General features: G+C 43.2%; 2 protein-coding genes across 2 annotated transcripts; one reads left to right on the top strand and one right to left on the bottom strand.

The window, feature by feature from the left end:
- The first annotated feature begins 13620 nt into the window (after positions 1–13620).
- Positions 13621–16995, top strand: LOC123409561 (RNA pseudouridine synthase 2, chloroplastic). The gene is made up of 7 exons (XM_045102428.1): positions 13621–13959; positions 14045–14188; positions 14708–14974; positions 15143–15342; positions 15921–15999; positions 16209–16384; positions 16488–16995. The coding sequence occupies exons 1-7, from the start codon at positions 13621–13623 to the stop codon at positions 16624–16626; spliced, it is 1344 nt and encodes a 447-aa protein (XP_044958363.1). The 3' UTR covers positions 16627–16995.
- Positions 16996–49632: 32637 nt separating this feature from the next.
- Positions 49633–50887, bottom strand: LOC123407621. Its single transcript, XM_045100787.1, has 2 exons — positions 50776–50887; positions 49633–50214 (listed from the first exon to the last, which is right to left on the bottom strand). Exon 2 carries the CDS (start codon positions 50197–50199, stop codon positions 49930–49932), a length of 270 nt encoding a protein of 89 aa, XP_044956722.1. The 5' UTR covers positions 50200–50214; positions 50776–50887; the 3' UTR covers positions 49633–49929.
- Positions 50888–72089: the final 21202 nt, after the last annotated feature.

The raw sequence follows: 72089 nt of genomic DNA, 5'->3' as shown, positions 1-72089 counted from the left end.
ATAAATATGCATGTCTCGAAATCATATTCTACGTGAAATTCTACCCCAAAACGATATAAAGATCACCTCGATCCGTCTAACGGAACAAAAGTTACACGCGTTATAAAATCGGTCACATTCTGGAATTTAATTTATTCCAAAAAAATCCTAACTACTAGCGGGCTCAATGGGGCGGGATATAAAAGAAAAAATGCACATGCGGGGCGGATCTCACCCGAGGAAAAACCTCTTGGGCCGGCCTGGTCGGTGGAGGCACCTGGCCAGCGGGGCGGAGATGGGCCGCGGGAGGACGCCGGCCTGGAGCAGCTCGGGGCCCAGCCGAGGCATCAGGTGGCGCTGGCCACGGGGGTCGTGCTCCTCCCGACAGGAGCCGGCGGCGGGAGGACTGAGGCGGCGTCCGCGGGGATCCCCGGCGATGATGGCCACGGCGCGAAGGGCCCCCGGGAGGCGGCGAAGCCGGCCATGGCGATCCTCACCGGATCCGACGCAGCTTGGGGGAGGTTGCGGCGGCGGCTCGGGGAGGTGCTCACGGCGGCTGACGCCGGCAGAGATGGGGGAGCCGGCGAGGTCCGACGACGGGGCACCGCAGTGGGACAAGCTCGGCGAGGGGCGGCGCTCCGCGGCAGGCGGCGACCGGCAGCGCCGGCGGCTGGGCACGACGGCTCGGGACGGCGGCGCTCGGCTCCGGTAGGAGGTGCGGGGAGCACGGGAGCAACTGGAGGCAGCGGTTGGCGGCGGCGCGCCGGATGGGCCTGCCCGGGCCCGATCTGGGCTCGGCGGGCCCGCGGCGGCTGGTGGGTGGGAGGAGAGAGAGAGGGGCGGCGCGGCTAGGGTTTCGGGCGCGGAAAACGAGGCAGGTTTAGGGGGAGGCTGTCCGAAAATGCATGAGGGGTATTTATAGACCAATGGGGGCTAGGTTTAACCGGAATCGCGATCCGGATCCAACCGCGGGGTCGGATTCGGACGATTCCGAACGCAAGGCGTGCTACGTGGCTGTGTTGTGCAGACATCCGGAGACGAGAGGGAGAGCGGGCGGCACGGCACGAGTTTATAAACACCGACAGAGGTCCGACGGTAGACCGAAGACGGTACCGCTACGGGCGACCGTTCGGGTACCAGACGGTCTCCGATCGCGACGAAATTCGACAGGCGGCCTAGCTATATCTAATCACGACCGCGTGCCAAGTTTCACCTCGATCAGAGAGAGTTTTAAACGCACTTTAAAAACAGGGTTTCGACGGTGCCGCGGGCGCGTGCGAGTGCGGTCGGGCTCAGAACGGACGACGACGCGAACCAGCAACTAACAACGGATGCAAGTTTTGAAAACGGGCGGCAACGGATATGCCGATGCAATGCAGATGATGCGCATGATGCGATAATGACACGACCATTAAAATAAGCCACACGACGAAAACGGAAAGAGAGGGGAAGCTTCTAGAACGTCGGCACCGGGCTGCCACAACACTCCTACACTACAAGAGGATCTCGCCCCGAGATCCAAGAATGAAAGGGGGAGAGGATGAGAAAGCAAGAGGTAAAATTTAGTCGCTTCTTTGACAAACGAGTGAAACCAACGATCCTTGAAGGTTGCAAAGAGACGGGGAATGATATGAGAAAGAAGCAAGAATTCACGGAAAATTTCGGCAGCACTTCGGTAGGAACATGGGACAAGAAATTCGATAAGATGAAAGAAATAGACAAAAAACACAACAACCAAGTAAATAGAGCAAGGGAACACCACGATCTTGATAGAACAACGAGATAGACCCAAAAGAGCAATACCACAATGCCTCCGGAAGAAGAGAATATGGACTAGCTCAAGCGGAAGAAGAGAATGAAGAAAAGAATGACAACTACCATCTCAATTGAACTTGACAAGCATCCTTGCAAGAAGAATTGGACGAAGTTGTTGGAAAAACAACAACGAAAAGAACAGACAGTAGTGGGTTTATGGAAATCATCTCAACAAATATGAGGTGACAACCAACCACTACAAGAACCAAGGATAGATGAGAGCAAAGATATGAAAACTTCTTACACCGAGAGGATACATTGAGAGCTGGGATTAATGACAAGCACCATGATAGCAACAATCCATAGGAAGAGTTTTAGGTGAAGTCCAAACCAAGATAGCTCAATGAAGAAATCATGGGTTGAAAATATCTCATGATCACAGAATTGGTGGGTTTATCATTCTTGAAAAGAAAACTCTTCGAGTCTCCTACACCAACAAGAAGGCTATAATACCACCTCCAAGGATAAAGGAAGAACAATTGCATATACAAATGCAAGAGAAAGGATATTTGAGGTACTCCAACAAGAATCTTGAAGACCACTTAAGAAAGAATGAAATCTTGATGAACCACCATGAAGGACCACCGTATACAAATGAATGATGCAAAAATATGAAGGTAGAAAAGAATAAGATTGAAGCCTTGTGAAGGGTTCGATGAAGCTTCACGATGAGACACTTGAGAAAACTTGGAACTCCGGAAAAGAAAAGATAATAACACTAGAGAAAAAGGAATTGATATCATGAGCCACTCCGGAAGAAGAATTGAAATCTTTTGGAAGAAGGAAAAACAAGAATAAGAATTATGTTTTGCTCATCCTTCATCAAGTTTAATTGATGACAAGCAACGGATTTAGCATAGCACTTATTCTTATAGAAATGAATCTTGAAGAGGCAGAGAGATAAGCACCATTTGAAGCATGATTGAAGGAAGCACCGGTATGAATTCACGATTGAATAGGAACACCACGAATTAATGGACATGCAAGATAACGAAGAGATCATGAGCCAGCTGAGAGAAAACTAGAACAAGGCACCAGAATAATTGAGAGACGAACGAAGGGACAACAATTAAGAAGATTTGAGGATGAAAGCTGAAAGCTGAGAACGAAGAATCTTCTGGAATGATGGCCTTCGGAGGATCGAGAAAGAAAACAACTCAGAAATGCACCGGATAGCAAGAAACATAATCTCATGAATGGAAACAATTGAAAGGATAACACAAGCTGAGATGATATCTTCGAGAGAATGGACCAAGATTCGAGAGAAACACTCCTTCAGATTTGCAAACTGAGAATGACGACGAGAAACAACACCAAGAATAGCTGAGACACTCCGGACTAATGCAGAATGAAAGGTTGAGCCAAATAAGAGAATTAATTCAAATAGAACTTGAAGAAGGGATATGACTGATGAAATTCATACTCACGTCACAGTTGAAAAGATTTAAAGATCTCCGGAGATGATTCAAAGAGCCAGGTAAGATCCTGGGAAAGAACCTGTGGGTTATGGGCCCACTCAAAGAAATCACCGTAGAAAAGATTATTAGAAAGATTGATATTACACCGGTATGAAGAGAACTAGATGAGGTTGAGCACCTCGAAATAATTAAAAGAATTAAAACTCGAAACTCAGAGATATCTTCAGCACTCCGGATGAAAAGAGAGGAATGAATAACCAAGATAGCCTGAAAGAATCTCCAACATGAAAAGAATTACGAGGATAATTAGGATATGATGACACGGACAACTGAATTAACTTCACCGGTAAGGAAGACAAGAATGAACAAAGATGAACATGAAGCTCCTGAGAATTTCCACAACGAATCACCGGGTAAGAGAGAAAAGAACAGACAGCGGAAGCACAATGAAATGAATGCGCTTGGATGAAATCCAATCACCGAAGAAAAAGGGCGGGAGGGCGGGGAAACACAAAGACAACTTGGGACAGATGAGAGAACTCCGGAAAGAATTGAGAATGATCTGCAACAATTGGAGAGGATAGAATTCACTAGAGAATCACACCGGTTGGAAAGAATTGATACGATGACTCGGGTTGACAAGAATTGATAAGACAACTGATTGAACAAACGAATTAGCGCTCACATAAAAATATGAGAACACAAATTAGGAAGGATCTGAAATCACCACTTGACATCGAAGCAACTGAATTACCATATCCAACAAAACAAAGGATGAAGCTTATGAAACAAGCCAGAACAAACTCATGAGAAAGATTTCCGTTCGATATTTTCGTGGACAGGATCGCACGGGCACGATTTACAGAAGCCATCAAGTGCAAGGCAGTGCACCCGACATACGAAGCGTCCCCGAGTCGTAGCAAGCTACAAGGACTCTTTAAGACACAACGTGTACCGCTGTAAGTCGACCGTGAACAAACAAATCCACTAGATGTCGAACCCCAACCTAACATCATTCATTTGTTGGAAGATTGTCCTATAAGCAACTACTTGAATTCCCACCTATGAATTCCCGAAATATCTGGTCATGCAATCTGGTACACGGATACAAGGAGTAATAACCACACAACTCCTATACTAAACCGTCACTTGTATCACATCCGTCAACACACGACCAGAATCTCGGACCTTCATCTACAACAGACCCTCGTGATCACAACGATACAAAGCATGGCAGTACTCCCGAACAATCTGCACCAGTACTGGGGACATCGGGGTTATCTCGCCACTACCAGTATTGAAGCAACTACGAACATCCTTCGTTCTGAGATACTAAGAAATCTGAATGATAACGATGTGCTCGAGAATCCCCTGGAGCTCAACTCCCCGGAAGAAGATCAAGTCAGACAGGAGGCACCAAGACAGAACTCCGTCACATCGGCATCATATAGATTCCAAGAATATCCGCGTGATCCTAAAAAAAAAAAATTTGAGTGAGAAGAGGAGTAGAATAAATTATTACATCAAGATTCCTCACCAGAGCATAGAAGAGGAGAAAAAAGAATCCTACTCTCCGATATATAACTAAGACTCAAATAGTTTTTCACTAGACTCGACTCGGCCAAGTTCGATCAATCAAGGGGGTTCCTAGGTCGGTACAGGCTCTGATACCAACTTGTCACGCCCAAGATGCGACCCTATCCTCAATTTGGCACGAGGGCCTCGTCAGGGATAGAAGCGCATCTCGTCGTGTCGCAAGAATGGATATCGTTACAAGTACATGTACTGAAAAGAAGAGATATATGGAATTGGCTTACACTCGCCACAAGCTACATCAGAGTCACCTCAGTACATCACATAATCATCAAGAGTAAGAGCAGGGTCCGACTACGGACGAAAATAAACGATAAAAGAAGAACGACGTCCATCCTTGCTAGCCCAGGCTGCCGGCCTGGAACCCATCCTAGATCGATGAAGAAGAAAAAGAAGCAACTCCAAATGAACAATCAACGCGCTCGCGTCAAGTAATCTTTACCTGTACCTGCAACTGGTGTTGTAGTAATCTGTGAGCCACAGGGGACTCAGCAATCTCATTTCCAAAGGTATCAAGACTAGCAAAGCTTAATGGGTGAGGTATGGTTAAGTGGTGAGGTTGCAGCAGCGCCTAAGCATATATTTGGTGGCTAACTTACGAGTACCAGAAGTAAGAGGGGGAAGATCTACGCATAACGGACGAGTGCTACAAATGATCAAGTGAATGATCCTGAACACCTACCTGCGTCAATCATACCCCACCGTGTCCTCGATCGAAGAAGGATCTCACGAAAGAGACAGTCACGGTTACGCACACAGTCGGCATACTTTAGTTAATTAACTTCAAGTTATCTAGAACCAGTGTTAAACAAAGTTTCCACGTTGCCACATAACCGCGGGCACGGCTTTCCGAAAGATTTAACCCTGCAGGGGTGCTCCAACTAGTCCATCACAAATTACCACAAGCCGCATAGAAATCCTCAATCACGAAGCTCGCGATCTCGTCGGATTTCCTAGTGGAAAACCTCAACTCTGAGATTACCCAAAGCATCACCGGAATCCCGATGCACAAGATATCTCGTCAAAGGTAAAACTAATCCAGCAAGGCCGCCCGACGTGTCGACGATCCCGATAGGAGTCGCGTACCTCGTTCTCAGGACACGGCGGATGAGCTAGACGTCGGGATCGCTAAACCTCCGGGTGACCAGAGGGGCGCCGGACATCGCTCAGGTGGGGCCAACACTCATGAGGAGCACTGGCCCGGGGGTTGATTAAATTATCCTCGGGGTCCGGAAAGTCCCTATGCAATTTTATTAGGTGATTAGGCAAATGTAGTACCAAAGTTGGGCCTTGCCAGACCAGTCTTAATCAAAAACGAATTATCAAGGGGGTCCCCATAACAACCCCGATCGTGTTAGGAGCGCTCATTTATGGAACATAACACCGGTAGCCGGAACTAAGGGGGCAAAGGTGGAACAAAACACCAGGCTAGAAAAGCCGAGCCTTCCACCTTTTACCAAGTATATAGGTGCATTAAATTAAATAGCATTAAATATGGTGATATAACAAGGAAACCATGCTTTGCATGGAAGCAACTGCACCTGCAACTAGCAACGCTATCAACAGGGTTAAGCAAGCAGTAACATAGCCAATCAGTGGTTTGCTAGGGTGAACAGGTTGATGGTTTCATGGCATTGTAGAGAGGCTAATATTTAACAGGTGGTAGGCAACGAGACGTAAACGATAGCAACGGTAAAACTAGCATGGCAATGATAGTAATGGTATCTGGGGAAGTGATCATCTTGCCTGAGATCCCGCTTGGAAGAAGAATGCCTCCGTGAAGCAGACGAACCGACGTAGTCGAACGGGTCCTCACAATCCGACACGCTTGCGGAACTCTATCGAGACGGGGAAACCGGAAACAAGCATCAACACACGATATTCACCACACGATGCACAACACATATGATGCATGAGCTACTGAATACATGCAAGTCACGGCATGACAAATCACACAATCAAATACTACACATTAAGTGAAGTTCAATATGCACGAGTTGCATATTGACGAAACTCCACGTTAATTATTTAGTTCACTCCCGGTTATCTACACGCAATACTTATGTTGTCAAACATGCAAGAGGTGAAGCGGAAATTAAACTACCTATCTAGGCATTTTAAATGAGGTCGGAAATGACATATAGCACCTCCGAGACGACCTCACCTGTAAATTTACAATACTGACCAGATCTGAATCAATACCTTTAATTGGTTGTTAAACAGCAAAACAAATAGGTTCACGTGTTTCTACGCGTCAAGGCAAGCAACCTGCACGTAAAGAACATCTCCAACGGAGCTACGGATCAAAAGATACAAGCACCGCAAGATATGATGGCATGAATGCAAAATGTGTGCAACGGCGGCTACGAGCACAACAACACAACCAACCAGCAAGAGAAAAAGAAACTACACAAGATTCTAAGCAAGTCTCAGGTAGGACGCGATCAAAACGGGGCTACGGTTCAAAAACTACGAGCAAAACAAGAAAACACTTCAAACTGCCAAAATCAGCTACATAGCACTTTCTACGCCTCGCAACTTCGGCTACACAACTCCGATGAGCTCAAGCAAGGCATGGCATGAAAGAGGGCAAGAAGCACTACTACAAACAACTAACAACAACTAACATGGCAGCAAGGAGCACTAGGAAAAGAAGACACAAAATGGCACCTCACGCACTATTTCAGACTTAGTGAAAATAACACCTCCTGAAAGTGCAGTTTTCAGCCTGAAGCAATATTGACAGCAGCAAAACCTATAGATACAGGTCTCCAAATGGCATGAAACTTAACAGCATGCTAGAGAAACATAAGGGGTACAACTAACTCCATTGGACCAACCTCAAAAGAGCTACAGAACACAAGATGCAAGCTAGACAAGACAGCAACAAAATATAACAGATTCCAGACTTAGAAATATTTCAGCTCCTCTGAAACAGCACTATTCAAGCAACTTGAGGGCAGTCAAACAACACCTAAACATGCATTTCTATTGCAACCAAAAATACCAGAGGCTAAACAAAACATCCGAGATCAACTCTCTAGTTGACAACTAATTCGAACGGGGCTCGGAATAAAACCTACGGATTAAACAAAAGGGCATCACGGCAAAATATCTCGCGAACTAACTTCCTCAAAAGCTAAAACTAATTGCACAGAAAAATCAATGGGATTTTTCTACCCCGGAAACATATATAATATGTGGGGTTTGCAACACGAAATAAAGCCACACATTAATGCGAGAAAAAACCTCTATACGGGAAAATAAACTACCGGCAAAACCCTACACGGAAAAATACGAGGGACCGCTCTAAAATACGTAGAAACAAGGTCCCTACAACATGGACATTAAATCTATGGCATACGGGCAGTCCGGACACGCGCGAAAAATAACTACGGATCGGAACCTAGTTAAACAGCACGTAAAACGAGGTATTAGGCACTCTAAACAGCGTTAAATAAATATGCATGTCTCGAAATCATATTCTACGTGAAATTCTACCCCAAAACGATATAAAGATCACCTCGATCCGTCTAACGGAACAAAAGTTACACGCGTTATAAAATCGGTCACATTCTGGAATTTAATTTATTCCAAAAAAATCCTAACTACTAGCGGGCTCAATGGGGCGGGATATAAAAGAAAAATGCACATGCGGGGCGGATCTCACCCGAGGAAAAACCTCTTGGGCCGGCCTGGTCGGTGGAGGCACCTGGCCAGCGGGGCGGAGATGGGCCGCGGGAGGACGCCGGCCTGGAGCAGCTCGGGGCCCAGCCGAGGCATCAGGTGGCGCTGGCCACGGGGGTCGTGCTCCTCCCGACAGGAGCCGGCGGCGGGAGGACTGAGGCGGCGTCCGCGGGGATCCCCGGCGATGATGGCCACGGCGCGAAGGGCCCCCGGGAGGCGGCGAAGCCGGCCATGGCGATCCTCACCGGATCCGACGCAGCTTGGGGGAGGTTGCGGCGGCGGCTCGGGGAGGTGCTCACGGCGGCTGACGCCGGCAGAGATGGGGGAGCCGGCGAGGTCCGACGACGGGGCACCGCAGTGGGACAAGCTCGGCGAGGGGCGGCGCTCCGCGGCAGGCGGCGACCGGCAGCGCCGGCGGCTGGGCACGACGGCTCGGGACGGCGGCGCTCGGCTCCGGTAGGAGGTGCGGGGAGCACGGGAGCAACTGGAGGCAGCGGTTGGCGGCGGCGCGCCGGATGGGCCTGCCCGGGCCCGATCTGGGCTCGGCGGGCCCGCGGCGGCTGGTGGGTGGGAGGAGAGAGAGAGGGGCGGCGCGGCTAGGGTTTCGGGCGCGGAAAACGAGGCAGGTTTAGGGGGAGGCTGTCCGAAAATGCATGAGGGGTATTTATAGACCAATGGGGGCTAGGTTTAACCGGAATCGCGATCCGGATCCAACCGCGGGGTCGGATTCGGACGATTCCGAACGCGAGGCGTGCTACGTGGCTGTGTTGTGCAGACATCCGGAGACGAGAGGGAGAGCGGGCGGCACGGCACGAGTTTATAAACACCGACAGAGGTCCGACGGTAGACCGAAGACGGTACCGCTACGGGCGACCGTTCGGGTACCAGACGGTCTCCGATCGCGACGAAATTCGACAGGCGGCCTAGCTATATCTAATCACGACCGCGTGCCAAGTTTCACCTCGATCAGAGAGAGTTTTAAACGCACTTTAAAAACAGGGTTTCGACGGTGCCGCGGGCGCGTGCGAGTGCGGTCGGGCTCAGAACGGACGACGACGCGAACCAGCAACTAACAACGGATGCAAGTTTTGAAAACGGGCGGCAACGGATATGCCGATGCAATGCAGATGATGCGCATGATGCGATAATGACACGACCATTAAAATAAGCCACACGACGAAAACGGAAAGAGAGGGGAAGCTTCTAGAACGTCGGCACCGGGCTGCCACAAAAACAGAGCAGCTTATTAACGCTACCCGGGGCAACTCGGTGTTTGGCGTGGTAACCATCGCTCATCCGTCGTGTCCTGAGAACGAGGTACGCGACTCCTATCGGGATCGTCGACACGTCGGGCGGCCTTGCTGGATTAGTTTTACCTTTGATGAGATATCTTGTGCATGGGGATTCCGGTGATGCTTTGGGTAATCTCAGAGTTGAGGTTTTCCACTAGGGAATTCGACGAGATCGCGAGCTTCGTGATTGAGGATTTCTATGCGGCTTGTGGTAATTTGTGATGGACTAGTTGGAGCACCCCTGCAGGGTTAAATCTTTCGGAAAGCCGTGCCCGCGGTTATGTGGCAACGTGGAAACTTTGTTTAACACTGGTTCTAGATAACTTGAAGTTAACTTAATTAAAACTTGCCAACTGTGTGCATAACCGTGACTGTCTCTTTCGTGAGTTTCCTTCTCCGATCGAGGACACGGTGGGGTTATGTCTGACGTAGGTAGGTGTTCAGGATCATTCAGTTGATCACGAGTAGTTCACGTCCGTTATGCGTAGATCTCCCCCCTTCTTATTTCTTGTACTCGTAAGTTAGCCATCAAATATATGCTTAGCCGCTGCTGCAACCTCACCACTTAACCATGCCTCACCCATTAAGCTTTGCTAGTCTTGATACCTTTGAAAATGAGATTGCTGAGTCCCCTGTGGCTCATAGATTACAACGCAGTTGCAGGTACAGGTAAAGGTTATATGACGCGAGCGCGTTGATTGTTCATTTGGAGTTGCTTCTTCTTCTTCTTCTTCATCGATATAGGATGGGTTCTAGGCCGGCAGCCTGGGATAGCAAGGATGGACGACGTTTTTATTTTTCTCGTTTGTTTTCGTCCGTAGTCGGACCCTGCTCTTACCCTTAATGATTATGTAATGTACTGATGTGACTCTGATGTAGCTTGTGGCGAGTGTAAGCCAAGTCTGTATATATATATCTCTTCTTTTTAGTACATGTACTTGTGACGATATCCATTCTTGCGACACGACGAGATGCGCTTCTATCCCTGACGAGGCTTTCATGTCAAATTGAGGATAGGGTCGCATCTTGGACGTGACATTTGCGCTGGCACCAAACCCGGGGATCTCAGATTAGCAAGAGGCTATGCGACATAACCAACACTAGAGCCCAACGGCGCTTCGCCGTGCCACTCTTCATTTGTGGGATCAGGTAGTTTTTCACATCAGGTTATTTGGTCGATTGTTTTTTTTTTTTGGTTTTATCTGCGTTCACTAGGTTTTAATCATGGTGTGGTTGTATTTTCTCATTCGTAAATCGTACGAGGTGCTGCCACAGACAATATTTGTAGTTATAAAAAAAATGTAGTTGCTCAGTGTGGGGGTTGTGGCATCCTTACATATTTCGACCTTGGTGTCAGCCCTTGGTCGGTGTGTGAGCCCTTGGGAGTTCAGATTACTCTATTGCTATCTTATAAAAAGTCAACTATATTTTCCTACTTGTTAAAGTTTGTTAAATAAAAAGTCCTCAATTTACAAAAAATAGATTAAAAATATGTTCCAAGTTAAAAAATGAATTTAACAAAATTTGGAGAAATTATAAAATATTTATTAATTTTAAAAAACATAAATCTTTTTTAACAAATATTCAGACTTAAAAAAATCAAAAAATTTAGATATATTCAATAATCTTTTAAAATTTTATTATTTTTTAAAAACTTTCATTATTTTTCTAAAGTATTCATTAATTTTATAAAAATATTCGTAATTTTTGAAAATAATACTAACTATTTAATATAAATGTCATCGATACAAATGTGAAAATAAATTTTAAAAATACAATTGAAAAGAAAATTGTAAAAAAACATGAAACTCGACCAACGTCACACACCCTTACAACTAGGGCCAGTGACCCCATATTTTCCAATGCACCGGGAGGCTCCAAATCTAGGGAGCTTTGAATTATTTAATATTCTATGATTTTAGAAAAACTTTACAATTTAAATAAATTTCATAGATTAAAATGTGAAAATGAAATTAAAAAATGAAGGGAAAAATGAATAAGAACCTCGACGAACGGCACCCATCCTTACCGGCAGGATCAGTGACCCCATAGCCTCAATGCACCAAGCTTCAAATCTAAAAAGCTTAGTATCTTATTAATTACTACTCCCTTTGTGCCATAATAATTGTAGTTGATGAGAACTACAATTATTATGGTACGGAGGAAGTATGATAGATTGTAGTGGTCTCAACAGAAACTTGAGGACAACTAAGATGTGAGTATGGCTGTGATTGGATGGTTCTAAAGATTTCCTTTATCGACACTTTGTTTCGTACAAGATGATAGTTCTGCCACATTTGTAGAAAAAAATAAAGGTACTTCATGATTAACAATCTTGTAATACTTTTTGAGCGTCATCAAGAGCTCGGTAATAATTCATCAAAGTGGGATTATTTTAAATAGACTTACATACTACATAAATATCATGTTTGTTTCGAAATCACAACCGGTGGTTGACTAAAAACGATAGTTGGATTTCTAATGGTTAGTTAGCATGGCTTTATGGGCAAAACAGGTATACTTTGAAGACTTGCAAAGTTGAAATGCTAAAATTACATGAAACTCCAACTTTTCCAAGAATGGAGCAGCATCTAGAAGGCATATAAATTGAGCATCCTTGCCAGTTAACCCGTAGAAGTCAACTCCAACATCATGTGCTTCATATAAACAAACTCATGAGGCTTTCCTAAGCAATGTGGCCTTCTAAATAACACCACTAAACTCATGTGAAGGCGATGGGGAAACTTAGCATCAGGATGGGGTGATTGCTTGTCATTCGAGAAGTAAAAGCATGTGTGCTTAGAGGAATGGTTAGGACACAAACCAACGGTGAAAGTGATGGAGATAAGGCAGAGGGACACGACAGTAACACTTGGCACAAGTGGCGGAGGACGACGCTTGGGTTGGTCCTGGCCGGATCATCATCCACGAGCAGATTCGACAGCGGTGGAGATCAAGCTCAGAGTAACGAAGTCGCAATAGATGGGTAAGATACATGGGCATTCTACTACTGTTGCAATCGGAATCTATCGTGCGAGAACTCCCCTGCAAACGACCATTCTACCAAGTTGTATTTGTCATTCTCTTCAAATTCATATTTTTTCTAAAAAAAACTCCATTCCTCTTAAAGGACCACAATTGTATATTCCACTAAAATGTGTCACCAACACACAATTTCAATACAAAATGTCGTAGATGGCCACCCCACACCCCATGATTGCCATCACCTAAGAGAGAGCCACTCACAACAAGTTCATGAGCTACTACATTACATGGTCCTAGTACAACAAATATTCTGAAGTTTTCAGAAGCAGCACATAGCATGGCTTATATACTTCTCCAAATCGAACAGCTAGCAGCGCTAGATCATAATCACTTGACGTAGTAATAGATTTCTTCAGGACCGACAAATATATCTTCAGAACCACCTGATTACACCCTTATTAATGTAATGTGATCTACGCCGCCTCAGGAAGAGCTCGGGCTTCAACTTCTCCATGCTGCATCATTTTTTATTTTTTTTTGAAGTAACATCGCTACTCCATTTGATCCAAATTAATTGGTGCAGCTTTAGTACTACATAAAGGGATTACTTTATTACTCATCACATGGGAGCTCTTTTTACCCCATGATACATGAGGTTAGCTAAATCAAAATTAAAAAAAAAATGGAAGCTCTTTTTTTTTTTCGAGTTCCTCTTCAAACATGGAATTCAGCCCAGCCTACTAACTAAGCACCGGGTCCCATTAACAGGCCCAAAAATACACAAACGTTATCCACCTGCTGCTCCGCTCTCCACTTTTCTCGTCGCCACGGGACCCGACCCACCCGAGAGCATGGCAGCGGCAGCGGCAGCGACGGCGGCGCCGCCGCCGGCGGTCGCCACCGCGCTCTCGGCGCTCCTCCGCCGCGGCGCGAACCGAAGCCACTCCCTTCGGGTCTCTCGCCCCAGGTGCGTCTCCTCGGACGCTGTCGCGGAGCCTGCGCCGGCCCTGGGCCGGAGGGGAGGCCACGCCGGGACCCGGCTGGAGGAGGCCGTGCCGGCCGCCGAGGGGCGGTCGCGCGTCGACGCGTGGATCTCCGCGCGGCTGGGCGGCGGGGGCGTCAGCCGCGCGCGCGTGCAGGCCAGCATCCGCGCCGGCCTCGTCGCCGTCAACGGCCGCCCCGTCTCCAAGGTGCCGCCATCTCTTCGGAGTTCACATCTTTGCAGATTTGCTGGTATTCTGAGGCTGGTTTGCTTTGCGCCTGTGCGCACTGTAGGTTTCGCAGACGGTGAAGGGAGGGGACAAGGTCAGCTGCACCGTGTCGGAGCTGCAGCCGCTGAGGGCAGAGGCGGAGGACATCCCGCTGGACATTGTTTACGAGGATGAGCACCTTCTCGTTGTGAACAAACCGGCTCATATGGTACGCACCGTCTTTCGCAGTGCTATGGAGGAGTAAGATTTTACTTGCCTAGTTACCTTGTTCCTAGGGATGTCTCGCTCTCGCATAAGGTTTTATACACAGTACATTATAGTTTGTGCAACTTATTTTCCACATAGATACCTCACATTATTTCGGCATGAGACTTGTGGGTCTGATGAGGTTGTCTAAGGTAAACAAGGAACAAAATGGTTAAAATAAATCTAGTAGATAATCACACATACAGTTGACGAGAAGTCTCCGTCTATCTGTAAGATCAGTGTATAGTGAAAGGTATCTCTTGTTCTACTTGAATTTTTGAGGCTTGTTCCATTCGTGTGTTTTCCCTGTTGGCGTTACATAGGAATTCAATTAAGATATTGGTTGCACTGTCCTGTTACCATCCTTTTCGCCCAAACATTTTCACATCCTCATTCTTTTTAGCTTCTTAAACTCTCACTTTAACTTTTCTACTTACAGGGAGAATAATCATTCTTGCATTCTATGTGTTTTGATTTTTAGGTTGTTCACCCAGCACCAGGGAATGCAAATGGCACCTTAGTCAATGCTATACTTCACCACTGCAAGATTTCAACTTTTACCTGTTTAGCACGTAACTCAATTGATGATGATGAGTGCCCTGAATCTTCAGATGATGATGTCGACGTATTTGATGTTGACCAATTTACTATTGGTGAAGTAAGTTCAGAGGTCCGCGAAGCTATTGTACGCCCTGGTATTGTGCATAGGCTTGATAAGGGGACAAGCGGACTTCTTGTTGTAGCTAAGGTACTGCCCAGTTTGTTCTATCCCAAAACATAGCACTAATAGGTTGTAGTTTTCCATAGACTTGCACCTGAAAATGAAATTGTTATTGTTTACTTATTAACATTGGTCTCTCTTATTTGTTGTATCAAGTTTCTTTAAGGACTTACTTTGGAATCACCTTGTTGACAGGATGAGCATTCACATGCTCAATTAGCAGAACAATTCAAGCTGCATACAATAAACAGGGTATACATCAGTCTTACTTGTGGTTTACCTAGCCCAAATTCTGCCAGAATTGAAGTTCCCATATCTCGTGATCCTAACAACCGGATACGCATGGTTGCTGCTCCTGGATCAGGCCACAGATATGCAAAGCATGCTGCTAGTAGGTGATTCATGCTTTTGACTTGTGCCTTACTCTTTTGTGGACTTGTGGTTCCATATATGATGCTGCTTCTCCAAAGCTGTTTAGAAATATAAATACCTTCTAGGACAGCCAAGCATACATACTAAAATAATTTTCTGAACAAATACTTCCTGATTTTCTTTTTAAAAGAAAGTTCTAGCTAAAATGATCTGTTGTCACTAAAGCCAAGTTCTTCTGGTTGAAACCAGCCTGATGTCATTGTCATACATGCACGATGACCAAAAAGTTCATACTGTTTAGATTATTATGCTGACTAGCATGAATAGGGATTAATTCAACTTAATTCCTTCCTTTTGACTCCTTACTCCTAGCATTAGCTGTGCTGGCGAAGAGTTATGAAGTTAAACCTTGTTGCTTCATGTAATTATACATAGCTCGCTCACAAGAGTAGAACTTCTCCACATAAATACTGTCTCCATCATTTTATTTTGAAATACTATATTGCTTATGCAACTTTCAAATGTTTTCAGGCTTGGTTGCTTAGTTTTTTTTCCTCAAGACCAGGAATTTATTTCTCTGCTGTTTCAAGAATTTTTACAGGTATAAAGTAAGAGAGGTCTTCTGTGGTGGTGGATCTGCACTGGTAGAGTGGAGATTGGAGACAGGGCGCACTCACCAGGTGATTACATTACACGATAGTCTCGTATTTTAAGAAGGGGGGTATCATAACTACAATATTTGGTTGAATTTGTTGTGGCTTAAAAGGCATTCTAGGCAACAGGTGGAATTTTGAATTGCATACAGTTTACATCTCAGTGTTAGGAAGTGATACTCAAATACAACCACTTCTTTTATCTTGTTTATGATCCTGCATCTGCTGGTTTTCAGATCCGAGCACATGCAAAATATCTAGGGAATCCCCTACTTGGTGATGAAACATATGGAGGTACCAAAAGCATGGCATTGTCACTTTTGAGACCCAGAACTCCTTCAAAATATCATGGCGATCTTTCAAATCTGGTATCAAAGATAGACAGGCCATGTCTCCATGCTGCATTGCTTGGGTAGGTATTATGCAAGATGCATCTTATGGACAATTTACATTGTCTCATTTTCCTTTTAGGAAATTTTTCTTGCATTTGACTTTGGTAATTGTTCCCTTTTCAGATTCAAGCATCCTCATTCAGGAAAGGCACTTGAATTCTCATGCCCCCCTCCAGATGATTTTACTGAGGTACTTGATGAACTGCGTCGTGTTACACCGACAAATGAAGGCCAAGATAATGACAATGTTGCTCAAGTGTGATTAATGCAAATGGAGAATACATAAAATGCTGCTTCGGATATGTGATGTTTGACCTGAAGGTGTTTGGACTTCTGGCATCTCTGAGTGAGTGGCCAAACTGATGGAGTGTCTGTCAAGCTTTTCGGCATGTTCAGCGAGAGATCAGCGCTGCACCAAGAAAGAAGCTTCAGACATTTTGACAAGACTTGGAGACATATTTTTAGTGCTCTTTTCTATGTTGAAGTAACCTAGAAAAAAAATGCATGTTAAAACCATTTTAGCACAATTTGATGTGTGATGTACTGTATAGAGATGTAAAATACACTGGAACACAATGCTCTGGTGAAATGTAATTTTTTTGGCTTACATCAAGACCCGCTGTTTGTTGGAGATCAAGTTGTTGGTACCACACTAGGCCGAAAACGAAGAACAAATAACTTTATACCTACACAAAAAAGAGCCTTCCATGCACGAATCTTGGAGCAAGAAGTATGCTAATATTACATTTGGATTTTTGCATTCTCAATCTTATGAATGTGCAAATAATGCCGAATCCAAATTCAGGACATTAGAACTCCACGTATATCATTTGCGGAACTATGGAATGTGTAACTATATAGTTTTTCCCAAGCTCAAACAGAAGAAAAAAGAAGATTACAACGTAGACATACACACTACACCTAGTGAAGGCCGGGTCAAAGTTGCGGAGCTTAAGAGGCCTCCTGCTGAAGAAATAATCCATCCTCCTAAACATACAACTACGAATTGGGTCTCAACGAATAATAATTATATTATATTATAAATAACACATAAAATAGATGCATGCCCGAACACACAAAAGGCTGTGCGCCCTCTTTGTTTTGGGGAGCGACTACAATAGAAAAGCAGGTTGTGGTGCAAAAGTAGAAAAAATGGATCTGTTCCATTGGATGGAAGATTGATGGCTTAGATTCAGGTGGGGCGGTGTGTGCGTGAAATTTGCAAAAAAGTTTCTCCCTGATAGCTAATTTCGTCCCGATGCCCCTACTCGGTGAAACCCAAATCCCGCGGAGGCAGCGCACGAACCAAATCTTTTCTGAGGGCGGCCGCCGCCCAGATCCATACTCCAAGTTGGGTGAGCATTCCTGGTAGAGGTGATGCTCCTTCTCCCGATGGCTCCTTGCGGTTGTTGTGGCTGTCGGCCCAGTTGGAGGCGGACCACCAACTAAACTCTGCCCCGCAGCTTCTGTCGCAGATAAAAGATCAAGTTGGTAAAAAAACAAATATAGGAGAAGAAATACGAGGTTATAATAATAAAGAATTGATATAATTTCATATATCTGATCATAAACTCACAATTCATCGGATCTCAACAAACACACCGCAAAAGATAGAGTTACATCAAATGGATCTCCAAGAGACCATTCTATTGAGAAGAAAAACGAAAGAGAAAGCCATCTAGCTACGGCCTGCGAACCCGTAGGTCTGATATGAACTACTCACGCATCATCGGACGAGCACCACCGAGGATGATGAATGCCTCCGTGATGTGTTCCTCTCCGAACGGGCTCTAGATTGGATTTCGTGGCTTTTGGAACTTGTGGCGGCTGAAATGATTTTTGGTCGACTCCTCTAGGGTTTTTAAAATATTGGGGTATTTATAGAGCTCAGAGGCGGTGGAGGAGGTGCCGGAGTCCCCCACAAGCCACCAGGTCGCGCGAGGGGCCCTGAGCGCGCCCTGGTGCCTAGTGGGCCGACTGGGCCTCCTCTGGTGATCATCCTTGGTCCCCTAGTTTCCTTCTGGTCCAAAAAATCTCCAGAAAGTTTCGTGACATTTGGAATTCATCTGGTATTGATTTTCTACGAAGACAAAAAATAGTAAAAAGCAGCAACTGACACTAGGCACTATGTCAGTAGGTTAGTCCCAAAAAATGATATAAAGTTGCTATAAAATGATCATAAAACATTCAAGAATGATAATATAACAACATGAACCAATAAAAATTATAGATACGTTGGAGATGTATCATCACCTTCTTCGTGGTGTACGATATCTTCGTGCCACAATCTCTCACTCTCGCTTTTTCCCCCGTTCCATCTCATTACAACTCTAGGCATATTCGGATGCTACATGGGCTAGTGATCCTTCAGATCATTGTTCTCTTCTTGCGTATTGTATTTTTTGGTGGTTCTCTCATTGCCTCGAAGACAAAGAAAAATATTGCAGTTTCGCATTCGAGTGTAGAGGTTGAGTTGTGGGCTATGAATCTTTTGACAGTAGAGGTGACTTGGTAACGATGGTTACTAGAGGACTCTAGTGTTTCTGTTCCTACAGATACTACCCTATTGTCAGATAGTACATGCTTTTGTGAACGCTGGTGTACAGAATCATGTTATTGCTCTTCGGTATGTGCCTTCTGAATTACAGTTGGTTGACTTCTTCACGAAGGCTCAAACTAGAGCACATCATTGGATTTTATCTCTCAAACTCATTTTTGTGGATCCACCATGAGTTTGAGGAGGGGGTGTTAGAGTTATATTTTTGTTGTCCTTTGGCTTTTGGTCTTATCACTAGCAGGAAAAGGGCCATTAGTCCCGGTTCTTCAACCGGGACAAAGCCATCGGAACTAAAGGCCCAAACCTTTAGTCCCGGTTGGCTTACAAACCGGGCCCAAATGAGCTCCGCGTGGCCACTGCGGGGCGCCCAGGCAGGAGGACATTTAGTCTCGGTTGGTAACACCAACCGGGACCCAAAGGCAGCCACGCGCCAACAGCTCCAGGCACTACGTTTTTTTTTTGAAAGGGGGGGGGGGTTAGGGGTTTTGGTGGGTTTTATTAGGGGTTTCATATTGTGTTTACCCTTTTTCTTTTTGTGTCCATCATCTTTGGTTCCTTATGCATGTTGGTGTTTTTGGTCAGTGTCAACTAGACGCCATCTAGTTCGTACATAAAGCATTACACGACATCATATATTACTCCTCATCATTGTACATACTAATTAAAAAACTCTTCATAATTCTAGGTAAAATAGCATAAAAAAGATGAATTCTTCATCATTCTGGTTGTTATTATAGTAACAAATGGCCAAGTTATCACAAGGTTGAAACACTAACTACTACTCTCTCCTAGGTAAAAAAGCAAAATAAAGTCGAACTTCGACATCTCCGTATTGAAGAACACAGATCAACCTATCTCCAACGTGTGGGAAGCGCAAAGATTCCTCTCCAAATGATATAATGGATGCTTGTATTGCATTTCTCCAACCTTTAATTTTCAGAGTGTCTTCACTTTGAGACATCCTGTATTTACCATGGTAAATAATCGGGGTTGGCCGTAAGCTAACCATTTCTAAATCACCGGTGGTAAACATTCATTTAGGCACGGTCTCTGACGGGAGTACCTGTTAGTAATAATAATATAGTTAGCAAACTAGTTTTGCTTAAAAACAATGCATAAAAAAGATGGATTAGTGACACAATGGTATAAAAAATCTTAAAAAGTTGTCTGAAGTGATGTTATGAGGGCTCAACTGGTGCACTAGTGGCACATATTCATTATAAATGTTGCCAGTCATGTAATTTTTAGCATTATTTTCAATATCATGAATAAATGAGATGAGATGATTTTTCTCCAACCAAGTAAGGTTGGAGCCAAAACTGTAGTAGGTTCAATCTACTATCTTCCGTGTAGTTCTTGTAGCATGGAAATAAGCTAATAATTGAAAGTAAAGAAATTTAATCGGTATGAGTACAAGATACTTTTCAGTAATCAATAAAAATTACCTAACAAATATGTTGACAAAACGCACCTGGAGGTAGAACTGGAATCAAGTCATCCTCCGCATGCACCCAAATTTTTATATTATTATCACGAACATCATCATTATCAAGATCGAAGGTAATGTGCATGTCCTCATTCAACCCATATGCCTTGCAAAATGCTCTCCAATTAGAACAACTAAAATATGTGTGATCTTCATCATTTTTTACCTTGACAACAAAAGTGAAATGCTTTGTTCTTAGGTGAGCTATATCTTAAGCTCTGTACTATCCTTCTCTTTAAAATGAAACTTGTCCAAGACAGCAAATCTTGCATGACAGGGAACACACTAGTCGAATTGTACAAAATAAAAAAAATTAAAGGTTAACTAAAGCAAAAAAAAGCACACGTCATACTTGACTAACAAAAAATACATGCCATCTTTACAAACCGTAATAATCGGAAAGTCATCCATCAGCTTGACGGTGAATGACGTATCATTATCTAGGTGGGGATAAAGATCGCATATACCCCTATCATCCCAGCATAAATGACACGTAGGGATCCTATCGTCATCGGACAACGCCATTCCATGTGTTCATAATTCTATATAAGATTAAAAATCACACACATTGGACAAATAAAAACCTATCCTAAAGGCTACAACAACAGAAAAACAAAAATCATACAATGATGGACCTGCCGACACTAAGAAGTTTAATTTTTTCTAGCAAAAAAGTCAAAAGCGTTTGTCCTGCAATAGATCTCAAGAGGCAAAAAGATTTTTTTCGGTTACAACCAATAATCAACTTAATATATCTCAAATATTATCGAATATAATCTCGAATATATATCTATCTAATAATAAAGAAAATTCGGTTTCTGGTCGTCCGTCTTGAAAATTACCCCTAAAGTTTGCATAAATTACCCACCATGCCATCGGTAAGTAATAAAAAACGTTTCACAAAGCGAAAAATCTTGAACTGGGTCGGCCCATGTAAAAACCTCCTATATTACGCTCTGCACGCTGGGAGCATATCCAGCACACCGTATGGGCCGGCCCATGCACAGACGCCTGCTTTTAGTTCCGTTTATTTATTTATTTTCAGTTCCGTTTTATTTTTTTATTTTAAATTATTTATAACTTTAAATAATCTTTAAAATTTTAATAAACTGAAAATTATAAATCAGCATATTTAAAAAATTAAAATGTTTGTGACTTCAAAAATTGCTCGGAGTTTTGTAAAAAATGCTCGCATATACAATAAAATGTTTGCAATTTTATAAAAATATTTGTACAATAAGAATAGTCCATGATCTCAAATACAATTCCATGTATTAAAAAATATTAAATGCATTTAACAAAATACTTTCTAATTCAAATATGTCCTAAAATTTTAAAAATAGCTAATCCTGTTATGATAGTTTCTTTTTTTTATTTAAAATTTTTCATTCCATTTTTGTTTATTTATAATTTAAATAATTTCGAATTACAAAAACTTTTGCATATTAAAAAATAAAAATTTGGATTAAAATGCTGACGAATTTTTATTTTGAATTAAAAATAGCATCCAAAAAAGTGCCGGATTTATATATTTTTTTGCAAATTCCAAAACCATGTCCATGAATTTAATAAATATATTACTGATTTATAAAAATGTTTGTTTATGCAGAAAAACTTCATGCATGTCAAAAAATGTTTGTGAATTTAAAATAAAATTCTCCAACATCAAAAATTATGTTCGTCTTTTCTTGAATTGGTGGACAATTCAAAAGAAAATATTTAAACCCGTTCGAAATATAAAAAATATTCACAATTTTTAGTAAATGTTTGTAAATTGTAAAAAATGTCCTCGATTTTAAAATCGTTCCCATATTTGTAAATTTGTTCAGGAAAGAACTAATGTATATAGTTAAACATTAATGCTTCTAAATCTTTGTGACAATATACCTGTGTGAATTTTGAAGAATTAACTGTTGGATGGATTGGATTATTATTGTATGTTTTCTAAAAAAAAATCTTGAAATTCAGAATAAATCTTTGAGTTACCAAGATTTTTGAAAACCATGATATATATTTTTTGAAAATGTAAAAATTGCTTCAACTTGTGAATAAATTTGAAAGAAGAAACATTTTCTTGCGTTTGTACACAAAATTTCTAAATCAAGCGATGATATATGAACATAATATGGTCACCATCATTGGAGATAAAGTTTTTTTCTTACGTGGCAACGCACGGGCCATTTTGCTATCTCTCCCTAATAATAAAGCAAATACGGTTTCTGGTCATCCGTCTTGAAAATTATCCCTAAAGTTTACATAAATTACCCACCATGCCACTGGTAAGTAATTAAAAACGTTTCACAAAGCGAAAAATCTTGGACTAGGACGGCCCATGTAAAAACCTCCTATATTATGCTCTGCATGCTGGGAGAATTTTCAGCACACCATATGGGCCGGCCCATGCACATGCACCTGCTTTTAGTTTCCTTTATTTATTTATTTTCAGTTCTGTTTTATTTTTTTATTTTAAATAATTTAGAACTTCAAATAATATTTAATATTTTAATAAACTGAAAATTATAAATCAACATATTTAAAAAATTAAAATGTTTGTGACTTCAAAAACTGCTCGGAGTATTGTGAAAAATGCTCGCATATACAATAAAATGTTTGCAATTCTAGGAAAATATTTGTACAATAAGAAAAGTCCATGATCTCAAATAAAATTCCATGTATTAAAACTTTTAGAGACATTCAACAAAATGATTTCTAATTCAAAATATGTTAATGCATCTAAAAAATGTTCTAAAATTTTAAAAATAGCTAATGCCTGTTTTGATAGTTTCTTTTTTTTACTTAATATTTTACGTTTCATTTTTATTTATTTATAATTTAATTAATTTAGAATTACAAGAACTTTTGCATATTAAAAAATAGGAATTTTGAATTAAAATGCCGACGAATTTTTATTTTGAATTAAAAATAGGGTTCAAAAAAAGCGTTGGATTTTTATATTTTTTTTTGCAAATTCCAAAACAATGTCCATGAATTTAATATATATATTACTGATTTATAAAAATGTTTGTTTCTTTAGAAAAGCTTCATGCGTCTCAAAAAATGTTTGTGAATTTAAAATAAAATCCTCCAACATAAAAAATTATGTTCGTCTTTTCTTGAATTGTTCGCCAATTCGAAAGAAAATATTTAAACCCGTTCAAAATATAAAAAATATTCATGATTTTTACTAAATGTTTGTAAATTGTAAAAAATGTTCTTAATTTGAAAATTGTTCCCGTATTTGTAAAATTGTTCACGAAAGATCTAATGTATGTAGTTAAACATTAATGCTTCTAAGTCTTTGTGACAATATACATGTGTGAATTTTGAAGAATTAACTATTGGATGGATCGGATTATTATTGTATATTTTCTAAGAAAAAATATTCAAATTCAGAATAAATCTTTGAGTTACCAAGATTTTTGACAACCATGATATATATTTTTTGAAAATGTAAAGATTGCTTCAACTTGTGAATAAATTTAAAAGAAGAAACATTTTCTTACATTTGTGCATAAAATTTCTAAATCAAGCGATGATATGTGAACATAATGTGGTCACCATCATTGTAGATTATGTTTTTTTTATTTCGTGGCAACGCACGGGCCATTTTGCTAGTACTCATAAAGCAATTAGTGCTTCTGTCGTTCGTCATTAATATTATCCCCAAAGTTGACATAAATTACCCACTGTGCCATCCATAAGTCAGGAAAACGCTTTGATTTTTTTCACCAAAAAGTCGCGGCGTAGTCCTTTATTTTATGGAGATGTTACAATAGCATCACCAATGGACTAGCGCTGTAGTGGTTGAGGCCTAGCACTCCTAGCCAGGCGACCAGGGTTCAATCCCCACATCTTGCACATTGTTTTCGTTTTCTCGCACAACGCCTTCCCCTATGTGTGTGTCTTCATGAGCTGGGCCGGCCCATCTGTTTGATCTACATTCCGTTGTCTTTTTCTCATTTTTTTTCTTTTTTTTTATTTTCTTATTCTGTTCTCTTCCTTCTTTATATTAATTTGGGGTTTTCAAATTTCAAATATGATGAGTTTTGAAGAAACATTCAAGAAATTCTAAAATGCATGAGACTTTGATTTTTTTAAGAAAATTATAGAAGTTTCATGGATTCAAAATATATTGGTGTATTTATAAACTGTTTGCAAATTACAAAACAAAATCACAATTTGAAAAATAAATAGTCGGGAAAGAAAATCATGTTCTTGATTTTGAAAAAAATGATCATTTGTTCAAAACATATTCGGGAATCTGCAAAAAGTGTCCATCAAATTTTACAAAATGTTCACAAAAAGTAAAAAAAACACAAATTTTAAAATTTGTTCCCCCATTTTAAAAAAGTTAAGCGACTCAAAACATGTTGGTTGAGTCAAAAAATGCTCATGAATTCAAAAAAAAATCCATGCATTTCACAAAATGTTCATACACAAAACAAAAAGGCAAAAAATGTTCGTACAAAAAATACATTTCAGAATATGTGCACAAAAAATATTCGGGAATCTGCAAAAGGTGTCCATCAAATTTTTGAAAATGTTCACAAAAAAGTAAAAAAAAACACAAATTTTAAAATTTGTTCTCCAATTTTAAAAAAACTTAAGCGATCCATAACATGTTTGTTGAGTCAAAAATGCTCATGAATTCAAAAACTTTTCTTGCATTTCAGAAAATGTTTGTACACAAAACAAATGTTTTCAATGTTAGAGTAAGCTAATTGAGTTTTCCTTTTTATCTCTTTACTAGCACAAATGCCTGACGGCGATAGTCACGCCGATTGATTAGCCACTTTTTGATTTGTATCACTACCACTAGCTTTATCTGCGTACATAGATGTATGATATGGATGTAAAAACTAATTTTTGGATTAGTATCGTTCTTAATTCTCTAGAGCAAGTAGGACAATGCTTTGTCAATGTGAACAAATTGTACTACCGTCCCGAATGGTTTCCTGATAAATCTCAGTTTGTTCGTAATGAACCTATGCTTTTTTTGTAGTAATATGTTTTGAAGATCTATAGATGGAAATGTGTATATCATTAGGTGATTTGTTAACAATTTAGATTTTTGTTGCAAATAATTATGTTTCATCTTCTTTTCATTTGCGGTACTCCAAATTTGAAGGTTGATATTTTATAAATTGTACCAAATTAATAAATATTGGTTGTGAGAAAAAATTTAGTATGTAACAATCACGAACATTAGGAAGCAATTCAAGGAAGGCGGCCCTCACGGTCTAGCTCAGCAAGATTAGTTTTTAAAGTTATAAATGTTCTCTTATGCCGGTGTGGTTAAATGGCATTGTGGTGGGTGAGTTTATCGCCTCAAGATTGACCATGTTCACACATGTGTGACAAGGTGAACGACCTAATGGTAGAAAGAAGGATAACTATGAGACGGATGGGTTACCGTATTTAAGTGGATGAGGCAGATTGTGTGTGCGGTGATGGATTTTGATGTTATTATTTTTCGCCCGGTGCAACGCACGGGCATTTGTACTAGTACATATCTAATATAATCTAGTTCACTCACGGTTCCTAATCAAATGGATCACCCAAAGAGCTGCCGATGTACTGAGGCAATGGCGATGGACACCCAAAGAGAAGGAACCATCACAAGATCATAGCTCGGGTGAGATCCCTGAAGAACCTGCCAGGTATTGGAGAACCTAGCATCCAACACAACCAAGTAGCAATGTATATGCTCGTCCTCCTCCCTGACACGATGAAGTACCTCCTCCTTGTAGGGCGGCTGCCTCCGCACCGAAAGTGGCCCACGTGACCGCCACCAAAGAATCTCCGGGTCGACAACGGGAGCCTGGTTCCTCACCAAGATTCGTGCCCTAGAAGGTAGCACCTTCCAGTGCAGCCCGGCGGAGCCCAGTCCCGGACATGGCGCCTCTCAAGTAGGTTGTCACCATTGAGTCAACGACGAGGCTGCGTGACGGGCATCGTCGACGTCGAGAACAATTTAAAGTCCTACTATCTAAAGAATAAATCCGGAATTAATATATGTCGTTGATGATTTGTTTGCAAATTCTAATTTAGGTAGCAGTAGGAATAGAGAAACAAATACGTACTAGGATGCTATGAGCATCAAAACTTTAAATAAAGGACAAACAAAAATGCAGAGTAATTGTTGTGGGGCATACATGTTCTTATATTTACACCAGTCATATCTAACACACATATTTAGGATTTCATACACTTGGATAACTTTTTAAATACCTCATATTGGAAAATATGCTCAAGTAATGTCGAACAATATCGAAAAAAGACTTAGGACATGGGACATGTGATTGGCCATTGTCCTTTGTTGCAGTTGCTCCTTCTTACTTGATTAACCAAGAAATAGCTAGACATCTAACAAGTGAATTGTGTAACCACACAAGCATGTTTATATCGCTTAGTCAACATAAAAGATGAAACACTATGATATTTTTATGATTTCGATAAGTCTTCATGTACATAATATTTTGAACCACATAATGCTTAATTTTCTCTAAAATGCATGTATAAATACGTATGTGCATAGACACAATTTACACAATATTTTTATGATTTCGACAAGTCTTCATGTACACAGTCTTTTTAGAGGTTCACTTAAGGACTACATACAGATGTATATAGACACAATTTAGAGTGTACATTCATCTCTAAAAGGACTTATATTTAGGAACGGAGAGAGTAAAATTAAGCTAACACTAATGCATTGAGGGAAGCACGCGGGGAGCGATGGAGATGCATGAGCCACTAGGGGCGGCGAGCGATGGAGATGGAGGGGGTCGGCCGATGATGAAGGGAGCGCGCGGGGACGACGACGTCGGGGAAGGGTGCGTCGACGACGATGTCGGGGGCAGGGCACGACGACGGCGACGTTAGGGCAGGAAGCGGCGACGACGTCGGGGTTGGGCGGGCCCAACGAGGGAAGCGGGGGACGGCGTCAGGGCAGGGCTCGGGGAGGCGATGACGAGGTCTGGCAGCCTGACAGCGTAGATGTGGTCTCGGCGCCGTCGTAGGAGAGGAGGAGATCGAAGAAAGCACTGGATTTGGAAAAACCGCAAAGTCCCGCTTATATGGCCCCACCTTTAGTCCCGGTTGGTGGCTGCAACTGGGACTAAAGCTCCTTTTCAGCAGCCAAAAGGGTGGGAAGCAAAGGGCTTTAGTTTCGGTTGATGGCTCCACCGGGACTAAAGGGGGGGGGGGGCTTTAGTCCCGGTTTTAGCCACCAACTCGGACTAAAGCTCCTTTTCAGCAGCCGAAAGGGCGGTAAGCAAAGGGCTTCCAACCGGGACTAAATGACTCTTCCTGGCGCTGGCGCGTGGTGGTGGGAGTTTAGTCCCACCTCGCTAGCTGAGAGGAGCCAAGAGTGGTTTATAAGCGCGGCTGCACCAACCCTCTCGAACTCCTCTCATATGTAGGCCTACGGGCTAAATTACCCTGAAATTGAAAAGCAATACAAATGAACTTTGATAAGTTTAGTTAATATTATTTTTGGTTCTTTCTAGTTCATTCTCTTTAACAAATCAATACTTTCATAAGTTTAGTTTATATTATTTTGATTCTTTTTAGTTCATTCTTTTTTATATTAGTTTATTCTTTCAGCTAAATGACCCTAAAATTAAAAAACACTACAAATGAACTCTTAAAAGGTTGTAAGTTGGCATGGTATCATCATTTCACCCACATAGCATCTGTTAAAAAGTTGAGAGGGTTACAGCAAACACTCGATGCACTTCGTGTAGAAAATCGACAGTCTCTATCGAAGTATCATGGTTTCGCACCAAAACTCATCTGTTACAAAGGGATTGTATTTTTTAACTTATTTCAACTCCAGACTTTTCCATGCACCATTCAAAGCCACATCATCAATTTTCAACCCTTTTTTGACTTCATTTGGTATTTTTTTCTTGCATTTACTCATTTTTGAGCTAAATGATCCTGAAATTGAAAAGCACTACAAATGAACTCTGAAAAGGTTGAAATTTGGCATGGTATCATCATTTCACCCACATAGCATGTGTTAAAAAGTTGAGAGGGTTACGGCAAAAACTGGATGCACTTCGTGTACAAAATCGACAATCTCTTTCGAAGTATCACGGTTTCGCACGAAAACTCATGTGCTACAAAGGAATTTCATTTTTTTGAACTTATTTCAATTATATACTTTTTGTGCGTTCAACATGCACCATTCAAAGCCCCATCATCAATTTTCAACCCTTTTTTACTTCATTTATTATTTTTCTTGCATTTACTCATTTTTTGAGCTAAATGCCCTGAAATTGAAAAGCACTACAAATGAACTCTGAAAAGGCTGAAAGTTGGCATGGTATCATCATTTCACCCACATAGCATGTTGAGAGGATTACGACAAAAACTGGATGCACTTCGTGTACAAAATGGACAATCTCTTTCGAAGTATCACGGTTTCGGACAAAAACTCATGTGTGACAAAGGGATTTCATTTTTAACTTTTGAACCCTAGACTTTTTGTGCTTCAACATGCACCATTCAAAGCCCCGTTATCAATTTTCAACCCTTTTTGACTTCATTTGGTATTTTTCGTGCATTTACTCATTTTTTGACCTAAATGACCCTGTCATTGAAAAGCACTATAATTGAACTATGAAAAGGTTGAAAGTTGGCATGGTTTCATAATTTCACCCACATAGCATGTGTTGAAAAGTTGAGAGGGTTACGGCAAAAACTGGATGCACTTCGTATACAAAATGGACAATCTCTTTCGAAGTATGAGGGTTTCGAACGAAAACTCATGTGTTACAAAGGGATTTCGTTTTTTTAACTTATTTCAACTCCAGAATTTTTTTGTGTTCAACATGCACCATTCAAAGCCCCATCATCAATTTTCAACCCTTTGATTTTATTTGGTATTTTTCGTGCATTTACTCATTAATTGAGCTAAATGACCCTGATATTGAAAAACACTATAAATGAACTCTGAAAAAGTTGAAAGTTGGCATGGTTTCATCATTTCACCCACATAGCATGTGTTGAAAAGTTGAGAGGGTTACGGCAAAAACTGGATGCACTTCATGTACAAAATAGACAATCACTTTCGAAGTATCAGGGTTTCAGACGAAAACTCATTTGTTACAAAGGCATTTCATTTTTTTCAACATGCACCATTCAAAGTTTATTCTTTTTTAATTCGTTCTTTTTAGTTAATATTTTAGTTGTGGAGATAAAGTCTTCACTTTTTCTTCGCGTGTGTCCCTTGCTTATATATTGCGTCGTAAGCATGGACAATATTCATCACATACATCACAATGCTTCAGAAAGCTTGCTCACATCATATTAAATATTCTTACATACAAATCATACTTAAACAGGGACATAATAAACATAATAGTTCAGATATCCATTACAGAAAGTACTGCATAACATGAAGAGACCCCCAAGCACTACTCGTCGTCTGGATCAGAATACTCGTCGTCCCGATCAGAATACCACCAAGCAGTAGATACTAGCGGTACGAGGTGACTCTGCCCATAATTGAAGATTCTAATCTTGCGGTACAACTCGTATGAAACGTACACATCTTTTGCTGCATACTCAATGTTGATAGGGTTAAGTGAGGTCTTACCCCAAAGTTTGTGCCCACTTGGGGAATTTTCTCTTCATATCAGCGTACTCCTCGTCGATCAAGGCGGCTGCCATATGAGCCATTAAAGTCTTGTCATTCTCAAGCCTGAACCTGTCCTAAAGATCAATGTGGCATTCAGCTGGTATCTCAATACCCCAAGTGCGCCTCATCTTGATCTTGTCATTTTTTATATCAACGTTAGCAAGATTTATGCCGGTGCGGAGGAAATCCATGAGTTTTGGACAGTGCTTGTCACTACTGCAACAACAAAATGGAACAAATGTGTTAAATATATACTACTGCAACAAGTATATTTTATAACAAGTATAATAGAATCATAACAAGTATAATTTGGCACAAGTATAATAAGAATCATATATAGCAAGTTTTCTATTTCCTATATGCATTTCCTATCCTATGAATAAAAAGAAGCCCCTAATCTATGACATGTTCTCACGATGGCCAATATGCAACTACAAGGAAAATTCCTATGAAATTTTCCTAATCCTCCTATTCCTATGCAATTTTCCTATGAATCAAAGAAAAGCCCCATTCCTATGAATCAAAGGAAAAGGCCCAATTTTCTTATGCATTTTTCCTATGAATTAAGGAAACTATGACATGTTCTCGACACTCCCAATCCTCCTATTCGAATGCAATTTTCCTATCCTATGAATCAAAGAAAAGCCCCAATTAAAACTATGACAAGTTTTGTATTACCTTACCCACTGAAAGACCATGACACGATGTTTGAAACAAAGTTGGACGACGACAACATCGCGACAATCGCCCGCGTACTCAAGATCGAAGCCCATGAACTTGTGTTTCTCCTCTCGAAGCCATGCCTCGAACATGGAAAGAAAAACCTGGACCTTGGTGTTGTCGTTCGTGTAGACGGCATCAAGATTGGTCGTGCCATGTGCGAGCACCTTCCCGTACCGAGTGATTGGATTCATGGTAGAGGATGGGGATGGAGGAGAGGGAGACGAACAGAGGACACAGAGACAAACATGCGAGAGGGAGGCGCTGGTCTCGTTTGATCTCACTGTTACTGTAGCGTTTGATCTCGCGAGGAACAACTTCTAACGTGCAGGAGTCGAACGGTTTGGACCTTTAGTCCCGGTTTGAGCCACAAGCCGGGACTAACAGGGCTCGCGCCAGGCGAACGGTTGCCACCACCCCTTTAGTCTCAGTTCGTGGCGCACACCGGGACTAAAGGTCCCATCTGAACCGGGACTGATGCCCTCGCCTCACAAACCGGGACTGATGCTCCCATTCGTCCCGGTTCGTAACAGAACCGGGATTAAAGCCCTTTTCTCGCCTGGACCATAGCCCTGTTTTCTACAAGTGTATGCATAACCTTTGGCCTCCGACCTGTACCTGTATATATATTTGTAATGCCCCAAGTGTAGAACCTACCCTTTTTGGACCTACTTCATGTGGGACCACCTTGACTTTGTCATGAGAGTTATCTATGCATGTATGATTTCATGTGTCACCTTGTGTTCTTCTTTTGCATGCATGCATCCATGTCATACCTTTCTTACCATGCCTTGTGTGCTTACTTCTATACCTTGCCATGTCTTAGAGTGGGTCTTGTAGTTTCATTGTGATCTTGGTGCGTGGTGTGTAGGAGTGGGTGCTAGGTATTTTTTTCAAAGCTCATTGCAATTTCAAACCCTTTTCCTTTCCTTTTATCTCATGTTCAAAATTCCATCTTCCCAAAAGTTGTTCAAAATGTCTTGTGATTAGAGTTTATTGTGGGGATGATGATGTGTGTATTTGCTGTATTGTTTCTTGATTTTTAAGGGTGCAAATAAACCCAAAACAGTAAATTAATTACTGTTTTGCATTTATTCCAAATTGCTCCAAATATTGTTTTTCTATTTTATTCTAATAGGCCATAATTCCTTATGGCCAGGGGCATTTTTGCTTTGTTTTTTTACCCCAACAAAACTGCCAGTGGATTTAAGTCCTAGCTGTGTTTAATTTTTAAAAGGTTCAAATCCCTCTCACCCCCTCTCCTCTAGCTGACGCCGGTGGCAAGCAAACCAGCGCGGCCCAGCCCACTCCTTCCCAGCTCACGCGCGCGGGCGTCGTCCTCCTCCCCTTTCCAGCGAGGCAGGCGGCCCCACAAGTCAGCCTCTCACCTCGCTCCTCTTTGCTTTCCACCGAAGCTCCCCGCACGCACATGGCAGCGCCGCGATCCTCACCTCTCCTTCCCTCTATTTAACCCCCTTGGCGTCTGTGCATCCGTGTTAGGGTTCCTCCCCGCCGCCGCACCGTCCAGATCTCGATCCCCTCTCCCTCTCTCGTCGCAGCAAGGTAGGAGGAGTTCGGGTCCGCCATGGCCGACGGGTGAAGATCGTCGCCGCCATCGTTCTGCTACCCCTGCTTCCTCTTCGAAGACGCCAGCAGCTCGAGGGTGTCTCCAAGGGCTCGTTCCCGCCGCTAGATCGGCTTCCCCGACCCTGCTTCGTCTTCTTCCCGAAGGCAACGCATCTCCGACGAGCTCCGCCGCACCGCGCTCTTCTTCCTGCTACTTCCTCTACGGGCGCTTCTTCCTCGACCCGTACGTGAGGTAGTACGCCTCCCCCTCCTCCCTGTGCAAGAACGAGCACCGTAGCCGTAGATTCGTTGCGCGCGTTGCCTCTATCGCCGGAGCCGCTGGTCACCGTCGACACGCCGTTGTAGCGCCCCTCGGGAGTAGTTAGGACTTGGAATGGATTCATGTGGGTGTGGGCTTCCTCCCCTCCACGAGCCGGAGCTGGATTTGGCTCTCATCGCCAGCGAGACCCCTCCCATGTTCCGGTCAGTCGCCGGTAGCAGATGAGCAGGGAGGTTACCTCTTCTGTTTCGCAGCGCGTAGTGGTTCAGACGCCGTATCGTAGCCCAGTGGTAACTAGCGTTGCGTGCCTGTTGGAGGGCGCGGGTTCGATCCCCCCTCGGCGCTATTTTTGTTTTCTGTTTTTCCTGCACAGTAGCATCAGGGACATGTTAGCCTGATTGCCTCCCCTACCTTGTCGACGAAGTGGCAGTGGTGTAGTGGTAGGCTCTGTTGCTGTGTACCAGGAGGTACTGGGTTCGATTCCCAGGAGCCTGATGCATATTTTTGTTTTCTTTTTGCTTTCCTTTATTTTTTGATACTTCCTTTTTCTTATGCATAGACAGCAAGGTGTCCTATGTATTATTTTCCTGCTGGTGTAGATGGGGACAGATTGTTTTATGTGTGTGTTTTGCACACACTAGTATTGTGATAGGTGGTGTGGTGGCTTAAGTGATATGTGTGTGTATGTGATCTTGTTAGATTATGTTGTTGCTGTGATTGCAATTAGGCTTGTGTGCATAGAGGTTGTGAGTGAAGTTGATGGGGAGGTATGAAGATGTGTTGTAGTGGGTGCACACCACTTGTGGTACATGCTAAAGTGTTTGAGAGGTGATGCTTCCAAGTTACTTGCTTAGTATTTTCCCCCCTCATGTTGTTCTTGGGTTTAAGAGCATGATGTTGTTGTGTATGATGTGCTTGGCATATGTGTGAGTGTGGACCTTCCCACCTTTGCAAGTTGTGCCCCTCCTCATGTTTAATATGAGAGAGAGCATGTTGTGTGTGGGGTTGGCTTGTGATAAGTATTGGTGCTGTTGATGTGCATGACACAAACATGGGGTTCAAACCCCCATGTCACTTTGTCATTGTGCACATGAACTCAACCTTTGTAGTTGTGCTCTTAGTAGGATACCTTATGGAGTTGACATAATCAGTTTTGTTGCAAGTTTGAGCCTTGATTTCATGGAATAGGTGGAGCCCAAGGGCATGAGTTTTTGTGTGATAGTAGTAGGGGTTTTGCTCTACACTATAGTGGTGTCAATTATCACCTGGTGTAATGTGTGTGCAAACTATGCCTAGACAAAGTGGGCATGTGGCTGAAAAATTCCAGATTGATGAACTCTGAAATTTCACTAAGTCTGGGATTCTGGAAACATTTTCTTCTCTTATAGATGAGGATGTACTGGTCATTCTGATGAGAACTAGCCTTAGTTCAGTGCTAGGATTTTGAACCTGGTATGTTTTTGAAGCTTCCTGTCAATTTTCAAATCATTTGGAGTCCAGTAGGTTGTGTTTTGATTGCTGTCAAAAAGCTTCAGAACAGAGACAGAAACTCAGGTGCAGGAATTTTCACCAAGTCCCCGAGATCTGATGGTTTTGGGAAAGTTTGTGGCCTTGTATCTTCTAGAGTTTAATTCCTTTTGCTGTGATTCTTGCTGGTGCTTGTAGTGTTCGTGGTTGGCAACAGCCACATATATTATTTGTCATGTTTGAAGACCTGTAGCTATGTTGCATGCAGCTCCCAAAGAGCTAAGATGCAGATTATGGCAGATTATGTAGTTTTGTCATTTTGGGCAATGTGTGTACTTAGTTGATGTTGTGGTATTCTTTCTTGCTCCAATCCATTCATGTTGGGTTGTTATAGGTCTTGGCAACCAGATTTGTGCCAATTGTGAGTGTGGTGTTGATTCTTCCACGTAGAGCTTCATATCTTGTTTCGTTGATTCCCGTTGATCCGTAGCTCCGTTTGCAATGTTCTTTATATGGTTTTGCACCGTTTTCACGAGCCGCATCTGTTCATGTCATTCTCATGCATGTCAAAATAGCTTAGTATACAGTTCTGTCCAGGAACTTGCAGTAGTTTGTTTTGCTTGTGCTAGGGATAGAAATAGTGGTGCATGCTCAAATTTCATCTCATGCATCATGTGATTGTTGCATCTTGTGGTGCTGCTGTTCATTGTCTGTTATTCTTATGTTGGGTAGCACCAGGATCGGAGAACGAATACGTGGACTCAGGAGAGTACGTGCAGGACGATCCAGAACCATTCCAAGCTGAGGATATCACACGCAAGATGATATGACCTTGGTTCCATCTCTAGACTTGTTATGCTAGTTTCGTTTCCATGTCTTATTGCTTGCTGCCTACCACTGAAATTAAATTGCCTCTTGAAATGCCATGAGCCCAAACACCGTACTCCTTCCTAGCAAACTTGTATGGCTAAATAGGCTTGCTCAGCTGCTAATGTTAGCATTGCTAGTTGCAGGTGCTTTGTCTCATGTGATAACATGAGCTTTGGTATCATTATCTTAATTCTGTTATTTATTTAATGCACCTATATACTTGGTAAATTGCGGGAGGCCTAGCCTTTTGCCGGGTGCTTTGTTCCGTTATTGCCGCCTTAGTTACCGGTTACCGGTGTTTGATTCCATACTGATCGCTCCTAACACGTTCGGGGTTGTTATGGGGACCCCCTCGATAAATCGCGTAGTGTTAAAGCTTGTCCGGCAGGACCCAACATTGGTGTTAATTTGCTAATAACTTAATAATAATCTACATAGGGAATAGCTGTTGGAATTATGCCCTAGAGGTAATAATAAATGTATAGTTATTATTATAATTCCTGTATCAAGATAATAGTTTATTATCCATGCTATAATTGTATTGAATGAAGACTCATTTACATGTGTGGATACATAGACAAAACACCGTCCCTAGCATGTCTCTAGTTGGCTAGCCAGTTGATCGATGATAGTCAGTGTCTTCTGATTATGAGCAAGGTGTTGTTGCTTGATAACTGGATCACGTCATTAGGAGAATCACGTGATGGACTAGACCCAAACTAATAGACGTAGCATGTTGATCGTGTCATTTTGTCGCTACTGTTTTCTGCGTGTCAAGTATTTATTCCTATGACCATGAGATCATATAACTCACTGACACCGGAGGAATGCTTTGTGTGTATCAAACGTCGCAACGTAACTGGGTGACTATAAAGATGCTCTACAGGTATCTCCGAAGGTGTTAGTTGAGTTAGTATGGATAAAGACTGGGATTTGTCACTCCGTATGACGGAGAGGTATCTCGGGGCCCACTCAGTAATACAACATCACACACAAGCCTTGCAAGCAATGTAGCTTAGTGTAAGTTGCGGGATCTTGTATTACGGAACGAGTAAAGAGACTTGCCGATAAACGAGATTGAAATAGGTATGCGGATACCGAACGATCGAATCTCGGGCAAGTAACATACCGAAGGACAAAGGGAATGACATACGGGATTATACGAATCCTTGCCACTGAGGTTCAAACGATAAGATCTTCGTAGAATATGTAGGATCCAATATGGGCATCCAGGTCCCGCTATTGGATATTGACCGAGGAGTCTCTCGGGTCATGTCTACATAGTTCTCGAACCCGCAGGGTCTGCACACTTAAGGTTCGACGTTGTTTTATGCGTATTTGAGTTATATGGTTGGTTACCGAATGTTGTTCGGAGTCCCGGATGAGATCACGGACGTCACGAGGGTTTCCGGAATGGTCCGGAAACGAAGATTGATATATAGGATGACCTCATTTGGTTACCGGAAGGTTTTCGGAGTTATCGGGAATGTACCGGGAATGACGAATGGGTTCCGGGAGTTCACCGGGGGGGGCAACCCACCCCGGGGAAGCCCATAGGCTTTGGGGAGACACACCAGACCTTAGTGGGCTGGTGGGACAGCCCCAAAGGGGCCTATGCGCCAAGAGAAGAAAAATCAAAGGAAAGAAAAAAAGGAGGGAAGAAGTGGGAAGGGAGGGGGACTCCTCCCACCAAACCAAGTCCAACTCGGTTTGGGGGGGGGAGTCCTCCCCCCTTTGGCTCGGCCGACCCCTTGGGAGTCCCTTGGACCCCAAGGCAAGGCCCCCCTCCCTCCTCCTATATATATGGGGCTTTTAGGGCAGATTTGAGACGACTTTCTCACGGCTGCCCGACCACATACCTCCATAGTTTTTCCTCTAGATCGCGTTTCTGCGGAGCTCGGGCGGAGCCCTGCTGAGACAAGATCATCACCAACCTCCGGAGCGCCGTCACGCTGCCGGAGAACTCTTCTACCTCTCCGTCTCTCTTGCTGGATCAAGAAGGCCGAGATCATCGTCGAGCTGTACGTGTGCTGAACGCGGAGGTGCCGTCCGTTCGGTACTAGATCGTGGGACTGATCGCGGGATTGTTCGCGGGGCAGATCGAGGGACGTGAGGACGTTCCACTACATCAACCGCGTTCTCTAACGCTTCTGCTGTACGATCTACAAGGGTACGTAGATCACTCATCCCCTCTCGTAGATGGACATCACCATGATAGGTCTTCGTGCGCGTAGGAAAATTTTTGTTTCCCATGCGACGTTCCCCAACAATAGCTACCCCGAGGATTTTAATCAACACCCCGGGCCAGTGCTCCTCATGAGTGTTGGTCCAAATTAGAGCACTGTGCGGGGCTAACTCAGGGCAACTTGAGAGATTTCTATCAGGCCACTGTACGCGTCGCTCATCTGTCGTGTCCTGAGACGGAGATACGCGGCTCTTATCAGGGTCGTCGACACGACGGGAGGTCCTGCTAGCCTTGTCTTACCTTAGCGGTATATCTTGAGTATAGGAATCCCAGTGAAGCTTTGGTTTCCCCCAGAGTTGAGGTTTTCCTCTAAGGAATCCTACGAGATCACGAGATTCGTGATAGAGGATGCCTTTGCGGCCTGTGTTCGTTTGTGATGGACTAGTTGGAGCACCCCTGCAGGGTTTAATCTTTCGGAAAGCCGTGCCCGCGGTTATGTGGCAACTTGGAATATTTTGTTAACATCCGATATTAGAGAACTTAAACATAAGCTAATAAAAATGCCAACTGTGTGCGTAACCGTGACTGTCCCTTCGAAGATCTCTCTTCGATCGAGAACACGGTGGGGTTATGAATGCCGTAGGTAGGTGTTGGAATTATGCCCTAGAGGCAATAATAAATATAGTTATTATTATAATTCCTGTATCAAGATAATCGTTTATTATCCATGCTATAATTGTATTGAATGAAGACTTATATACATGTGTGGATACATAGACAAAACACTGTCCCTAGCAAGCTTCTAGTTGGCTAGCCAGTTGATCAAAGATAGTCAGGGTCTTCTGGTTATATACAAGGTGTTGTTGCTTGATAACTGGATCACGTCATTAGAAGAATCACGTGATGGACTAGACCCAAACTAATAGACGTAGCATGTTGATCGTGTCATTTTGTTGCTACTGTTTTCTGAGTGTCAAGTATTTGTTCCTATGACCATGAGATCACGTCATTAGAAAAATCCCGAATTGTCTACTTGTATTATTATTTGTGCTATGTTACTTGCTTGCGAAACGCTTAGATGCGCTTCTTTCCTATTCGGGGCCTCGACCCCCGGATCGGAAAGGACCGCATCTTGGTCGTTACAATATTGGCTCAGATAATATAAATTTTCTATTCCTAAGAGAGGCAACCAGCGAAGATGACAAGCTTTTGTAACAAAATTCCATTGTGCTCACAAATAACCCCATTGTCACCACCTCTTGCTCCACTCAATGGGAATGCATCATCAACGTTGATTTTGACACTGGTGCTCAGCATAGGGAGCTAGTGCTCAATTGGAGCGGCAACCCTGCATGGAATTTTGGATGTCGAAGTTCTCTATCATTTCCCAACTTTGAATTGTCCATCTAGGGATCCCCTTCAGGTCTTTTATTTGCACCTCACCCCTTATATTTTTTACAAGTCCAGTACATCTGGTCAATTAAAATGCAGACGATGCCATGGTTATGTGCATTTATTCTACCTAACCAATCTAATAGCCATGATTACGGTGTCCTTCCGGTCCGACCGGTAGCGTCTCGATAAATTATCCACCAAGGATTGTAATCCACCTCCATGCATGTGTTTTATGAGGGCAAAATCAGAAGTGATGACAAATAAATAAACTGATTTGGAATCATGTAATACAACCATTCTATATATATTTTGATTGTTTATAATACGATTAAAAATGCGTCATGTCAGGAATGAACTCTTCAATGTTGTTGGTCATTTTTAGTTCATAATAAATAATTTGAAGATTAACTTTGATATAAAACTGAAGTTGTCAAATAGTACACCTAATTAGTACTTTACATCGACATCTTCCACATAATACGTCAACAAACACATTTGTTAAAATTTACCAAAAGGAATGTGTCGACGATTGTGTTGAAATTGACTCAAGGTAGCGGAATTGTTATTCATACGGTGATGATTGCATAACTTAATACTATATGAACATACTTTTATACGTAAATGTTCAACAAGTTTGATGTGCAAATTGTATATATTTGTAATAAACTTTTTTACCTTTTTATAATTTATTTTGTTAACAAAAATTTCAATCATTATATTTATATTGTACTTGACATAATCAATATAGCTAAATATTAACATACAGTGTGAATAATTAACATTTTTTGTACCTTTGCTATAAATTAAAGCCGTATTATGCGGCAAAAATATGTTATTTTCTATTAATATTTTTAATAATGAAAGCAGTCATGCCATTGGATATATTTTAGACAAAAATGGACAACAAATAGAAAATCACATACTTCTATGGATTAATATGTGTTACTTGATGTATTATTGTAGTTTCATGCGCTCAGATCCAGTTTTAAATATATAGATCAAGAGCTCTAAGTATGGTTGTCAAAGCTTTCTAGAATGTACGGTTGTCAGAAATATGTATTTGAATTAAGAACAATTTGGTAGTTTCGAGAATTCTAAGGGCACTTATAATGGTCATATCTTAGCCATGAAACACATACGTGATGGTTGCTGAATTTGCATGAAAGAAAATGATGGTTTCTTAATTAGAAGGGAGAAAAAAATGTTCTTACCTTAGCTAAGCGTCGATCTCTTTCTGAGGGAGATAAGATGATTCGCCTCCATTATACAAGATCTCATCTCATACTTACATTAGTTTTAATTTTAATCTCCCAAATTTTGAACATGCAAACATTAATTATTAGACATGACACTAAGAAACGATTCATTGCCTAAAATCAATGTTAATGAAATTGTTAACTAATAGTTGCTCGCTCAGCTAGGGAGTACCAATTAATTGCCAAAATGGCCTATTAACTGGATTAGTTGGTCGACCATTAGTTGGTGCAATTTTAAACGCAATAGAAAAATGCATGAAGAAGAAAAAATTTATATTGCAAATATGAAGCAAATCACATTATTTTCTTTTCTCAATAGATGACAAACATGTATACAACAACAATCATTCATGTGGGCATAAAAATCATCAACAAACATGTATACAACAACACTTTTTTGCTGATTTCCGCATGGAATGCAACTCCGAGAGATGGCGTCCACGCGACAGTGACGAACAAAGGAAAGGTGACGGTGGCCACGAAGGGTGTCTGAATGGGTCGGTTGCTGTGGTGGCAGGTCACGAAGGAGGAGGGGAAGTAGCGGCATGCAGAGGAGGAAGAGAAAGCGCGAACACACATGGGAGGAGGAAAAGTGGCGGCGCGCCAACTAGGATCTGGCCAGCCGCTGTCAATTAATCAGCCTGACAACCAATTAATTGTTCTAACATACTATTTAATCGATCTGATAGACCATTTAATCAGTCTCACAAGTTAACATAATGAACATGTGTTATTAGATTCGGTTATCCGATGAATAGCGATTAACTAGCCAATCAACTTATTAATTGAATGAATTCTTGAATACTGCCTAATATATATATTTTTCTCCAGTTGACTTGAATTCATGGGAAAAGACCGTCCTATTAAACATTTCTACATGCTCTAAGGTCAATTTTGAAGTCTCCATCAAAACTAGTGATAGTGTCTCCCACAAAGTTCCCGTGGAGCCCAGACCTGGGTTTTGTCGTAGGTCCGGCGAACAGAGGGCTTGATCTACAACAGTCTGGTACGTGATTGTAGGCATGTTTTGTGCCCGTTGTAGATAGATATCTCGCTCATAGGGGTGGTGGCTGGCTGTTATTAGCACTCATCAGGGGTGTTGGCAGCATGGTCGTGTCTCTTTCCCTTTTGACGAAGCTAAATCCTACAGATCTTAGAGTAGGGGATTTCGAGCTGAGCGTTTTGACACGATGATAACAACAACATGAAGTTTATCCAGGTTGGGGCTTCCGAGAAGATAAATCATTTATATCCGTCTCAAACGTCCCGGACAGACCGATCAAAAAATTCAACCCAGCCGGAACCCTTAAACGACCCTCAAACGTCTGGGCTGATCGGCAGTCCTCATATCCAGACCCAATATGGGGCGGATATGGAGGAGCCGAGGGCACGTATGCCATGTCGGTCCGGAGATGGGGCCCATGCGGACTCGCCCGAAAACCCGACTGTTCGATGGGCGCCTCGACCGTCGCTGCAGTGTGAACGCCGCACGACGCCGTTCCGGCTTGCCACCCAAGGCCATAGCCGGCTATTTAAGCCGACAGGCGTCCCCAGACCTAGCACATGCACCTCCTCCCTCCCTCCGCCACTCGCGCCCATCCGCCTTTTTTCCCTTGCTCTCCGGCGTCAGTATGGTCCACCGTAGGATCACCACCTATGCTATAATCACGTCGGAGCCCCGGATGCAGATCAAGGCGGAGATCCAGGCTCAGCACGCCGCTCGCATCGCTGCGGCTCTCCCTTCAAATTCGCCAAAGACGGAGGAGGAGGAGCAGGAGGAGTACCCGCCGGAGGCGATGGAGGGGGAGAACTACACTAGTAGAAAATAGGGCTTCATCCTAGCACTGATTGAGCAATAGTCTCGGTCGACCTACGAACCGGGACTAATGCGTGCATCAGTCCCGGTTCGAGCGGCCAGGACGCCGGTAGGGCCTCGGCAGGCACCAGTCCCGGTTCGTCTGGGACCTTTAGTCCCGGTTTCAGCCACAAATCGGGACTAAAGGGCCTGGCTCCTGGCGCAACCCCTTTAGTCCCGATTTGTGTCTAGAACCGGGACTACTCGTCCCTGCTGCTCTCACTCCTTTCATTTTTGGTCGGCCAGCGTGTGGAAGGTGTGTGCTACTCTGTTCTCACCTATACACATGAGGTGTTCGATGAAATGCCCGAGCCATACTTAAGTTTTTCCCCTTCAAGCTCCATTTTCCTCAAGATTTGTTTAGGTTTGGTGATGCATCAACTACACAATTGTTTTAAAAGGTTAGCCACTTCATCCTTTCATCTCTCATTGCTAGTTTAGCTCATTTCAAATGCTTTACAAGTAGAGTGGTTTGTGGGTTTTAGCGTAGGAGTGTATGTGGGAGTTCTTTTGATTTAGATGCACAATTCTTCTTAGAGTCTGCACATGTGTAGAGTACCGTCCCGTCCCCGTCCTCACCATCGTCGATTTTCCGCGCCGATCTCATCGCCGGCACCACCGTGGTGAGCCTCTTGTTCTTATCTTCTTTTTAAAAAGAAAAAAAATCTTACTTACATTATTTAGATAGATACTTGTATAAATTTCTTACTTTTATTATTGTTTGTTATTATATGGTGCGATGGTTTTGGTATCCGTCCACGTCGGCCCTCGTCCGGCCTATGATTGAGACGTGGTATATTTTCTTGTATAACTATTTGTTTCATTTAGTGTTTATTAAAATTATGCCGATCAACGTGACATGGATGTTTTTATCTAGGAGGTGTGTAAACCAGAAATACCAACCGACACTCTTGTCGAGAGGTTAAATTTAGTTGAAAAAGAAAACAATTACTTGAAGAAAAAAATTAAAAATAATTGAGGAGAAGAATATGGAATTGGAGTTGCATGTTGTCGATGCCGTCGATGATCACAAGATCAAGATGGATGCAATGCGGTTGAAGATGGATGCAATGCGATTGAAGATGGATGCAATGCACTTGAAGATTAGGAATATTAGAAAATATGCATTAATAAAGAGGCTTGATATCATTATGTTGTTGGGTCAATTGTTACTTTAGTTGCGATTTTGATTACATTTGTTGTTGCATTTAAATGTTTTACATAGTTGTATGTTGTTTTATGAGAACTATATATACACTTTATGTATTTATTTTTGCAGTAACAACATTTGACCACTACTATACTTTGGTTTTAATGTGATGATGAACTTGTATTAATTTGGTCATTTCTCTATATATGATGTTCTCGAATGGTTTTTGATATACTTAATTTCATAATACATATGAACCGTCAATGGATGTACGGTGACCAACACACTTCAGAATACATTATGGGCCTGCGTAATTTTCTCGGTGTGGTCGAGGCAACCAACCAAGCAAAATGGTTTTATGTAGTGCCCATGTGTTAACTATGAAAATACGAATGATTACTCTTCCGTGAAAACCCTTCACGTCCACTTGCTTGAGAAGGATTTCATGACCCACTATTATGTTTGGACAAGCATGAAGAAAGAGGGGTTATGATGGAAGACAATAAAGAAGAAGAGGATGATGACAACTATCCGGGTCCTATGTTTCCTGAATACGGTGATACTACAATGGGGGAAGCTGAAGATCAAGAGACACGAGACGATGTGCCCGATGATGATCTTCGTCGGATCATTGTCGATGCATAGAGAGAATCCGAAAGTGAAAGGGAGAAGTTGAAGTTCGAGTGCATGTTTGAGGATCACAAAAAAAAGGTTGTACCCAAATTGCGAAGATGACAACACAAAGCTTGGTACCACACTGGAATTGCTGCAATGGAAGGTAGAGAATGGTTTATCTGACAAGGGATTTGGGAAGCTACTGAAAATAATGAAGACGAAGCTTCCAAAGGATAATGAATTGCCTGACAGTACGTACGAAGCAAAGAAGGTTCTCTGCCCGCTTGGGTTGGAAGTGCAGAAGATACATGCATGCTCTAATGACTGCATCCTCTACCGCTGTGAGTACGAGGATTTGAATGCATGCCCGGTATGTGGTGCATTGCGGTATTAGATCAGACGAGATGACCCTGGTGATGTTGAGGGCGAGCGCCCCAGGAAGAGGGTTCCTGCAAAGGTGATGTGGTATGCTTTTATAATACCACAGTTGAAACGTTTGTTCAGAAACAAAGAGTATGCCAAGTTGATGCAATGACACAAGGAATACCGTAAGAAAGATGGAAAGTTGAGAGCACCCGTTGATGGGTCGCAGTGGAGAAAAATCGAGAGAAGGTGGGTGGACTTTGTAGGTGACATAAGGAACATATGGTTTGGTTTAAGTGCAGATGACATGAATCCTTTTTGGGAGCTGAGCAGCAACCATAGCACCTGGCCCGTGACTCTATGTATCTATAACCTTCCTCCTTGGTTGTGCATGAAGCAGAAGTTCATTATGATGCCAGTGCTCATCCAAGGCCTACGCAACCCAGCAACGACATTGATGTGTACCTAAGACCATTAGTTGAAGAAATTTTATAGTTGTGGAATGGAAAATGTGTACGTGTGTGGGATGAGCACAAACAACAGGAATTTGACCTACATGCGTTGCTGTTTGTAACCATCAATGATTGGCCTGCTCTCAATAACCTTTCAGGACAAAAAAAAGGCATACCACGCATGCACACACTGTTTAGATGACACCGAAAGTATATATTTGGACAAATGCAGGAATAATGTGTACCTGGGACATCGCTGATTTTTTCCGACCAACCATCAATGTAGAAAGAAAGGCAATCATTTCAAAGGTGAGGCAGATCACCGGAAGAAGCTCGCCCTCCGTACTGGTGATCACATACTTGATATGGTCAATGATTTACAAGTAATCTTTGGAAAGGGTCCTGGCGGACAATCTGTTACGAATGACGTTGAGGGATGCGCACCCATGTGGAAGAAGAAATCTATATTTTGGAGCCTACCCTATTGAAAAGACCTAGAGGTCCGCTTTGCAATCGACGTGATGCACGTGATAAAGAATGTTTGCGTGAACCTGCTAGGCTTCTTGGGCGTGTATGGGAAGACAAAAGATACACCGGAGGAACGAGGGGACCAACAACGTGTGCACGAAAAACACGACATGCATTCAAAGCGGTATGAAGGTCCTGCCAGCTACGCTCTTACAAAAGAAGAGAAGAAAATCTTCTTTGAATGCTTGCTCAGTATGAAGGCCCCGTCTGGCTTCTTGTCCAATATAAAGGGGATAATAAGTATGACAGAGAAAAAGTTTCAGAACTTAAAGTCTCATGACTGCCACATGATTATGACGCAACTACTTCTGGTTGCATTGAGGGGCTTCTATCGAAAAATGTTCGATTAACCATTGTGAAGCTACGTGCATTCCTCAATGCAATCTCTCAGAAGGTAATCAATACATAAATCATACCTAATATATGTATAAAACCTAAAAAAAATATGAGATTCTGACAATACTTTTTAAGATAATTTATACATTTAATTAAGGCTGAGCATCTTTCGGGCAAAACTTATAAAATTGTGATCTTCAAAATACAAACCTGAGCCTGGCCTAAAGCCTGAACAGTTACACTTTTCTCGAGCCTGAGCCCAGCCGGAAACCAAGCCCAAACTCTAACTTTTAGTACTAAAAACTGAATTGCCGGCCCGAAAACTTCACCCAAATGCTGATTTCAAGTATTTAAGCCTGAAAGCTTGGCAAAAAGAAGAGAAAAGAAACAGAGGTATGAGCCCGGCTAGAATCATCTTGTAGGCTACATAATAAAGCCCATGCCACACCTCGCGTGAACCAGTTTTGGGGGCCGGGGACGGGATGCCCATGCCTAGGTCTACATGTGACATTCAATTTTTCAATCCAAATAATTAAAATTAAATTCATAGTCAGAGTTTTAAAAGTTTGATTAAAAACATGTCCAACGCGTCATGTTACTGTGATATGGCGGGAGTTGTACTCTAGATGATGGTGCAAAGAAGTATACACATGTTTTGCGGTGCACGTTTTCCCTGATATGCAAAGGCACATCCAAAGCGCCGGTTGGTTTTTATAAGTAAGTGGGGGAAAACAAAGTTGAAATTAGTTAGTAATGGATGTCTACTAGAGCAATAGATATACAAGAGAACCCTGTAAATTGGTGCTATAGATATACCATCGATCCGTTAGGAAAAATAGATCACTATGCTGGAATTTGGTGCTTACTTGCACAACTTCAAAAAGGGTCAGGTCATCATAATCATAGTGAACCTTGCCCGGAGCATCAACATCGATGGTATGGAGGTACTGCCACCTGGGATTTTTTTTTTGTGTGCTAGATATGTTATACAACGCTACTTAAAAGGGTTAGATTGTGAAAATAAACTGAGGTCATTTTTAGCTGAACTTTCCAAATTGTAGAAAAAGCAGTCAATGGGCAAGCATGAGAAAGGTCACTCACATTGCCATGTACTAGTATACAATTGTTTTGGAACAATTGGCCATTTTTCTTACCGATTGCCGGGAAGAAGTTGTTTTTAGTCTAGATTGCCAGGGATACTTTTTGTGTGTGTGTGGGGTGATTGCGAGGGATACATTTTTGTGTGTGTGTGTGTGGTGATTACCAGGTGTACGTGGCCTCAGTAACAAATAGCCTTTTTTGTTTTAGCAAAAGCAACCAATAGCAATTTCGCAAATAAAAATAAAAATAGCACAGCACATTACGCCTTTTACTGGCAATATTGGGCTGGCCTTGGATGGGCCAACATTACAATTCGCAACGGCGGCCGGATGGGCTTTGGGGAGAAGTTTATATAGAGTATAAAAAAACTAGAAAGAAGTCCACGTAACCCCCTCATGTTTTAGGAATTGGCTACTTAACCCCCTCAACTTCCAAACCAGATATTTACCCCCCTCATATTTTAGGAATCGGCTACTTAACCCCCACAACTCCCAAACCAGATATTTAACCCCTTGATGTTTACAAAACCAGATGAATCACCCCACACCCTATTATAAGTTGTTTCATTAAGCGGTTTTGCAACCTGGCATGAGTCAACGAGCTGAGCTGAACCATGGCATCTGGGGTTGGATCGACGACAAGAATGTGTGGAAGTTCTCTAGTGTGACTGGCTGACTGCATCAAGGTCGATACCAACTCAACGGCCTTGCCGAAACTTGCCGAGCACCACGAGTTCATGTCTTGGACGACGACAACGGAAATGCTTGCCAGACCTGGACGCAACAAGCGACGGAGCTCAGAGCGGCCATGGCACCTCGCCGCCACCCGAGATAGATGGCAACGCAATACCCTTGCCGGAACGTGCCGAGCTCTGCAAGTTCATGTCTTGGACGACGACAATAGAAAGGCCTGCACGGGGCAGCTGGACACAGCAAGCGACGGAGCCGGAAGCGACCATGGCACTACCCAAGGCAGACAAGAAAGCACGCGCGCATGGGCCATGCATGCATGTGGTGGGTGATACTCCCTCACTTCCTAAGTATAAGTCTTTTAAGAAGTTTTACTATAAGACTACATACAGATGTATATAAATATAGTTTAGAGTGTGTCATTTTCTTTCGTATATAGTCCCATGTAAAATCTATAAAACACTTATATTTAGAAACGAAGGGAGTACTAGTCTTCTTCTTCCACTGATTGTACACCGTTCGCCGGAGGTTGAAAAAAGCACTGAACCAATAGCAAGGAAAAGTGATCCTTGTAAACGCCCTTGCTATACAAGGCTTTGAAGACCGCAATAGCAACCGGGATGCAACCCTATGTAACGTAGTCTGGTCAGGTCTGGATTCTGGAGGAAGTGCAAGTTGCAACATCAGATGACGGTGATGGTACGGACGGCGAGGTAGCAAAAACCAAAACGACGGCGGCAGCCTAAGCCAGCCACGTGGACAAAATCACTCTCAAACCCACTTCTAAATCCCTTAGGCCTTGTTTGGTACTAGGGTTTTTGAGGAGATTGGTGGGGATAATCCTCACAGGGATTGGGTGAAACCCCAACCTTCACCCCAACCCTTTAAATCCTCATTTATCCCCAATCCACTAGGTATGGGTAGTGTATTGGGTATTGAAAAAAAATGCACTAGAATTTGGGATTTTTGGGAAAATGTGAGGATGAAACATGTCAAATACACTAGAACCAAATGGTTTTATGGGATATGTGGGGATTTAGAGGTTTGACTAGGATAATCCCCACTAATTTCCTAAAATACACTACTACCAAACAAGGCCTTAGGGGATGTTTTGAATGGTTTTGCCAAGTTTAGGGGGTGATATACCTGGTTTTAGGGTTAAGGGGGTTAAGTAGCCGGTTCCTGAAACCCGAGGCGGAGGGAGATACGTGGACTTATTTAAAAAAAACTACTCTCCAAAAAAATATAAGAAGCCTCGCGAGAGAAAGGTGGAGCGGCATCGCCGACGACCTCAATTGGCCCCGATCGCCCCTAGGAAGATCGGGAGATGATGGATCCTGCTGAGATTCCCAATTGCCGTTTGTGAGGCCATCCAATCTCTCTCTCTCTTTTTGCGTGTGTCTGCCATAGTACAGTAGCATGTGGCCATGTGCATGTTAGTGTACTCCCTCCTTTCCGGTTTATAGGGCTCATCTCAAAATTTTCAGATTTCCATTATATTAGGCTCATTTTGAGTCTAAGTGAGTTAAAGTGCTTTGAGTCTCACGCCATATTTAATTCATAGAGTTTAGAGAAAGGAGATGTGTGGCTATGCATGCATCGTTTTCTACATCCACCATGCAAGTTCAATGAAAAAAAGGATGCTACATTTATTGCCTTGGAAATTGAATATGTGAGAAATATTTCATTGGCTAGTTTAAACTAGTGTCATCCACTCACAATTCACCTTGGTTGATGAGATTTCAGATTTGAGCCCTCTAAACCGGAAATGAGGGAGTATCTAGTTGTGCGTTAATGACTGCACTGATTGAAGAAACCATTGGATTGATTGCACTTGTTTTTGTGTCTGCTGCTGTTTCAGGTCCAACGGCAAGAGGCTGCAGACCGACCAGTTTCTGCGGTTCTCGGCGATGACAGGAGGGACTTTTTTTTGGTAAGGGGTGTGTGTTTAAAGGGATTTTTTGGTGTAGGGATTAAAAAAAATTCTTTTTAGTCGCATCTAAATCAAACAGGAGGGACTTTTAAGGACTAAAAAGTAGGCATTTGAAATTAAAGAAATAAGTCCTTAAGGGAGAATCTTTTTTGAAACTTTTTAAGATTTTTTTTAATAATGTCCTTGCTTTTAGCATGTCATTTAATAGCCTCTAGTCCATTAGTTAAACACCGTTAGCTCGAAACAAAATTTTGATCTTTGGACTTGTGCCATCTCCAATTGAGTGAGGGACAAAACTAACAGAGGGCTTTTCAACATGCATGTAGTGTACAGAAAATACGGCGAAACACAATGTCTTTTATGGGAATTTTGATGGCTATCAGGAGCTGTTGCTTGTTGGATTACAAGTTGTTGGTGCCTTACTGCACATCAACAGAAAATTAAGAACTCTTGTACTGAAGCAGATACATATGTTCTCCTCAAAGCAAAACATAACCTACCGAAAGAGTATGTATAGAAAGGGGCGAACTTCCCCTGCACCAATCATCATATCAGACAACACCACTGAGCACCATTTGCACAAGTACCAGCAGCAATTTCTTACACAAGCATGGCTCCTAATAATAATTTTGATATTTTTGTGTCAGAGGAACAGCTAACAAGGGGCAGCAGCATGTTTTCTGACTTTTGCAGGGGTACCAAGAAAGAGAGTGACAAGTCAAATGAGATTAGGATGACTATTTCACTTGTGCTGAAGCTAATACATTATCCTCAAAAGCAAAACATCTGGCAAATGATTTAACTGCAAAGAACTCTTATGCTGAAGCTCATATATTGCCGGCAAAGGTAGAACATCGCCTAACAAACGAGTTATACAGAAAGAAATATGCAAATTAACTTTCCCTGCACACACATATTATCAGATTGCAAACAACATTGAGCATCGCTAGCACCAGCGATTTGTTACACAAGTAGCTAATGCAGTAGTGCCTAAGAATAATTGGGTCTTTCTGTGTCAAAGGAACAGCTAGTAAGGGGTAAAAGCATGTTCCCGGATCTTTGCAAGAGGTGACTAAGAAAGAGCACGATAAATCAGCTGAGATTTAGGACAATCACTTCTGCTTCTTAGATTTCTTGGGTGGGTTTTTAGCAAGCGCCTCACCCTCCTCATCCGATGGGCCCTCGATGGATTCATCAGGGACATCGTTTGGGACGTTGTGCTTGGTGATGTACTCCTTGAGGATCACCATGCTCTTCTCCCTCATCACCGCCAGCTGCTCCGACAGGGTACCGGACTCGGAACTGACAGCGAACTGTTCCCCTCCGAGAACCAGGGTGGCCTTAGCTCTCGGTTCTAGACTTGTCGCAGTATTCATCTCCATCGTCCAGGGATTAACCTGAGAATAAACATGATAGCAGAAGTAAGGAAAGGCTGACACCGATTCCACAGTTTCAGTTGTACGGCGTATTCAGAAAACGTCGATTCCACAATCTCATTAGGATGGAGGATTCTGGGAATGGCAATCAGAGGCAGTTCTGAAAGTTGTTTTTTTTTCGTTGAATTAGGAAATATAAGAATTGACTCTGCAGCAAAAGATCGTTCCCGCCTTCCAGAGACGCAATCCAAGGAGAATTGACGATGAAACAAATGCTGGAATGAACGAAGCACTAATGGGGATTGGAATCTGGCTAGGTGCTGAACATTTCACATTTGTACCAACGCTGTTACCCCCTACAAAATGTACTACAACCAAATCCTTTCTACAAGCGCAAGCGCGCACACACACATATGGCGCAGTTTACGATTACGAAATTCCTCAGTTCTGCAGACCAATTTAGACATGGATCGAACACACAGATGAGGGACCCTGCCAGAGAGATCCTACCTACGGCGCAGGGATGGCGCAAGCAACGGATGCAGCAGCAGCGGGAGGAGGAGAGGTTGATTGAGATCTTACGCTCGGGCCGTGGAGAGGCGGCGGCGGCGGTGCAGACGGGGAGAGAGCGAGCGGCGGCGCGCACTTCAACGGCGTTAGTTAGGGCAGCGAGAGCTGGACTGCTGGAGGGGTGAGACGAGAGGAGAGGAGCAGCTGGACTGGGCCGAGCCGGATCTAGTGGGCCGGAAAGCGAAGTAGGCTGGCACAATCCGTGGACTCACTCTTGACCCCAAAGAAGAAAAAACCAAAAACCCCTTAAAAGGGGCCTGCTACACGTCCGCCAACCGATATTGTCAGAAAATCGTCCGGACCGCGAGCCCTCAGGTTTGGCATCCAGGGTACCGTCAGTCATTGCAACACATGTTTTGTTGCAAAAAATAATAATTCCAACACACATCTTATTACAATTTTTTTACACAATCCGGTATTTGACCCAGCCAGGTTTTACACAATTTATAGTGCTTCAGTACAGATCTCTGTAGAATGGGCACATCATCTTCCATCATGTTGATGGCCTGGTAAATGTGAAAGCACTGCAATGCGTTCATCTTCGATGGTGCTCAATTAAGGCTATTTAGCCCCCTTGTATTAGCGGAGATATAGATAGCCACAACTCTTATTCATGGAGGGTCATTTCTCAACAACGGTAGCATTAATATTTTTAAATAATGATGACGTTAGCTAAATTCAAACGTCATAGCTATTTACTTAGTACTGACATTGCACATTAGGCTCATTAGGCGCACGTCAACATTAGTCGGTTCTAACAGTCCTTCGGCCCAGTAAAAAAGACTTATCCTTTTCACTCTCACTCTCGATCCCCAACACCACCCGTTCTCCTCTTGATCCCCAACGCCACCCGTTCTCCTCTCGATCCCCGACGTCGCCTGATGCGGCACATCTATGCCCAATGCCGCCCGCACACCTCCTCGCCCTCGAACAATGCCTTTCCCATGACAAGGTAAGCGTTGGGGAACGTTGCATGAAAAACAAAAAAAATTCGATGCACATACAAGATCTATCCATGGTGTTGAGCATCTACGAGAGGAGAGATCGGATCCACATACCCTTGTAGAAGCACTAATTGCACTAGGCCTATCTCTACCACTGCTGCGTCGGGATCCGGTGAGTGACGACTGCGACAAGGTGCAGTGGGCCGAGCCGGAGCTAGTGGGTCGGGAAAGCGAAGTAGGCTGGCGCAATCCATGGACTCACTCTTGACCCCAAAGAATAAAAACCAAAACATCTTAAGAAAAGCAAGAAAGATTTTTATTAAAAAATGGGAGCTTTATTGATTCTTTTTTAGGTAAAATCTTTATTGATTTTTTTAGGTAAAATCTTAAACTTTTTGTGGTTTTAGTTCATTTATTCATTTTGCTTCTCAAGCTCAAGCAAAAAAAAACTCGACAATAATATATAGGCTCTGTTTGGAACCACTCAGATTATATAATCTAGTTTTTGTAATCTATTCTGGCTCCAAATAGGACAGATTATCGTGTAGATTATAAAAACTAGATGGATAGATTATTAAAAACTCACAGTCTACTTCACCCCAGCTAAAATCAGATTATGGATTGCTAATGACCCATTACTCTTTAAAGTTGAAGATAATTACATTCCTACCATCACGACCCTCCTCTTTTAAAAAAACATAGGACAAACAAGTCATTATGCAATGTAAAACCTGGATTACAGTTTATGTAATCTGGCATCCAAACATACTCACCTAGATTGTTTTTATAATTCAGATTATATAATCTATCTTCATAATCCAGATTATCATAATCTATTGTGGTTCCAAACAGGGCATAGCCCACAAAAGGAACAAATGCCATAATACATAAACAAAGGCGCCAACCTCTTTATTCTATGTGAATCCGCCCTCTCTTTTTGGTGGAAAGGCCGATTGTATTACTGAAATCTTAGGTATGTCTCTTGCCAGTATTACACAAATCTTAGGACGAATTACACAATTCGGTATTTGACCCAGCCAGGTTTTACACAATTTATTGTGCAACCTACTTCAGTCCAGATCTCTGCCGAAGGGGCACATCATCTTCCATCATGTTGATGGTCTAGTAAATGTGAAACCACTGCAATGGGTTCATCTTCGATGGTGCTCAGTTAAGGCTATCTAGCCCCCTTGCATTAGTGGAGATATTGATAGTCACAACTCTGGTTCGTGGCGCGTCATTTCTCATCAACACCGACACTAATATTTTTAAATAGTGATGACATTATCTAAATTCAAACGCCATAGCTATTTACTTAGTACTGACATTGCACATTAGGCTCATTAGACGCACGTCAACACTAGTCGGTTTTAATAGTCCTTCGGCCTAGTAAAAAACTTATCCTTTTCACTCTCACTCTCGATCGCCAATGCCACCCGTCCTCCTCTCGATCCCCGACGATGCCCGACGCGGCCCCAACTCTGCCCAACGCCGCCCGCCATAGGTCACACACCTCTTCGCCCCAGAACAATGCCTTTCCTATGATGATACTAACAAAGAGACAACTCATTTATGACAATCCCTCATGATGTATATCACACGTATCATCGATGAGGGCACGCAACGGTGTGCCGGTGTCTGTAAAAACAGCCCATAATCATTCTTTCTTGACACGACCCCGTCTCGAGAGTGATCACGTCACTCCCGCCAATAGTAATGCAGGATCTTTGCTAGCACCAACCATAGTAATTAGCGAAGCCCCGTCCCATAAGGGGCATTGTGGTTGTACATGTAAGGTTGGAGTAACGGTCGCAATTTAAACTAATCCATTTTTGAAACAACACACTCACTTGCCTTGGTACACCATTTCTTTTTCAAGTGGTTACCTAGTTCAACACCATCTCCCGCGGGCATTAGTGACACCCGACGGGGTTTTCAAAAAGTCTTTGAAAACATTTTCTTTCCGACACCATCATATTTCCATCCCATTTGCGTAGCAACTACTCAGCAACGTATCTACTTCCCACCCACACAACTCTAAGCACAAGTAGAGTTATGTCATGCAAGTATCAATGCAGAGTTAACGGGGGCAACCCAAAAAGGTGGTCACCATACTCACCATGATTCAATGCAACAAAGTAACTGCTATATGCCATGCAAAAGGGTTTCAATCATGATCGAGGGCTTGCTTAACTGGCTCAACAAAGTCTTCGGGGTCTTCAAATTCTTCTGGTCAAACTCCTTCGTCAACAAGGCAATCTATCATCGCAATTAAAACGGAAATAATAAGACCCAACAAAAACAAAGAAAATAAAGTCTTACTAAAAATGTCACACCATTTTTCCAAAAAAGTGAGGTGAATATAAGATTTATAAAAATTATTGGATTTTGGTTCTGAAGTGTAAATGGTACCAAAAGGTATATTTAGCAAGTTGTTAAAATATTTAAAACTAGGTTTTAATTGCAAACAGTGTATAAAAATTTCCTTAAAAATTCCGCAAGTGGCACCATTAAATAGGTGGGGGTTTTAGAAATTTGTAGGAGTTGGAATCACTGCATTTGGACCGATACTTAGTTCTAGGGAATTTTTGCAAGTTGCAGATAAATAAATAAAAAAGAAAAAGGGTACTGCAGCTACGGGCAAAAACTGAAGCCAGTCCAGCCGGCCCAGGGGAAAGTGGCCCAGGGTGAAGGGGTGCGCATGTCAGGTTTTTGTTCGAACCTGCCCATGGGCTAGGCTTGACAGAGAGAGAGGCGGGAGGGAGTATGACAGGTGGATCCCACCTGTCATCTCCTTCCTCGAGGCAGAGAACAGGGTAGCTGACCGACATCGCTGCAGTCGACGGCAAGCCGTGCTGATGACGGAGACGAGTTCCTGGGTGTCCCGTTGCTCGGTCTGAGGTGGAGAGAGGCGCCGGGGTGCAGTGGCTCACCAGCGACGAGCACCTATAGCGGAGAAGCTTCGGGAGGGAGTCACCGAAGATGTTCCCTTGCTGGAAAGGACAAGAGAGAGGGGGAACCGCGTTAGGAGGATGAGAGACGACCACGAGGAGAGAAAATGGAGCTCGGGGAGCTAGGTTCCTCATCGCGAGAACGCCGGCGACCATAGGCGGTGATCTTCGGCTTGATCCCGAGCGCCTGAGCTCAAAAGCGAAGGGGAAGTGGTGCGGGAGTGCGACTGGGAGGTAGAGGAGAAGAGTGAAGCACAAAGGGGAGCCAGGGGTGACTTTTATAGCCCTGGCGCGAGTGCACCGTGGACGAGGCCGCAGAGCTGGCAGCATGTGCGAAGGGGGCCACGAGAGGTCTTGGCTGTGTGGCCCTGTTTGGATACTCTAACTTAGCTAGAGGTTAGAGTTAGTTTCTAGCTCATGACTAACCCTAAACTAACTCTAGTCAAAAAGGTGTTTGGATGATAGGGTTAGATTGACAATAGTTGTACTTGATGGAGAGAGAAAAGTGATTTTTTAATGGGTTCCTTGATAACTAGCTCCAATTAACACCTATTACCTAGTGGATAGAGAGAGAAAAGTGACTTTTTTAATAGGCCTCATGAAAACTAGCTCCAATTAGCACCTCTTGGGTGGGCTAGTTTTTTTTGGATGGGTTAGATGCAACTAGCTCTAATCTAACCCTCATGTTTGGATACTTTAGAGCTATTTGAGCCCCAACTAGCTCAAACTAACTCTAGCCTATGGATCCAAACAGGGCCTGTGTCGGGGGCGTTCTTGGGAGAGGTCCACGACCAGTGGGAGGAGAGAAGAAGCAGGGCAAGATCATAGGCGGGTCCCCTTGCACGCACAATACTGGCCGGTGCGAGCGGCGTCGACATGCGTGATTGGGGTCGTAGGAGAGAGAGGGAGGAGGGGTCCGACCAAGTGCCGTGTCCCGGATGCCGAGGGCACCTCCAGGGACACGAGTGACAGGCCCGAGACGGTCGGGGCTAGCCATTGGGCAGCGGCTACAACGCGAGGGCGCACTGTAGCACACTTCAGAGCACCGTTTCGGCATGACATGACATGCCCATGGTGTCATGGCCGCGACCACTACGATCCGGGTGACTAGAGGGAGTAAACAACTAGGGAAAGGCTTTGGATGCTCCCGGAGCTCACTAGAATAAGAGGGTGTGGAGAGGAAGGTAAAAACTTGCTGGCCAAGAGTAGAAATGAGGGTTTTCACCCCCCCGCCAATCATAGATCTGTGGCCATGCTAGTCTTACTAGAGGCCAAAGGTAACAATGTGGGGTTGTGGTAAAAGTTTGGAATGAAGGGGAATAGTAGAAGTGGTCAAAACTTGACTTTTACCAAACTACCACAAGGTGTTTGATGCTGTTTTGAGCAACGAAATTTTCCCACTTACTGTGAGACTTAACATGACTAAATGTTGGGTAAAAATAAGAGGGATCGCAAAGTTTGAGCTCATTCAAGCAAACTTGACAATGTAAACATGAAAAACCCTAGAAATGAACAAAATTGGGTTTTTGTAGATGTAGCTGGGAATATTTATCCCCATAAATGCACAACTTGGCGTAGCATCCTGGGGTCTAGATCACTCCTGCAAAGGATGAGATTAATTGGATAAACTTGGCAATGTAAAGTTGCTCAAGTAGGTTCTGGATAGAGAGGGTTTTGGAACATTTTGGTGAACTAAAACCATTTATATTGAGATAAAAGTTTGTAGGATCATCACATAATTCATGTGTGACTTGATAGAATTTTCTTGGAATTTATTGAGAAAATTTCCTATGGAAATATTTCAAAAGCTTGAAATAGTCAGGAAGGGTTTTGAGGGGTCTTGCCAAATATTTTGAACTTGACCATGTATTGAAACTCTTATATATGTAAAATATATGTCCATTGAGTTTCCCTTAATTTTCTCAAATATTTTTGAAGTAAGAAATTAATTTTTCCCTATAAAAGACAATTTCTGGCCTCAGAAAGAAGTATTCAAATAAAAAGGGAAAATAACTTTTCAAATAAATATTTGGTGGTTTGGTGAAGTCTTATATATGGTAGGTCCCAAATAAAGTATTTGGGGCATAACAACCCACCCAATTTTGGTTCTTGTAGTACAAACCTCAACTCGGTTTTTTTGAAAGCCTTAAAGTAAATAAATGCCATTTGGTTAAAACAATATTTTATAAAAATAGTTTCTGGTCCTATACACATGACATGATCATTGGGCAAAGGTTTGGGGGTCAAGGAGATGAGTTCTTGAGAGAAGAATAATTTTTTTATGATTTAAAACACAATCAATCACACATGCAAGTAGCAACCAGATCAACCATCACAAGCACACAAAAAGTTTTAAATGATTCTAAATTTTGTAAAAATATAATATGGCAAAATGGTACAAACAGAGGATGTGATAACTGTTGGGTTACGTAGCACAAATTCAAAATTTTCCTACGCATGTTCAGATCTTCCTATGGAGAGACCAGCAACGAGAGAGGGGTAAGAGCATCTTCATACCTTTGAAGATCGCTAAGTGGAAGCGTTGCTAGAACGCGGTTGATGGAGTCGTACTCGCAGCGATTCCGATCTAGTACCGAACAACGGCACCTCCGCGTTCAACACACGTGCAGCCCGGTGACGTCTCCCGCACCTTGATCCAGCAAGGAGGAGGGAGAGGTTGGGGAAGAAGACCAGCAACACGACGGCGTGGTGTTGGTGGAGAGACGAGGTCTCCCGGCAGGGCTTCACCAAGCGCCGGCAGAGAAGAGGAGGAAGAAGTGCAGGGCTGCGCCGAGGGAGAGGGAAAACCGTGTCCTCCAAAGGCCAAAAGTGCCCACTATATATAGGGGAAGGGGAGAGGGGGTGCCACCCCTAGGGTTCCCACCCTAGGGGGTGCGGCAGCCCTCCCAGATGGGAGGAGTGGCGGCCAGGGCAAGGAGGAGGGGTGGCGCACCCCTCTGGTGGGCCTAAGGCCCACCTTAGTTAGGGTTCCCCCCCTTCCCCCTTTTTCTGGTGCACATGGGCTGGGTGGGGGGCGCACCAGCCCACTTAGGGGCTGGTTCCCTTCCCCACTTAGTCCATCTAGCCTCCCGGGGTCGTCACCCCCCTTCGGTGGCCCCCCGGGACCACCTCCGGTGGTCCCGGTGGTCCCGGTACGTTACCGGTGATGCCCGAAACACTTCCGGTGTCCGAAACCATTCGTCCTATATATCAATCTTTACCTACGGACCATTCCGGAGCTCCTCGTGATGTCCGGGATCTCATCCGGGACTCCGATATACTTTCGGTAATATCGTATAACAATTCCCTATAACCCTAGCGTCATCGAACTTTAAGTGTGTAGACCCTACGGGTTCGGGAGACAGGCAGACATGACCGAGACACCTCTCTGGCCAATAACCATCAGCGGGGTCTGGATACCCATGGTGGCTCCCACTAGCTCCACGATGATCTCATCGGATGAACCACGATGTCAAGGATTCAATCAATCCCGTATACGATTCCCTTTGTCTGTCGGTATAGAACTTGCCCGAGATTCGATCGTCGGTATACCTATACCTTGTTCAATCTCGTTACCGGTAAGTCTCTTTACTCGTTCCGTAGCACGTCATCGTGTGACTAACTCCTTAGTCACATTGAGCTCATGATGATGTTCTACCGAGTGGGCCCAGAGATACCTCTCCGTCACACGGAGTGACAAATCCCGATCTCGATTCGTGCCAACCCAACAAACACTTTCGGAGGTACCCGTAGTGCACCTTTATAGTCACCCAGTTACGTTGTGACTTTTGATACACCCAAAGCACTCCTACGGTATCCGGGAGTTGCACAATCTCACGGTCGAAGGAAAAGATACTTGACATTAGAAAAGCATTAGCATACGAACAATACGATCTAGTGCTAGGCTTAGGATTGGGTCTTGTCCACCACATCATTCTCCCAATGATGTGATCCCGTTATCAATGACATCCAATGTCCATGATCAGGAAACCATGATCATCTATTGACTAACGAGCTAGCCAACTAGAGGCTTGCTAGGGACACATTGTGATCTATTCATTCACACATGTATTACTGTTTCCTGTTAATACAATTATAGCATGAACGATAGACGATTATCATGAACAAGGAAATATGATAATAACCATTTTATTATTGCCTCTAGGGCATATTTCCAAGAGTCTCCCACTTGCACTAGAGTCAATAATCTAGTTACATTGTGATGTATCGAACGCCCATAGCATTATGGTGCTGATCATGTTTTGCTCGTGGAAGAGGTTTAGTCAACGGGTCTGCAATATTCAGATCCGTGTGTACTTTACAAATATCTATCACTCCACTCTGGACATGGTCCTGGATGGAGTTGTAGTGGCGCTTGATGTGCTTCGTCTTCCGGTGAAACCTGGGCTCCTTGGCTATGGCAATGGCTCCAGTGTTATCACAGAAGAGTGTCATAGGACCCGACGCGCTTGGAACCACTCCAAGGTCGGTGATGAGCTCCTTCATCCAAATTCCTTCATGAGCCGCTTCTGAAGCAGCTATGTACTCCGCTTCACATGTAGATGCTGCCACGACTTCTTGCTTGCTGCTGCACCAGCTCACTGCCCCACCATTCAACACATATACGTATCCGGTTTGTGACTTAGAGTCATCCGGATCTGTGTCGAAGCTAGCATCGACGTAACCCTTTACGACGAGCTCTTCGTCACCTCCATAAACGAGAAACATTTCCTTAGTCCTTTTCAGGTACTTAAGGATATTCTTGACCGCTGTCCAGTGTTCCGCACCGGGATTACTTTGGTACCTCCCTACCAAGCTTATCGCTAGGTTTATATCAGGTCTGGTACACAGCATGGCATACATTAGAGAGCCCACGGCTGAAGCGTAGGGGACATAACTCATCTTCTCTCTATCTGCTGCCGTGGTCGGCGACTGAGTCTTACTCAATCTCATACCTTGCAAAACTGGCAAGAACCCTTTCTTTGAGTTTTCCATATTGAACTTCTTCAATATCTTGTCAAGGTATGTACTTTGCGAAAGACCTATGAGGCGTCTCGATCTATCTCTATAGATCTTGATGCCTAATATGTATGCAGCTTCTCCAAGGTCCTTCATTGAAAAACTCTTGTTCAAATAGGCCTTTATGCTCTCCAACATCTCTATATCATTCCCCATCAATAATATGTCATCCACATATAGTACGAGGAAAGCTACAGAGCTCCCACTCACTTTCTTGTACAGACAGGCTTCTCCGTAAACCTGTATGAACCCAAACGCTTTAATCACCTCATTAAAGCGAATGTTCCAACTCCGAGATGCTTGCACCAGCCCATAGATGGAGCGCTGGAGCTTGCACACTTTGTTAGCACCCTTAGGGTCGACAAAACCTTCTGGTTGCATCATATACAACTCTTCCTTAAGGTTCCCGTTAAGGAACGCTGTTTTGACGTCCATTTGCCAAATTTCATAATCATAAAAGGCGGCAATTGCTAACATGATTCGGACTGATTTCAGCTTCGCTACGGGAGAGAAAGTCTCTTCGTAGTCAACTCCTTGAATTTGTCGAAAACCCTTTGCGACAAGTCGAGCTTTGTAAACGGTTACATTACCATTTGCATCAGTCTTCTTCTTGAAGATCCATTTATTTTCTATGGCTCGCCGGTCATCGGGCAAGTCCACCAAAGTCCATACTTTGTTCTCATACATGGATCCTATCTCGGATTTCATGGCCTCAAGCCATTTGTTGGAATCCGGGCCCGCCATCGCTTCTTCATAGTTCGAAGGTTCACTGTTGTCTAACAACATGATTTCCATCACAGGGTTGCCGTACCACTCTGGCGCGGAGCGTACCCTTGTGGACCTTCGCAGTTCAGTAGTAACTTGATCGGAAGCTTCATGATCATCATCATTAACTTCCTCTTCAGTCGGTGTAGGCACCACAGGAACAACTTCTTGCACTGCGCTACTTTCCTGTTCGAGAGGGGGTGTAATTACCTCATCAAGTTCTACCTTCCTCCCACTTACTTCTTTCGAGAGAAACTCTTTCTCTAGAAAGGATCCGTTCTTGGCAACAAAGGTTTTACCTTCGGATCTAAGATAGAAGGTATACCCAATAGTTTCCTTAGGGTATCCTATGAATACGCATTTCTCCGCTTTGGGTTCGAGCTTTTCTGGTTGAAGTTTCTTCACATAAGCATCGCAGCCCCAAACTTTAAGAAACAACAACTTAGGTTTCTTGCCAAACCATAGTTCATACGGTGTCGTCTCAACGGATTTAGACGGTGCCCTATTTAAAGTGAATGCTGCAGTTTCTAATGCGTATCCCTAATATGATAGCGGTAAGTCGGTGAGAGACATCATAGATTGTACCATATCTAATAAGGTGCGATTACGACGTTCAGACACTCCGTTGCGCTGCGGTGTGCCAGGCGGCGTTAGTTGTGAAACGATTCCACACTTCCTTAGGTGTGTGCCGAACTCATGACTCAAATATTCTCCTCCACGGTCAGATCGTAGACATTTAATTTTTCTGTCACGTTAATTCTCAACCTCACTCTGAAATTCCTTGAACTTTTCAAACGTCTCAGATTTGTGCTTCATCAAGTAGATATACCCATACCTACTCAAATCATCGGTGAGAGTGAGAACATAACGATAACCACCGCGAGCTTCAACGTTCATTGGACCACACACATCAGTATGTATTATTTCCAATAAGTCGGTGGCTCTCTCCATTATTCCTGAGAATGGAGTCTTAGTCATCTTGCCCATGAGGCATGGTTCGCATGTGTCAAATGATTCAAAGTCAAGAGACTCTAGCAGTCCATCAGTATGGAGCTTCTTCATGCGCTTAACGCCGATATGACCAAGGCGACAGTGCCACAAGTATGTGGGACTATCATTATCAACTTTGCATCTTTTGGTACTCACACTATGAATATGTGTAACATCACGATCGAGATTCATCAAGAATAAACCATTCACCAGCGGAGCATGACCATAAAACATATCACTCATATAAATAGAACAACCATTATTCTCTGACTTAAATGAGTAGCCGTCTCGCATTAAGCAAGACCCTGATACAATGTTCATGCTTAAAGCTAGTACTAAATAACAATTATTAAGGTTTAAAACTAATCCCGACGGTAGATGTAGAGGTAGCGTGCCGACGGCGATCACATCGACCTTTGAACCATTCCCGACGCGCATCGTCACCTCGTCCTTGGCCAGTCTCCGCTTATTCCGCAGTTCCTGCTTTGAGTTGCAAATGTGAGCAACAGCACCGGTATCAAATACCCAGGAGCTACTACGAGCGCTGGTAAGGTACACATCAATAACATGTATATCACATATACCTTTAACGTTGCCGGCCTTCTTGTACGCTAAGTATTTGGGGCAGTTCCGCTTCCAGTGACCTTTTCCCTTGCAGTAGAAGCACTCAGTCTCAGGCTTGGGTCCGTTCTTTTTCTTCTTCCCGGCATCTGGCTTACCGGGCGCGGCAACAGCTTTGCCGTCTTTCTTGAAGTTCTTCTTACCCCTGCCCTTCTTGAAACTAGTGGTCTTGTTGACCATCAACACTTGATGCTACTTCTTGATTTTTACTTCTGCAGACTTGAGCATCGAGTACAACTCGGGAATGGTTTTCTCCATCCCTTGCATGTTGTAGTTAAGCACAAAGCCTTTGTAGCTTGGTGGGAGAGACTGGAGGATTCTGTCAATGATAGCATCATCCGGAAGTTCGACTCCAAGTGAAGTCAGACGACCGTGTAACCCAGACATTTTGAGTATGTGCTCACTGACAGAACTGTTCTCCTCCATCTTACAGCTGAAGAACTTGTCGGAGACTTCATATCTCTCGACACGGGCATGAGCTTGAAAAACTAGCTTCAGCTCTTGGAACATCTCATATGCCCCGTGTTGCTCAAAACGTCTTTGGAGCCCCGTTTCTAAACTGTATAACATGCCACACCTGACCAGAGAGTAGTCATCACTCCGCGCTTGCCAGACGTTTAGAACGTCCTGGGCTGCTGCGGGAGCGGGAGGGTCACCTAGCGGCGCATTAAGGACATAAGCCTTTTTAGCTGCTTCAAGGATGAGCTTCAGGTTGCGAACCCAGTCCGCATAGTTGCTACCATCATCTTTCAGCTTGTTTTTCTCTAGGAATGCGTTGAAGTTGAGGTTGACGTTGGACATCTACAATATTTATAAAGACAATTTTTAGACTAAGTTCATGACAATTAAGTTCATTTAATCAAATTAAGTATGAACTCCCACTTAAATCGACATCCCTCTAGTCATCTAAGTGATACATGATCCATGTTGACTAACCCGTGTCCGATCATCACGTGAGACGGACTAGTCACCATGGTGAGCAACTTCATGCTGATCGTATTCAACCATACGACTCATGTTCGACCTTTCGGTCTCTTGTATTCGAGGTCATGTCTGTACATGCTAAGCTCGTCGAGTCAACCTAAGTGTTTCGCGTGTGTAAATCTGGCTTACACCCGTTGTATGCGAACGTTAGAATCTATCACACCCGATCATCACGTGGTGCTTCGAGACAACGAACCTTCACAACGGTGCACACTTAGGGGAATATGTTCTCAAAATTTTTAAGAGGGATCATCTTATTATGCTACCGTCGTTTTAAGCAATAAGATGTAAAACATGATAAACATCACAATGCAATCATATAGTGACATGATATGGCCATTATCATCTTTGCTCATTCGATCTCCATCTTCAGGCATCGCATGATCATCATCGTCACCGGCGTGACACCATGATCTCCATCATCGTGTCTTTGTGAAGTCGTCACGCCAACTACTACTATCACTACTACTATGGCTAACCGTTAGCAATGAAGTAAAAGTAGTAAGCACATGGCGTTGCATCTCATACAATAAATTAAGACAACTCCTATGGCTCGTGCCGGTTGTCATACTCATCGACATGCAAGTCGTGAAACCTATTACAATAACATGATCATCTCATACATCATACATGCAACATCACAACTTTGGCCATATCACATCACATGTCAAACCCTGCAAAAACAAGTTAGACGTCCTCTAATTGTTGTTGCAAGTTTTACGTGGCTGATTTGGGTTTCTAGCAAGAACGCCTTCTTACCTACGTGACAGCCACAATGATGATATGCCAAAGCTATTTACCCTTCATAAGGACCCTTTTCATCAAATCCAATCCGACTAGAGTAGGAGAGACAGACACCCGCTAGCCACCTTTATGCACGATGTGCATGTCTGTCGGTGGAACCAGTCTCACGTAAGCGTACGTGTAAGGTCGGTCCGGGCCGCTTCATCCCACAATACCGCCGGAAAAGAATAAGACTAGTAACAGCAAGCAAATTGACAAACCATCGCCCACAACTTTTGTGTTCTACTCGTGCATAGAATCTACACATAGAAAACCTGGCTCGGATGCCACTGTTGGGTTATGTAGCATAAATTCAAAATTTTCCTACGCATGTTCAGATCTTCCTACGGAGAGACCAGCAACGAGAGAGGGGTAAGAGCATCTTCATACCTTTGAAGATCGCTAAGCGGAAGCGTTGCTAGAACGCGGTTGATGGAGTCGTACTCGCAGCGATTCCGATCTAGTACCGAACAACGGCACCTCCGCGTTCAACACACGTGTAGCCCGGTGACGTCTCCCGCACCTTGATCCAGCAAGGAGGAGGGAGAGGTTGGGGAAGAAGACCAGCAACACGACGGCATGGAGTTGGTGGAGAGACGAGGTCTCCCGGCAGGGCTTCGCCAAGCGCCGGCAGAGAGGAGGAGGAAGAAGTGCAGGGCTGCGTCGAGGGAGACACTACAGGAATCACCTTCTTTGCCGTCTGCCATCACAGACGGCAAAGACAAATACCCGGACGGCAAAGACAGTACCACAGACGGCAAAGATTGTCACGGCCGGCAAATTTTCTGCGTCAGCCTACGACGGCATAGGACCTTCTTTGCCGTCTGCCCCCCTAAAGCGGACGGCAAAGGTCTTTGCCGTCAGCTTCCCTGAGGAGCAGTCGGCAAAGAGCTTGAGACGGCAGCCGAGAGGCGTTGCCTCCGTTAGGGGTTAACGGAGGCTCTTTGCCGTCTGCCTGCTGGTCAATCTTTGCCGTCTGCCCTATTGCATATCTTTGCCGTCTGCCGTGTCCTCCCCTCCCCCTCTCTCCCTCCACTCCTGCCCCTCCTCTGTGCCCTCTTCTTTGCCGTCTGCCCCCCAGCAGGCAGACGGCAAAGAGCCTATATGGCCAGCTGCTACTGCCTAGGAAGCACAGCTGGGTGCCATGTGGCACCTTTGCCGTCTGCTGGCTGATGGCAAAGGCCTTTGCCATCAGCCAGCAGACGGCAAAGAGCCCATATTGTCGCTGTTTTGTTTATTTTATGTTATTTCACAGGAATAATATATATAATTCATAGCACATATATGATATATAGTTCACAACACATATATGATATACATATAAAGTTCACCAATGTCATTTGTTCATCAATGGACATCCATATATCGAAAGAAACCAACATATACAAAGTTTCATCCATATATATATACATATAGTTCCACATATATTGTTCATCAACACATTGTTCATCAACACATACAAAGAACCAACACATTGTTCATCAACTCAAATAAAAAAGGAAACTAAAGCACTCCAACGCCAGCTTCCATGCATGTAGTACATCCAATCTACAAAATGGGAATAAGAAAGTAAGTAGAAGAAGAACAACAACATATATGACAAATAAGCTAAATTGAAGAAGAAAGAGAAGAAGCAATAAGAGAACAAGGAGAAGAAAAACAAGAAGGAGGAGGAGGAGGGGAAGGGGAAGGAGAAGGAGAAGGAGGAGGAGAAGGAGGAGGAGAAGAAGAAAAAAGAAGAGAAGAAGAAGGAGAAGAAGGAGGAGAAGAAGGAGGAGAAGAAGCAGAGAAGAAGAAGGAGAAGTAGGAGGGCTCCTTCTCCTTCTTCTTCTCTTCTTCTCCTCCTCCTCCTTCTTCTTCTCCTCCTCCTCCTTCTTCTTCTCCTTCTCCTTCTATTCTTCTTCTCTTCTTCCTCTTCTTCTTCCTTCTCCTTCTTTTTGAGCTAAATATTCCAATTATGTCATTTTAGAGGAAAAGAAGCTAAGTATATAATATCCATGAGCTAACCAAGGTTCTTATGCCATTTTGAGCTTATTACGGTATTTTGGAGCTAAATGGGCTAACTATGTCATTGTTGGGTTAATTAAAGCAAGGATAATATGAAAGAGGAGAAGAAAGAGGAGGAGGAGGAGGAGAAGAAGAAGAAATCAAGAAGAAGGAGGAGGAGGAGAAGGATAGAAGGTCCTTGGCCTTCTCCTCCTCCTCCTCCTCCTCCTCCTCCTCCCTTCTCCTCCTCCCTTCTCCTCCTCCTCCTCCTCCTCCTCCTCCTCTCTCCTTCTTCTCTTCTTCTTCATCTCTTCTTCTTCTTTCTTTTCATTTTGAGCTTATTATGGTAGAAGAAGAAGAAGAAATAGGAGGAGAAGAAGAAGAACGAGGAGAAAGAGGAGAAGAAGAAGAAATCAAGAAGAAGGAGGAGGAGGAGGAGGAGGAGGAGGAGGAGAAGGCCCCCTGGCCTTCTCCTCCTCCTCCTCCTCCTCCTCCTTCTTCTCTTCTTCTTCATCTCTTCTTCTTCTTTCTTTTCATTTTGCCTATTTCTTCTCCTCTTCTCCTCTTGTTGGAGCTAAATTACCTAATTATGTCTTTTTTGAGCTAAATATTCCAATTATGTCATTTTAGAGGAAAAGAAGCTAAGTATATAATATTCATGAGCTAACCAAGGTTCTTATGCCATTTTGAGCTTATTACGGTGTTTTGGAGCTAAATGGGCTAACTATGTCATTGTTGGGTTAATTAAAGCAAGGATAATATGAAAGAGGAGAAGAAAGAGGAGGAGGAGGAGGAGAAGAAGAAGAAATCAAGAAGAAGGAGGAGGAGGAGAAGGATAGAAGGTCCTTGGCCTTCTCCTCCTCCTCCTCCTCCTCCTCCTCCCTTCTCCCTCCTCCCTTCTCCTCCTCCTCCTCCTCCTCCTTCTCCTTCTTCTCTTCTTCTTCATCTCTTCTTCTTCTTTCTTTTCATTTTGAGCTTATTATGGTAGAAGAAGAAGAAGAAGAAAGGAGGAGAAGAAGAAGAACGAGGAGGAAGAGGAGAAGAAGAAGAAATCAAGAAGAAGGAGGAGGAGGAGGAGGAGGAGGAGGGCCTTCTCCTCCTCCTCCCTCCTTCTTCTCTTCTTCTTCATCTCTTCTTCTTCTTTCTTTTCATTTTGCCTATTTCTTCTCCTCTTCTCCTCTTGTTGGAGCTAAATTACCTAATTATGTCTTTTTTGAGCTAAATATTCCAATTATGTCATTTTAGAGGAAAATAAGCTAAGTATATAATATTCATGAGCTAACCAAGGTTCTTATGCCATTTTGAGCTTATTACGGTATTTTGGAGCTAAATGGGCTAACTATGTCATTGTTGGGTTAATTAAAGCAAGGATAATTGGCCTTCCTCCTCCTCCTCCTCCTCCTCCCCCCTCTCTCCTCCTCCCTTCTCCTCCTCCTCCTCCTCCTCCTCTCCTCCTTCTCTCTTCTTTCTTCTTCTTCTTCTTCTTCTTTTCATTTTGAGCTTATTATGGTAGAAGAAGAAGAAGAAAGAGAGGAGAAGAAGAAGAACGAGGAGGAAGAGGAGAAGAAGAAGAAATCAAAAAAGGAAGGGAGGAGGAGGAGGAGGGAGGAGGAGGGCCTTCTCCTCCTCCTCCTCCTCCTCTTCTTCATCTCTTCTTCTTCTTTCTTTTCATTTTGCCTATTTCTTCTCCCTTCTCCTCTTGTTGGAGCTAAATTACCTAATTATGTCTTTTTGAGCTAAATATTCCAATTATGTCATTTTAGAGGAAAAAAGCTAAGTATATAATATTCATGAGCTAACAAGGTTCTTATGCCATTTTGAGCTTATTACGGTATTTTGGAGCTAAATGGGCTAACTATGTCATTGTTGGGTTAATTAAAGCAAGGATAATATGAAAGAGGAGAAGAAAGAGGAGGAGGAGGAGAGAAGAAGAAAATCAAGAAGAGGAGGAGGAGAGAGGATAGAAGTCCTTGGCCTTCCCTCCTCTCCTCCTCCTCCTCCTCTCCTCTCCTCTCCTCCTCCCTTCCTCCTCCTCCTCTCTCCTTCTTTCTTTCTTCTCTTCATCTCTTCTTTTCTTTCTTTTCATTTTGAGCTTATTATGGTAGAAGAAGAAGAAGAAAGAGAGGAGAAGAAGAGAACGAGGAGGAAGAGAGAAGAAGAAGAAATCAGAAGAGGAGGAGGAGGAAGGAGGAGAGAGGGGCCTCTCCTCCTCCTCCTCCTCCTCCTCCTCCTCTTCTTCTCTTCTTCTTCATCTCTTCTTCTTCTTTCTTTTCATTTTCCTATTCTTCTCCTCTTCTCCTCTTGTTGGAGCTAAATTACCTAATTATGTCTTTTTGAGCTAAATATTCCAATTATGTCATTTTGAGGAAAAGAAGCTAAGTATATAATATTCATGAGCTAACAAGGTTGTTATGCCATTTTGAGCTTATTACGGTATTTTGGAGCTAAATGGGCTAACTATGTCATTGTTGGTTAATTAAAGCAAGGATATATGAAAGAGGAGAAGAAAGAGGAGGGAGGAGGAGGAGAAGAAGAAATCAGAAGAAGGAGGAGGAGGAGAAGGATAGAAGGTCCTTGGCCTCCTCTCTCCCTCTCTCCCCTCCTCCTCCTCCTTCTCCCTCCTCTCTTCTTCTTCCTTCTTCTTTCTTCTTATTCCTTCCTTTTCATTTTGAGCTTATTATGGTAGAAGAAGAAGAAGAAGAGAGAGAAGAAGAAGAACGAGGAGGAAGAGGAAGAAGAAGAAATCGAAGAAGGAGGAGGAGGAGGAGGGAGGGAGAAAGGAGAGGGGCCTTCCTCCTCCTCCTCCTCTCTTCTTCTTCTTCATCTCTTCTTCTTCTTTCTTTCATTTTGCCTATTTCTTCTCCTCTGTTGGAGCTAGATTATCTAATTATGTCTTTTTGAGCTAAATATTCAATTATGTATTTTGTCATTTTAGAGAAAAGAAGCTAAGTATATAATATTCATGAGCTAACAAGGTTCTTATGCCATTTTGAGCTTATTACGGTTTTTGGAGCTAAATGGGCTAACTATGTCATTGTTGGTTAATTAGCAAGGATAAATGAAGAGGAGAAGAGAGGAGGAGGAGGGGGGGAGAAGAAGAAAAATCAAGAAGAAGGAGGAGGAGGAGAAGGATAGAAGGTCCTTGGCCTTCTCCTCCTCCTCCTCCCTCCTCCTCCCTCTCCTCCTCCCTTTTCCTCCTCCTCCTCCTCCTCCTTCTCCTTCTTCTCTTCTTCTTCATCTCTTCTTCTTCTTTCTTTTCATTTTGAGCTTATTATGGTAGAAGAAGAAGAAGAAAGAGGAGGAGAAGAAGAAGAACGAGGAGGAAGAGGAGAAGAAGAAGAAATCAAGAAGAAGGAGGAGGAGGAGGAGGAGGAGGAGGAGGAGGAGGAGGAGAAGGCCGAGGGCCTTCTCCTCCTCCTCCTCCTCCTCCTCCTCCTTCTTCTCTTCTTCTTCATCTCTTCTTCTTCTTTCTTTTCATTTTGCCTATTTCTTCTCCTCTTGTTGGAGCTAGATTATCTAATTATGTCTTTTTTGAGCTAAATATTCCAATTATGTAATTTTAGAGGAAAAGAAGCTAAGCATATAATATTCATGAGCTAACCAAGGTTCTTATGCCATTTTGAGCTTATTACGGTATTTTGGTGCTAAATGGGCTAACTATGTCATTGTTGGGTTAATTAAAGCAAGGATAATATGAAAGAGGAGAAGAAAGAGGAGGAGGAGGAGGAGGAGAAGAAGAAATCAAGAAGAAGGAGGAGGAGGAGAAGGATAGAAGGTCCTTGGCCTTCTCCTCCTCCTCCTCCTCCTCCCTTCTCCTCCTCCCTTCTCCTCCTCCTCCTCCTCCTCCTCCTCCTTCTCCTTCTTCTCTTCTTCTTCATCTCTTCTCCTTCTTCTCTTCTTCTTCATCTCTTGTTGGAGCTAAATTACGTAATTATGTCTTTTTTGAGCTAAATCCAACTCCAACTCGGCAACATCCAACTCCAATATCATCTTCTCCTCATCAAGGCTTTTACGGACCTTCGACAACTTATATATAAGCTAATAATAGATCTTTTGCGTCTTTCGATATGCGAAGAGAAGTAAGAAGGTTTACTATTGGGATAACAAAGATATGACCATATTTCTGATCAATTCAACAGACGAGATCGGATAGTAGAATAGAGAGAAGGATCTTCTACTTTATGAAAATGATAGAGAGTCAGGAGAGGGTCTATGTTAATAGTGCTCTTTAGATAGGGAGAGGAAAGACGTAACTAGGTTGACTTGACGTATCAGACCTTTCCCGATTTCCTTTCTTTTGTATCAGACCTTTCCCGATTTCCTTACTTTCCTTGCCACCTCAACAGCTATGAACACACACGTACTTGGTTGACTTGACGTCCCGTCTCACAACCGTGTAAGATCTAATAAACAAACAACTTGCTTGCCCAATCCCTATTGAGAGGATTTCTTGAGCTTGAACTTCCTTTTGTAGCTCCGCACAAAAGGACTTCTTTTCATCCGCAATGAAGCTTATACCACCACTTGGTGAGTAAGGCTTGATTTCGTCCCGTCCATAGCACTTCACTTGGTGAGTAAGCTTATACCACCACTTGGTGAGTAAGCTTATACCACCACTTGGTGAGTAAGCTTATACCACCACTTGGTGAGTAAGGCCTACAAGGAGGGATATTGTGATAATAGTGACCTCCGGGCTACCATGTCAATTGTAAAAAGTAGTTGATTCGTGTCTTGCAGGAGCAATAATAGTGAAATGAGGACGTAAGCCCCCTAGGTCTTCCTCTTCCTTCTAAACTAATTGCTTTCGCTTGACTCTTCGAGGAGAAAAGTATAATAAGTGGTTGAAGGAAAGCGAAAAGGTGCTGGTTATCGAGTTTATGGCGCCGCCGACCATCCAAAAAGTCAAAGATGGCGCCGGCATTTACTTATTATGGTCTCTTCTAATAGTGGTCCCTTGGTATTCAGGTTGTAAAATCCTCATAGGAACGTCGATTGTTATACCTTGTTTTTGTAATGGTCTATCTTATTTAAAAAGTCGAAAGATAAACAAGCTCTTGGAACCGAAGGTATGTCTGAGCATTCTGGGCAGGTCGCAAGAAGCCGCTTTTAGAAGGTTTGGAGCTACCGCAATTTTTCACCATATTACCCGCTTCCAATTTTTCACCATGCCACCGTGGGACCGCTTTCGCGAGCTCTGCCTTCTCCGGTTTGGCCCCCCCATCCGTGGCAGCCGACTGGCAGCCCTCGGCCGCTTACCGTTTACCTCAACGGTCCAGGACTACGCTGACCGATTCCAAGCCCTGGCATGCCACGCGCCAGGCATATCCGGGACTTCGACGCCCTCATGATGACATTCTGGCGGCTGGGACGCCAAATTGGCCTTGGCCTCCTCCTCCTCCTCTTTATGTCTTTTTTGAGCTAAATTACCTAACTATGTCTTTTTTGAGCTAAATTACCTAATTATGTCTTCTTGGAGCTAAATTGGCTAATTATCTCATTTTAGAGGAAAACAAGCTAAGTTTGGAGGAGGAACTTACCGTAGTGGTCATCAAGGAGGAGAAACACCACGGTTGCTCGCGTCGGCTTCTTTTGGAGACGGTTGCCCTGGAGAAGGGTCGTGCGATGCCGCTCGGGAGTTATTCTGCAGAAAAGATATTTTGCAATGTCTCAGTTAGCATGATGACACTCAATTATTAATACTAGCTTATAATGAAACTCACCATGCCAATCGAAGAGAAGACGGGCATCGGCGGAGGGACTTGACCGCTCTTCTCACACAGACCCTGAAGAGTGGGTCGTATTAGTTAGTATTGAAACAGACATTACACACATGATTTGGCTAATGTGAAAAAAAACATACCACAAAAAGCTCGTACAGGGCCCGTTGACCCGCCTCATTCCGGGCCCTCTCCTCCTCAAGCAATCATGCCGTGCTCTGGTCCCTCTCATCAAGAGCAGCCTGAAGAGCAGCCTGGCTTGCCAATCTCTCTTTCTCAAGAGCAGCCTGGTTTGCCGCTCTCTCTTTCTGAAGAGCAGCCTGAAAAACCATTCCTCGTTACCACAGTAATGATCTATGGTGACACACATAATGAAATGGATGAAAGTGTTCTTAGTCCATACAACTAACCTCGATGGCAAGTTCGACTGGCCGTGGACGACGCGTTATCTCAGGACAGTTGCTCGACTGGCGCGCCTTGATCTCCGGAAGAGTGAGTGGACAACGTATTATCCCATCTCCAATGGCTATCGAGCCATGGGGCCTCCCGCCACCAGATATCATCAC

Source organism: Hordeum vulgare, chromosome 7H, assembly GCF_904849725.1.
Source record: "Hordeum vulgare subsp. vulgare chromosome 7H, MorexV3_pseudomolecules_assembly, whole genome shotgun sequence".
NCBI lineage: Eukaryota > Viridiplantae > Streptophyta > Magnoliopsida > Poales > Poaceae > Hordeum > Hordeum vulgare.
Note: the sequence above shows the minus strand (reverse complement) of the source record. Positions and strands in the feature narration are given on the sequence as shown.

Bases quoted from the DNA above. Each gene is read 5' to 3' on its own strand.
- LOC123407621 (XM_045100787.1), bottom strand. From the start codon at position 50,199: ATGGAGATGAATACTGCGACAAGTCTAGAACCGAGAGCTAAGGCCACC.
- LOC123409561 (XM_045102428.1), top strand. From the start codon at position 13,621: ATGGCAGCGGCAGCGGCAGCGACGGCGGCGCCGCCGCCGGCGGTCGCC. The intron at 13,960-14,044 runs GTGCCGCCATCT...TGCGCACTGTAG, and splicing joins ACGGCCGCCCCGTCTCCAAG to GTTTCGCAGACGGTGAAGGG. The intron at 14,975-15,142 runs GTACTGCCCAGT...CCTTGTTGACAG, and splicing joins GACTTCTTGTTGTAGCTAAG to GATGAGCATTCACATGCTCA.